This window comes from Helianthus annuus, chromosome 15 (genome assembly GCF_002127325.2).
Source record: "Helianthus annuus cultivar XRQ/B chromosome 15, HanXRQr2.0-SUNRISE, whole genome shotgun sequence".
In the NCBI taxonomy this organism is placed as follows: domain Eukaryota; kingdom Viridiplantae; phylum Streptophyta; class Magnoliopsida; order Asterales; family Asteraceae; genus Helianthus; species Helianthus annuus.
Window position 1 is genome coordinate 16,655,251 of NC_035447.2, and position 71,841 is coordinate 16,727,091.

Below are 71,841 nucleotides of genomic sequence, written 5' to 3' on the forward strand. Positions count from 1 at the left end.
ACTTTTATTATTCGCTTCTTGAACCGTTTGAATAATAAATGGCATTGCATCTATAATTCCTTGTGCCACTATGTGTTGAACGGCATTATTATCCATTTGGTTTCCATTGTTATTGTTGTCCGGATTCTCATTAACCACGTTAATGTTACTCTGGTTATCGTTATTCAGATTATCTTGATTTCCCTCGTCGGCCATCTGAATTTTAAACATTTACCAAATATTAATATCACAAATAATATTTGAATATAGCCAATCACATGTCACACACTTTTTGGTCAAAAGCGTCGAGCATTGCGACTTTTACTCTAATAGTATGCATCCGTAGTTTTTTTTTTCTAACACATACACACATATATTATTATATTATATTATATTATTACTACTACCGTTTTCACCATCACATTTACTGATATGGATTCATCCAAAAATCCATATTGCGCTCATCGTATTTCCATACGAGACGCTCTCCCACCTGTCGCATTCTCTCACTGTTTTCTAAAATTTCCTCACCGAAAGTCCTAAGTTCTTGGACATTTTCTGCACTCATTGGGGGTGCAGGTTCTAGGACTGGGTTTGGAATCTGGGGTGCGGGTTCCTGATATGGAGGCATAGGGGCCTGGTATGGGTATGGATTCTCTAAAATTTCCCTAACATATGCATCACTAATATTGTAGGGATCTTGAGGATCTAACCCTGGGTAGGCTCCTAAGTTGGGCATTGGCACATTTTCCTGTATTGGGTTTTGTTGCACATAGTCCCTAATTTCATCCCACCAGGGGTCATAATTTGGGTCTAGGGGGTTTGGTGCAGGTACCCTAGGTATCTCCTTCGGGTTGAAATCATGCATTTCTACTTGATTTCCAGGGTTTTCTACTTCCATGGGTTGGTCAGGAATTTGTGGTTGTGGTTGGGGTGCTAGCATTTGTTCCAGCTTTGGGTCAGCAGTAGTGGTTGCTAAAATATGGATATTAGCTATACCCCTATTGAGCATATCCTGATTATAGGCATCAGTCTATCTTTTTGCTGCGGCTAACACTCGCTGTTCCTGCAACTTTTTCATTCGTTTCCTACGCTCGTGTGCTCCCCTACTGAACCATCCCCTCTTTTTCTGAGGAAATGGCTCTTCAGATTTAGCCTTAAACACAAAGATTCCTTCTTCCGTATCAGCAGAGTACCCTGAGAGGGCAGGCTGAGAAGAGGAGGTGCCTTCGCTCCTAGGCGAACCAGACAATTGACGATACGTGTCAGATGGTCCTTGGTCGCTCATACTGTAAACTAACAAACAGTCAGATAACACATAGCAGGAAAATACAATTATGCACGTATTTCCGTAATTTATTTCCTAACACTTTGAATTTTGATGTCAGCAGAACACTTCTGTGGCTGAATCAGTGGCATAGCTCTGATACCACCTTCTGTCACAGCCCCCGATCCCTAGTTCCCGGGAACGGGCGGCTGTGAGCCAGTTTCGGTGGTATCACGTTTATTTATGCAATTTAGCAGCGGAAATTTTCATCAGGACCGTAGTTAGGAAATATTTAATCAGAGTAAACCACCATGTTTTATAACATTAAACACATGGGTAAAACCCAAGTTTTCAATACACACATTTCATAGGAATAAATCCTATTTATTTAATAAAAACATCTATTTTATTCTTAGGTAACTTTATTGCCACTTTTCCAAGCCTTCAGTGCTGTCCAGCTGGCTTCTATTTGGCCTTCACATTTTGTTACCTGAAACGCGTTTTAAAAACATTTTGTCAGTGGGAAATACTGGTGAGTGAATCCTAGTTTAATCAAGTTTAAATAACTCATTTCACAGTGAACAGTATTGAGGGCGATCCCGCAATTACATTTGTTTCCAAGTTATATCAATTATCACCCGTTGGTACTGTCAGAGCTGACTTGTGGAAATGTTACTCCTTAACCAGGTGGTAACAAATTTTGTATACAAAACCCCAACATACCCACGATAATTGTATTCTTACAAATACTCAATAACTGTTAGTCGCATGGAAAGGTATTTAAGGTATTGTAAAAACATTTAACAAAAAGAGGATTACTCACAAAAATGAGTATATAAAAAGCGGATTAACTCACATTGCTGTTTTAGGTTATTGATGTGCGTGAAGTGTGTTATAATTTTGATATATATTTAAGCCCCTTTTTACACTTTTAGCCAAGTTTTAAATTTATAAAACACGATATTTACTAACACTAAACACACATATGGGCAAGTGCACCCATCGTGGACGTAGTATAGTGTTGGTAAGATACCGAGGTCGTCCAAGGACACAAGAGCTTTTAATACCGGTTTATCCTCAACGTCTAACCAAATCAAAAAGTGAGAAAAATGTTTTAAACTAAGAAAAATAAAAACTAACTAAATGCTGAAAAATAAAATAAAATAAAAACAGATAGACAAGATGAATCACTTGGATCCGACACGTGTATTAGTATAACCTTTGATTATTTTCGCACTTTTACACTTGTTTAAGAGATTATCTTAGTTATTGTAGTAGGCCCCTCTTTTGAAGGCGACGTTACCCTCAACCCAGTAGTTTGAGTCAGCAAGGATACAATCCTAAAGGGTCGGATTATTGGAAGATAATGAATTAAGTTATTAATGCAAATTGTGGTAGGCCCCGCTTTCGGCGGTGACGTTACCCTCGGCTAAGTAGTCTGAGTCAGCAGGGATACAGTCCTAAATAGCCGGGTTATAGTATTAATAGTAGTTAACTTATGAGGGGGTCAAAGAGTTTGGATCCCCGCCATCCAATACCTATGGGTATTGAAGGAGATCCTACTAAATTTGACCCAGGTCCCAAGCAGGACCTCTAAACGCTGAACAAGGGCAAGACCCTTACCAAACCGTTCCCTTAACCCCCGACCAGGTAGCCAACATACCTCCATATAGACCGTGGAGATATGAATGGTGAAAATCTTTTATTTTATATAGACAGTAAAATAATGCCAAGACACCACGGACAAACGATAAGGAAAGATCACCTTCAACATAAGTAACTAGTTATTAAAGTCATTAATACAAAACCAAATAAAAAGTGCAAAAGATTAAAAATAAAAAGTATTATACTAAACACTTGTCTTCACCAAGTGATGTAAGAGACTTAGGCAAACATGGCCTTGATTGTCAAGAACTCTTACGATCAATCTTGGATCCCGAGACGACTCACACACTCTACGATGGACAATGGATGATGGTGGTGGATGATGGTGTTATGGTGGTGGTGGGTGGTGGATGAAGTGTGAGAGAGGTGGTGTGCCAAGGGATGAGTTGAAATGAAACCAAGAACTCCTATTTATAGGCTGAACAGAAGGCTGGGCACGGCCCCGTGTCCACTGGACACGGCCCCGTGCCCGTCTGACACTCTCTCTCTTCATTAATTGTAATTCGCAATTACAATAAATGCACCTGCAGCACTCTGACCACGCCCCCGTGTCCGCTGGGCACGGCCCCGTGGTGGGCAATAGAAGCTTCTATCACTTTGTCTTTTCTGCCAGGGCTGACCATCCTGGACACTGCCCCGTGTTCGCTGAGCACGGCCCCGTGTTGAGCTGGACACGCCCCGTATCTGCTGGACACAGCCCCGTGTTCAGCTGGGCACAGCCCCATGCTCAGCTAGGCACAACCCCATGCTCAGCTTTCTTCTTGTTTTTGCTTTGGGAGATGCTGTCGAGGAGTCGGGCATGCCACGTTTCTTCCTTTTCTTTGTATTTATGTTGGATTTGGCTGCATTTTTGCTTCTTTTGTTCATTTAAGCTCTTTTAACCCTGAAAATACAAAAGGAAGACAAAAGTACACTTTTTCCAACATTAGTACTTAAAAAGGGTTAGTTTTATGGCTCATTTGATGTAATTTATATGTTGCATTTTACTCACATCAAATACCCCCACACTTGAATCTTTGCTTGTCCTCAAGCAAAACTCTTTAATATGTGGCTTACACTCCCAAATGGAATGGGTAGAAGAGAAGGTTTTGGGCTTGTCTTGAGTGTCGGGAATCCAAGATCTTTATTGGGTTTTATTTTTATACTATTTACAATCCTATTCGTTGTGATTTATTTAGAACGTTTCATAAGAGAAATTACTTATTTGGGCATAACATGCCTTTTTAAAATTTCATTTATATACAAGTTCACATACCTCACAGAGGATCACTCAACACTCGGCCGAATGTGTATTTTTAGTGAATCACTCGAGAGCGGCATGGAACTTATTCCTACCATAAGCTTGCCAAGCAATCAATCCTCCTCCTTTTTAACTTTATACCTTTGTAAATATCAAGAGGACTTTTTGGTTGAAGGGTTAGGCTTGGGCTAAAGGTGGGTGGTTGGGTTAGTGGTTAGTAAAAGCGCGAAAAGCGTAAAAAGCGTCGGTTTTCGTAAAACACTTTGTTTTTTTTTTCTTCTTTTTTTTTTTCTTCACTTCTTTTTTTTTATTCTAATGAAGCATTTTTCAAACAAGGTTTCTTTTCATGAGCTTGTTTGTTTATTGCTAACTTCATCTCTTTTTTTTTCTTTTTTCTTTTTTTTTTGTGTCACAAGAAAACCGAGCTTTGTTACTAAAATAAAGGGTTTAAAATGAAAAAGGTTTTGGTGGGTAAAGGGTGTTTGTTTTGGGGAAAGAAACGAAAAGGTTTAGGCTCAAAGGGGTTAACTAGGGGGATTTTTGGGTAGGTGGTAAAAAAAAGGAAAATTAATGGTGTAGAAATAAAAAGGGGTTAGTCCTAATGCCTCCATCATTTACTTACTCGGGTTTAAGTTGGTAAGGACCGGGAATGTATCGTCGTGGCAAGTTCTAGAGTCGTAAGAACCAAGCGGCTATTCACACAAGAAACGAAAAATGAGCATTTAGTTTAAAGATGTATATTTGTATGCTCAATAAAGGCTCAAAACTCACTTTTGTGGGAATGGGTTTTTATGTGATCAAGTATATATAATCAAATTTTAACTAAGATTGTCATGCCGTTTCATAATCTTCTTATTTGGTTCTTTTTATCACGACGCTATCGGTTGTAAATTTATAAAAATATAACCTTTTTAGAACTTGTTATTCCCAAATTAAACCAAGACAAGTAAAAAAAAATGAAAAGTTTTTGAAAAAATTTGGGGTGATTAGCGGTTCCAATAGAGTTTTGTGTAAGGCTTGTTATTAGGACTTGCAAAATTCAAGGTTTTAGCATCCCCCACACTTAAATTACACATTGTCCTCAATGTGTCCCAAAAATAAGTTTTTCGGTTGATTAAAATGTGTAAAAGTGGGTTAAAAACAAGATTTTATGGTACCGGGTAGCTGAACACGGGGTGGTGTTGGCTGAACACGGCCCCATGTCCAGACTGCCAGTACTAAAAGTAAACAGAAGGCTGGGCACGGGGGCGTGTTCAGTGAGCACGGCCCCGTGTCCAGGTACCTGAACTGGGCATTTCTGCAGATTTTTGGGCACGGGGGCGTGTTGGGTGAGCACGGCCCCGTGCTGAACTTGCAGTAATGAAGAAAAATTGTCGAGAGGCTCTGTTTTTGCGCATGGGGTGTTGGTTCAAGCTTCCCTTAGTATCCTTCACCATCCCGAGTGTGTTTTATTCCTGCAAATTAAAACTAAACTAGAAAGCATAAAAGTTAAACTAATCTAAAACTAAGGATAGTTCCGCGGAATGCCTCCGTGGTGCGCCACGTTTATAAGGGTCCTTGGCTAGACCCTCCTTATCGGGTGGTTCTGGCTCATCTTCAATTAGGGGGTCATTATTGCCAAAAGGATATTTCATTGAGCGCTCAAGATCTATGCTCCTTTTAAATGCCCCTAATTGAAGAGGTAGATTATTAAACTTCCGGTTTTTCAAAGCGTCATGAGTTTTTACAAAAGGTTTTCCCAAGACTAGAGGAGCGTCATCGAGGATGACAAAGTCGGTTGGAATAACCATTTGATTTGTTTGAACCAAGAAATCCTCAACTACACCGATTGATTTTATTACTTTCCGATCGGATAGAAAAATTGGTATTTGAAGTGGAGAAAAATCACTAATACTTAATTTTTCGAAAATGTAGTTAGGCATTATGTTAACACAAAGATCTTTATCAATGGTGATATTACTAATAAAGGAATTTTGAAAGAAACATGGAACCGGTGTAATGTTAATTTCAAAAGGATCTTCTTTTATTAGCGAGGTTTGATCATTAGTTAACTTAACACTCACTATTTCTTTGATTTTAGCACTAGTGTTTAACTCTTTTAAAAACTTAGCATGAGGGGTTACTAAACAATGATTTTCGAAAGTAGGTGACAAGAAATTAATTTCTTCAAAATTAGACTCTTCTTGAATTTTAGCGTTATCGACCTCACCTCTTTCGTTGTTTAACTCATGTGTCGGTTTTTCACTTTCTTGTTCTTCCATTTTTACATTTTCAACTATCTCTACGTTATTATCATTTTTTAATTTTTCTCTTGCGCGGGATTCCTCTTCCCTTGCGCGAGATTCTTTCATGTAACGTTCGATAGTTTTAATGTGTTCTAATATCCTATTGGTCACTTCGGTGAGAGAAAAAGAATTTGGATCCTCAAAGCTTGAATCCGGTTGTTCAATCCTTGGTTCCTCATAATACTCATATGAAGTAGATGGTTCACACCATTGTTCTTCATTGTAAGTATATGATGGATAAGGGTCGAAACTTTGTTCTTCATAGTACTCATATGAGGTGGGTTGTTCACGCCATGGTTCCTCATAATAAGGATATGAAGGTGGTGGCTCATATCTTGAGTCTTCAAAGTATGAGTATGAAGGCTCATACCTTGGTTCATCAAAATATGAGTATGAGGGAGGAGGTTCATACCTTTGGTCTTCATAGGATGTGTATGAAGTTGATGGCTCGTACCTGGGCTCCTCATAGTAGTTGTATGAATTGGATGGTTGATATGAGTTATTATATTGAACCGAGCGTGCGTTACGACAATTAGTGCAATAATTACCCCTATAATCATCCTCATCATAGGTGTAGTTGTAACCTCTTGAGTATTGATCCATAAGAATCACCCAACAGACCACAACTGAGTCTCGGGACCAGAAAACAAAAATAAAACGGAAACAGAAGCTGGACACCGCCCCGTGTTCAGTGGACACGGCCCCGTGGTCAGGGTCTGTATCTGGGCGTTTTAATTAAAGTTACTAGTCACGTTGAGCACGGGGGCGTGTTCAGTGAGCACGGCCCCGTGTTCAGACTCTGTATCTGGGTATCTAACTAAAAATATGCAGCACGGGGGCGTGTTCAGCGAGCACGGCCCCGTGTTCAGGCTACTGTAAATGCAAACTAAACTAAAATGCAAAAAAATGTGCGCGCGTTTTGAAAAGGTTTTGAAAAACTGATTAGGCCGTCGATTTTAAGCTTTCTTAAAATCCTTGTGTCCCCGGCAACGGTGCCAAAAACTTGATGTGCGTGAAGTGTGTTATAATTTTGATATATATTTAAACCCCTTTTTACACTTTTAGCCAAGTTTTAAATTTATAAAACACGATATTTACTAACACTAAACACACATATGGGCAAATGCACCCATCGTGGACGTAGTATAGTGTTGGTAAGATACCGAGGTCGTCCAAGGACACAAGAGCTTTTAATACCGGTTTATCCTCAACGTCTAACCAAATCAAAAAGTGAGAAAAATGTTTTAAACTAAGAAAAATAAAAACTAACTAAATGCTGAAAAATAAAATAAAATAAAAACAGATAGACAAGATGAATCACTTGGATCCGACACGTGTATTAGTATAACCTTTGATTATTTTCGCACTTTTGCACTTGTTTAAGAGATTATCTTAGTTATTGTAGTAGGCCCCTCTTTTGAAGGCGACGTTACCCTCAACCCAGTAGTTTGAGTCAGCAAGGATACAATCCTAAAGGGTCGGATTATTGGAAGATAATGAATTAAGTTATTAATGCAAATTGTGGTAGGCCCCGCTTTCGGCGGTGACGTTACCCTCGGCTAAGTAGTCTGAGTCAGCAGGGATACAGTCCTAAATAGCCGGGTTATAGTATTAATAGTAGTTAACTTATGAGGGGGTCAAAGAGTTTGGATCCCCGCCATCCAATACCTATGGGTATTGAAGGAGATCCTACTAAATTTGACCCAGGTCCCAAGCAGGACCTCTAAACGCTGAGCAAGGGCAAGACCTTTACCAAACCGTTCCCTTAACCCCCGACCAGGTAGCCAACATACCTCCATATAGACCGTGGAGATATGAATGGTGAAAATCTTTTATTTTATATAGACAGTAAAATAATGCCAAGACACCACGGACAAACGATAAGGAAAGATCACCTTCAACATAAGTAACTAGTTATTAAAGTCATTAATACAAAACCAAATAAAAAGTGCAAAAGATTAAAAATATAAAGTATTATACTAAACACTTGTCTTCACCAAGTGATGTAAGAGACTTAGGCAAACATGGCCTTGATTGTCAAGAACTCTTACGATCAATCTTGGATCCCGAGACGACTCACACACTCTACGATGGACAATGGATGATGGTGGTGGATGATGGTGTTATGGTGGTGGTGGGTGGTGGATGAAGTGTGAGAGAGGTGGTGTGCCAAGGGATGAGTTGAAATGAAACCAAGCACTCCTATTTATAGGCTGAACAGAAGGCTGGGCACGGCCCCGTGCCCGTCTGACACTCTCTCTCTTCATTAATTGTAATTCGTAATTACAATAAATGCACCTGCAGCACTCTGACCACGCCCCCGTGTCCGCTGGGCACGGCCCCGTGGTGGGCAATAGAAGCTTCTATCACTTTGTCTTTTCTGCCAGGGCTGACCATCCTGGACACTGCCCCGTGTTCGCTGAGCACGGCCCCGTGTTGAGCTGGACACGCCCCGTATCTGCTGGACACAGCCCCGTGTTCAGCTGGGCACAGCCCCATGCTCAGCTGGGCACAACCCCATGCTCAGCTTTCTTCTTGTTTTTGCTTTGGGAGATGCTGTCGAGGAGTCGGGCATGCCACGTTTCTTCCTTTTCTTTGTATTTATGTTGGATTTGGCTGCATTTTTGCTTCTTTTGTTCATTTAAGCTCTTTTAACCCTGAAAATACAAAAGGAAGACAAAAGTACACTTTTTCCAACATTAGTACTTAAAAAGGGTTAGTTTTATGGCTCATTTGATGTAATTTATATGTTGCATTTTACTCACATCAAATACCCCCACACTTGAATCTTTGCTTGTCCTCAAGCAAAACTCTTTAATATGTGGCTTACACTCCCAAATGGAATGGGTAGAAGAGAAGGTTTTGGGCTTGTCTTGAGTGTCGGGAATCCAAGATCTTTATTGGGTTTTATTTTTATACTATTTACAATCCTATTCGTTGTGATTTATTTAGAACGTTTCATAAGAGAAATTACTTATTTGGGCATAACATGCCTTTTTAAAATTTCATTTATATACAAGTTCACATACCTCACAGAGGATCACTCAACACTTGGCCGAATGTGTATTTTTAGTGAATCACTCGAGAGCGGCATGGAACTTATTCCTACCATAAGCTTGCCAAGCAATCAATCCTCCTCCTTTTTAACTTTATACCTTTGTAAATATCAAGAGGACTTTTTGGTTGAAGGGTTAGGCTTGGGCTAAAGGTGGGTGGTTGGGTTAGTGGTTAGTAAAAGGGCGAAAAGCGTAAAAAGCGTCGGTTTTCGTAAAACACTTTGTTTTTTTTTCTTCTTTTTTTTTCTTCACTTCTTTTTTTTTATTCTAATGAAGCATTTTTCAAACAAGGTTTCTTTTCATGAGCTTGTTTGTTTATTGCTAACTTCATCTCTTTTTTTTCTTTTTTCTTTTTTTTTGTGTCACAAGAAAACCGAGCTTTGTTACTAAAATAAAGGGTTTAAAATGAAAAAGGTTTTGGTGGGTAAAGGGTGTTTGTTTTGGGGAAAGAAACGAAAAGGTTTAGGCTCAAAGGGGTTAACTAGGGGGATTTTTGGGTAGGTGGTAAAAAAAAGGAAAATTAATGGTGTAGAAATAAAAAGGGGTTAGTCCTAATGCCTCCATCATTTACTTACTCGGGTTTAAGTTGGTAAGGACCGGGAATGTATCGTCGTGGCAAGTTCTAGAGTCGTAAGAACCAAGCGGCTATTCACACAAGAAACGAAAAATGAGCATTTAGTTTAAAGATGTATATTTGTATGCTCAATAAAGGCTCAAAACTCACTTTTGTGGGAATGGGTTTTTATGTGATCAAGTATATATAATCAAATTTTAACTAAGATTGTCATGCCGTTTCATAATCTTCTTATTTGGTTCTTTTTATCACGACGCTATCGGTTGTAAATTTATAAAAATATAACCTTTTTAGAACTTGTTATTCCCAAATTAAACCAAGACAAGTAAAAAAAAATGAAAAGTTTTTGAAAAAATTTGGGGTGATTAGCGGTTCCAATAGAGTTTTGTGTAAGGCTTGTTATTAGGACTTGCAAAATTCAAGGTTTTAGCATCCCCCACACTTAAATTACACATTGTCCTCAATGTGTCCCAAAAATAAGTTTTTCGGTTGATTAAAATGTGTAAAAGTGGGTTAAAAACAAGATTTTATGGTACCGGGTAGCTGAACACGGGGTGGTGTTGGCTGAACACGGCCCCATGTCCAGACTGCCAGTACTAAAAGTAAACAGAAGGCTGGGCACGGGGGCGTGTTCAGTGAGCACGGCCCCGTGTCCAGGTACCTGAACTGGGCATTTCTGCAGATTTTTGGGCACGGGGGCGTGTTGGGTGAGCACGGCCCCGTGCTGAACTTGCAGTAATGAAGAAAAATTGTCGAGAGGCTCTGTTTTTGCGCATGGGGTGTTGGTTCAAGCTTCCCTTAGTATCCTTCACCATCCCGAGTGTGTTTTATTCCTGCAAATTAAAACTAAACTAGAAAGCATAAAAGTTAAACTAATCTAAAACTAAGGATAGTTCCGCGGAATGCCTCCGTGGTGCGCCACGTTTATAAGGGTCCTTGGCTAGACCCTCCTTATTGGGTGGTTCTGGCTCATCTTCAATTAGGGGGTCATTATTGCCAAAAGGATATTTCATTGAGCGCTCAAGATCTATGCTCCTTTTAAATGCCCCTAATTGAAGAGGTAGATTATTAAACTTCCGGTTTTTCAAAGCGTCATGAGTTTTTACAAAAGGTTTTCCCAAGACTAGAGGAGCGTCATCGAGGATGACAAAGTCGGTTGGAATAACCATTTGATTTGTTTGAACCAAGAAATCCTCAACTACACCGATTGATTTTATTACTTTCCGATCGGATAGAAAAATTGGTATTTGAAGTGGAGAAAAATCACTAATACTTAATTTTTCGAAAATGTAGTTAGGCATTATGTTAACACAAAGATCTTTATCAATGGTGATATTACTAATAAAGGAATTTTGAAAGAAACATGGAACCGGTGTAATGTTAATTTCAAAAGGATCTTCTTTTATTAGCGAGGTTTGATCATTAGTTAACTTAACACTCACTATTTCTTTGATTTTAGCACTAGTGTTTAACTCTTTTAAAAACTTAGCATGAGGGGTTACTAAACAATGATTTTCGAAAGTAGGTGACAAGAAATTAATTTCTTCAAAATTAGACTCTTCTTGAATTTTAGCGTTATCGACCTCACCTCTTTCGTTGTTTAACTCATGTGTCGGTTTTTCACTTTCTTGTTCTTCCATTTTTACATTTTCAACTATCTCTACGTTATTATCATTTTTTAATTTTTCTCTTGCGCGGGATTCCTCTTCCCTTGCGCGAGATTCTTTCATGTAACGTTCGATAGTTTTAATGTGTTCTAATATCCTATTGGTCACTTCGGTGAGAGAAAAAGAATTTGGATCCTCAAAGCTTGAATCCGGTTGTTCAATCCTTGGTTCCTCATAATACTCATATGAAGTAGATGGTTCACACCATTGTTCTTCATTGTAAGTATATGATGGATAAGGGTCGAAACTTTGTTCTTCATAGTACTCATATGAGGTGGGTTGTTCACGCCATGGTTCCTCATAATAAGGATATGAAGGTGGTGGCTCATATCTTGAGTCTTCAAAGTATGAGTATGAAGGCTCATACCTTGGTTCATCAAAATATGAGTATGAGGGAGGAGGTTCATACCTTTGGTCTTCATAGGATGTGTATGAAGTTGATGGCTCGTACCTGGGCTCCTCATAGTAGTTGTATGAATTGGATGGTTGATATGAGTTATTATATTGAACCGAGCGTGCGTTACGACAATTAGTGCAATAATTACCCCTATAATCATCCTCATCATAGGTGTAGTTGTAACCTCTTGAGTATTGATCCATAAGAATCACCCAACAGACCACAACTGAGTCTCGGGACCAGAAAACAAAAATAAAACGGAAACAGAAGCTGGACACCGCCCCGTGTTCAGTGGACACGGCCCCGTGGTCAGGGTCTGTATCTGGGCGTTTTAATTAAAGTTACTAGTCACGTTGAGCACGGGGGCGTGTTCAGTGAGCACGGCCCCGTGTTCAGACTCTGTATCTGGGTATCTAACTAAAAATATGCAGCACGGGGGCGTGTTCAGCGAGCACGGCCCCGTGTTCAGGCTACTGTAAATGCAAACTAAACTAAAATGCAAAAAAATGTGCGCGCGTTTTGAAAAGGTTTTGAAAAACTGATTAGGCCGTCGATTTTAAGCTTTCTTAAAATCCTTGTGTCCCCGGCAACGGTGCCAAAAACTTGATGTGCGTGAAGTGTGTTATAATTTTGATATATATTTAAACCCCTTTTTACACTTTTAGCCAAGTTTTAAATTTATAAAACACGATATTTACTAACACTAAACACACATATGGGCAAGTGCACCCATCGTGGACGTAGTATAGTGTTGGTAAGATACCGAGGTCGTCCAAGGACACAAGAGCTTTTAATACCGGTTTATCCTCAACGTCTAACCAAATCAAAAAGTGAGAAAAATGTTTTAAACTAAGAAAAATAAAAACTAACTAAATGCTGAAAAATAAAATAAAATAAAAACAGATAGACAAGATGAATCACTTGGATCCGACACGTGTATTAGTATAACCTTTGATTATTTTCGCACTTTTGCACTTGTTTAAGAGATTATCTTAGTTATTGTAGTAGGCCCCTCTTTTGAAGGCGACGTTACCCTCAACCCAGTAGTTTGAGTCAGCAAGGATACAATCCTAAAGGGTCGGATTATTGGAAGATAATGAATTAAGTTATTAATGCAAATTGTGGTAGGCCCCGCTTTCGGCGGTGACGTTACCCTCGGCTAAGTAGTCTGAGTCAGCAGGGATACAGTCCTAAATAGCCGGGTTATAGTATTAATAGTAGTTAACTTATGAGGGGGTCAAAGAGTTTGGATCCCCGCCATCCAATACCTATGGGTATTGAAGGAGATCCTACTAAATTTGACCCAGGTCCCAAGCAGGACCTCTAAACGCTGAACAAGGGCAAGACCCTTACCAAACCGTTCCCTTAACCCCCGACCAGGTAGCCAACATACCTCCATATAGACCGTGGAGATATGAATGGTGAAAATCTTTTATTTTATATAGACAGTAAAATAATGCCAAGACACCACGGACAAACGATAAGGAAAGACCACCTTCAACATAAGTAACTAGTTATTAAAGTCATTAATACAAAACCAAATAAAAAGTGCAAAAGATTAAAAATAAAAAGTATTATACTAAACACTTGTCTTCACCAAGTGATGTAAGAGACTTAGGCAAACATGGCCTTGATTGTCAAGAACTCTTACGATCAATCTTGGATCCCGAGACGACTCACACACTCTACGATGGACAATGGATGATGGTGGTGGATGATGGTGTTATGGTGGTGGTGGGTGGTGGATGAAGTGTGAGAGAGGTGGTGTGCCAAGGGATGAGTTGAAATGAAACCAAGCACTCCTATTTATAGGCTGAACAGAAGGCTGGGCACGGCCCCGTGCCCGTCTGACACTCTCTCTCTTCATTAATTGTAATTCGCAATTACAATAAATGCACCTGCAGCACTCTGACCACGCCCCCGTGTCCGCTGGGCACGGCCCCGTGGTGGGCAATAGAAGCTTCTATCACTTTGTCTTTTCTGCCAGGGCTGACCATCCTGGACACTGCCCCGTGCTCGCTGAGCACGGCCCCGTGTTGAGCTGGACACGCCCCGTATCTGCTGGACACAGCCCCGTGTTCAGCTGGGCACAGCCCCATGCTCAGCTGGGCACAACCCCATGCTCAGCTTTCTTCTTGTTTTTGCTTTGGGAGATGCTGTCGAGGAGTCGGGCATGCCACGTTTCTTCCTTTTCTTTGTATTTATGTTGGATTTGGCTGCATTTTTGCTTCTTTTGTTCATTTAAGCTCTTTTAACCCTGAAAATACAAAAGGAAGACAAAAGTACACTTTTTCCAACATTAGTACTTAAAAAGGGTTAGTTTTATGGCTCATTTGATGTAATTTATATGTTGCATTTTACTCAGATCAGTTATCCTTTAGGGTTTCCTGGTGAATATCTATAATTTACACAAATGCACGTGTGTTAGTATAATAACCCATTTTAACATTAGTAATACCCTCCCCGAGACGGCATTCCAACGACTACGTCGGGCGGAACCACGACAGCCGTTACGGAACCCTAGATCAATCGGGCAGCGTATCTAATACGTCTCCAGGGGTTATAATACTTACATCGTAGCAGAACCTCGCTAATTAGGGGGTATAATGCCCGTATATTATGCCTACTATCAGAAATTTGAGATTTTAGAATGAAAATGAACGAGCAGACTGAAGATCCGATGCGTTCTATTTATAGTTGCTGATTCTGGGTTTGTCGCGGCCCGCGTAACATATGGGCAGGGCTTACACGGCCCGCGTTGACTCCGGTCAACTGCGTAGCTTAGCTGGGTCATCAACTAGCTTGTCCGGGTGTTGGGCCACGTGGCCGCACCGGGCTTTGCCACATTCTAGGTCTCTCGCGGCCCGCATAAACTTAAACGAAATCGTACGCGGCCCGCCTGAACTTAAGTTTCACCGAAACCAACTATGAGCTTTAATACGGCCCACGTAAAGTTGAGGTGAGGTCCTACGCGGCCCGCCTCAGCTTAATTTTTAGTGTTTTTAATTTATTTTATATGTTATATTACATTTTGGGCTCGGTTCTCACATATGGGGTGCATATAAAGACATGTTGAGACATTTTAAGATATATTCGGGTGTCTAAATTATTATGAGGGTGTCGGTTTTACCGAGGGTTATTACAGATGGTGGTGTGAGCTTGTGGGGAAGATGGAATGATGATATAAACTCTAGCCCACTCTATAAGTAATGATGGTGATTTCTTGGCAAGAGCAACAAATAAAGAGGTCCAATCACATTAAAAAGGAATATTTAATTGGGATTTAGTGATGATTATGGTGGGGCCCCTATATGAGCCGAAAATAGTGAGGGGGGGGGTTAATTGTAAGTTTTTATTATAAGTAGGTGATTACTTAGAAGGTTTAGTGAATTATCTAGGGTAGTAAGTGTATGACATATTTTTATAGTGTGTTGGGATATTTGGGACCATAATTAGTTAAGAATAATAAAATAATGTTTCTGACAAAATTTTGGTGTCCCGGGTAATGTCCGGTTGTTCGGTTAAATACCGGTTCGTTAAAGTGCTAATTTGCACCGTTTAGTGTCCTTTATGTACCCTTTTGTAACCCTTTTAATTCCCAACACTTAGGAGGGTATTCTGGATAATAAAACATGAATTCTGCATAATATTTATATGTTAAAAAGCTGATTATAGCTGAATTATGCAGATTTCTGCATTTAAAGTGCGTTTCGGGTGCTTTTTAGTGCCTATTCTAGCTTCCGGAAAGTCTATATGTTAACCCTTGTATATACTTTTGGGTTTTAATGTATTCTTGACGTTGGACCTACACCTAGGCTCCAATTTTATTGTCTGACTGCTTTCTGCAGAATTATTGACTCAATGCGTCTTACCGGTGAGTTTACTAGTGTTTCTGACGCAACGCTGTTCATTAATGCATAAAGTAATTCTTATAGTATAACACGCGCATGAATTCACAAGTATATCATGTAATCAGATAATGTTGACATTTAAGCACATAATTGCAGTCATTAAGTATTAATTAAATTGTACGGAAATTACCGGTTTTGTGCCAGTTGTCACAGTCTTCACCCCAGCATCAACCACGGGTGCACATACTATACGTCATAGCACCACGCCGGTTATTACATCTGCAAGCCCAAGCACTGTCATACCACAGGCGAGCATGCCTCAATACTATCAGCCATCAGTAACATACGCCATGCCACCTCTATACTCGGCAGCACTAACGGCAGCGTTGTCCACTCCACCACATCAACCAGTAGTCATGCCTGCAGGAATCATGAATGCCCCGGTTACGCCAGGGAATCAAGCTTACTTCCCAGGATACTATTACGCACCCCCATACGGGTATTTACCCCCATACAACACTCCAACATACATTCCCAAGGGGCGGCGCAAGGCTATGCTTAGCAGTCGCCATACGCGGCTTATATGCCACCTTGGTGGACTTTTCCAACATCCCAGCCGGTTTGCAGTCAGACCCCGCCAACGGTGGAACCCGCGTATAACAGAGGAAACACATCTAGGCCTCGTTTCTCCCCAGGCGGAGGCCGTAGCCCTGCATTGAACATCACCCCGGCTCAACCCCCTGTTACCCAGGGCACCAGCCAGGGCGGGGCAACTCCTCCAATACAACCCATCAACGTAGAAGAAGATGACCTTACCAGACCTTACAAACCAGTGGACGCTACTTTCAAGTCCAAGTTCACTAGAAGAATAGTGGAAGCTCCTATTAAGGAAAAGCCCAAGATGCCTCAAACTGTGGGCAAATACGATGGTCTAGGCGGCCCTGATGGCCATCTCAACCTATTAAAAAGCGCTGGGGAAGTAGCCTGTTGGCCCATGCCCCTCTGGTGTAAGATGTTTGTCCAAAAACTGGTAGGTGCAGCCCGGGTCTGGTGGGATAGTTTACCCATCGAGGAAATTGATAGCTTTAAGGATCTAGAGGCCAAGTTCATATTGCAGTTCAGCCAACAGAGAAGGCACATAAAGGACCGAAACGAACTCCTCCACATTCGTCGGCGAGACAATGAAACAGTGGAAAGTTTCATCGTTAGATTCAAATAAGAATGCCTGGTAATCCTAGGTGTCACGAATGATCTAGCGTGTGGTGCCTTCCTACAAGGGGTAAATGATGATGAGCTTTTAAGAACACTCCACGGGAGGGATGGTGTACCTCCCACCATAGACGAAATCTTGAGGATAGCCAAGGTATACGTCACACAAGAGAAAGCTGTTGCCACCAGTCATGCGGCCAACAAAAAGAAAGAGGCTCAGAAAAACCAGGATGACAGAGAACAGCGGAACTCTAAAGGTAAAGGCAGAGGAGACCGATACCAGAAAAGTGAAAGAATGGACTCGCGATATGATAGGTCTAGAAGCACCTACTCAAGGAATGAATCCTCCTCTAAACCGCGGTCCGATTACCCTAACTTGAGCAAGACGCCAGCGGAAATCCTAGCCTCTGAAAACCTCAAGTTTAATCCTCCGAAGCCGCTGAAGGACAACCCCAACAAGGACACCAACAAGTACTGTGAGTACCACAAAGGGAGCGGCCATGATACCAATGACTGTTTTCAATTAAAGAAGCAGATCGAGTATTTTGTAAAGGCGGGTAAATTGGCTCATCTGGTACGAGACATCAAACATGGCCGCCCCCCATCAAAGAAGAAAACGATAACGGGGCGGGTAAAAGGCCACGAGAGTTAAACATGGTGTACGCTGATAAGGGAAAGGGGGCTAAACAGAGTTTCTCCACGCTCGAACCCTGGATGTTAGCAACCATGACAATCGAGCCACGCGTGGAAGATTTGCACCTAACCACCGACGCCCTAATCATATCCGATGCGGTAGGAGATTATAACATGAGGAGGATCCTGGTAGGTACCGAGAGTTCCGAGGATATCATCTATGAGCATTGCTTCAAAAAAATGCAACCAGAAGATAGAAGACTGCTCGAGTCAGTACACGCCCCTATCAAAGGTTTCACTTGAGAGAAGGTTGATCCAATTGGCCAAATTACTTTCCCAGTTACATTCAGACAAGAACCCCGAGAAAGAACCATACTCCGTACATTCCTTGTGGTACGCACTGGGTCTTACCACAATGTAATCATTGGAAGGTACACCCTAGGAAAATTGGACGCTATAGTCTCCATGGCGCTGGGGTTTATGAAGTTTCCCACCCCGCGGGGTATCGCAACAATATTTCAAGACAAGCTGGGAGAAGTATTAAATACCAAAAGATGCCGTCAAGGGCCTAACGGCGCCATCGGCCCGAAAAGGTGGGTATTAAGCACACGCCATCTAGATCAGCCAGTAACAATAGGTGACAACCTCTCCCCTGAGGTCAAAAACAACCTGAAATAGCTGCTGAGAAGGAACGCCGACATTTTTGCTTTTGAGCACTCTGACATGACTGGGATACCCCGAGATAAGGCAGAGCATAAGCTAGCAACACTCCCGGGCATTAAACCCGTCGCAAAGGGCAAACGCAGCATGGCTCCGGATCGAAAAGCAGCGGTAGTCAAAGAAGTACGAAAGTTGGTTGAAGCTGGAATTATCAGAGAAACAAAGTATCACACATGGGTATCAAACCCTGTGATGGTCAAAAAACCGAACGGCACATGGCGGATGTGCATCGACTTTAAGGATTTGAATAAAGCGTGGCCCAAAGATGCCTACCCGCTGCCTGAGATGGACTTCAAGGTTGATTCTCTGCTCACTTATAGGTACAAGTGTTTCTTAGACGCCTATAAGGGTTATCACCAGATCAAAATGTCCAGAGAAGACGAAGAAAAAACGGTGTTTCATGCCGATGTGGGCATTTTTTTGTTATACCAAAATGCCTTTTGGCATGTGAAACGCTGGAGCCACTTATCAGCGGCTCATGGACAAGGCTTTCAAAAAACAAATCAGCAAAAACCTAGAAGTATACGTTGACGATTTGGTAATCAAGAGCAGGGAAGAAAAACAAATGCTTGAAGACATTGAGGAAACCTTCCAAAAGCTCAGAGAATACAATATTAAGCTCAACCCCAAGAAATGTTCATTTGGGGTAGAGGAGGGCAAGTTCTTGGGGGTAGTGGTCACCCGGGACGGTTTAAAGCTAACCCGGAAAAGGTCGTCGCCATAACGCGGATGCCCTCTCCCAGGACTTTGAAAGAGGCACAAGCGTCAAATGGGCGTCTAGTGGCTATAAACAGATTCCTGGCAATACACGCCGAGAGGTCTTTGCCATTCATAAAGACGTTGAAAGATTGCCTTAACAAGAAAAACTTCAAGTGGACCAGCGAAGCGGAAGAAGCCCTGCAAGACATGAAATGTTTTATCGAGAAACTACCCATGCTGACAGCGCCATACCCAGAAGAATTACTCAAAATGTATCTGGCAGCAGCTCATAACGCGGTGAGCGCGGTACTAATGGTAGAAAGAGATGGGAAGCAAACACCTATATATTACATCAGCCGAGTTCTGGCGGGACCCGAAACACGGGATCCAACACTCGAAAAGTTGGTCCTAGCACTAGTTCACGCCACTCGACGACTCAAAAGATATTTTCAAGGGCATCGCGTGCAGGTCTTAACAAATTACCCGCTATGGCAAATTTTGCATAAGCAAGAGATCTCTGGAAGATTGGCTAAATGGGCGATCGAGTTGGGAGCCCTGGATATCGAATATCGAAAGCGAACAGCAATCAAGGGACAGGTGATCGCCGATTTCTTGGCTGAAATTCCTGAGGGTGAAACAATACTGGATCCCGCCATCCAGGATATCCCGGAATCCAGCACAGCCAGACAAACCTGGAAACTTTACACCGACGGATCATCCAGCGGGAAAGGTTCCGGGGCAGGTCTAATGCTGATAAGCCCAGATGAGGTAAGGCTGATGTATGCCTTACGTTTTGATTCCGAATGCTCCAATAATGAAGCAGAATATGAGGCGCTACTCGTGGGCTTGAGGATGGCCCAATCTATGGGAACAACAAGAGTTGACGCGTATGTTAATTCTCTACTGGTCAACAACCAAGTAAACGAAACTTACAAGGCAAAGGACGAATCAATGGCGAAATATTTGTCTAAAACTAAGGAGCTCATAGCTTCCTTCGACAATGTAACGCTTAATCACGTCCACAGAGGAAAAAACCAAATAGCAGACGCCTTGAGCAAACTTGCTACTTCAGGTATGGAAAGAGAAGTAAAGGTAGAAACATTGCAAATACCTTCTATTGAACCCCGGGAGGTTTCCGCCATTGCGGCAGGAGAACCCTGTTGGTACACCCCAATACTAAAGTTCCTCACAAAGGGTGAATTACCTCCCGTCAGGGGCGAAGCCCAAAATATCCAAACTAAGGCATTGCAATATGAAGTCAACAATGGCGTCCTGTACAGGAAGTCATACTTGGGGACCGCTACTACGGTGTGTATCCCCAGCAAAGGCAAAATATCTAATCCAAGAAATACACTCTGGCATATATGGCATTCACGCTGGACCCCGGGCAGTTGTTGCCAAAATCCACAGCGTCGGGTACTATTGGCCCGGGATGCATGAAGACGCAGTAGAGGAACTTAGAAGGTGCCGTAGTTGCCAAAAATTTGCTCCCCAAACACTCTGTCCCAAGAACAATCTAATCCCAGTCACAGCGGCCTAGCCTTTCCAGAAATGGGTGGTTGACATCGTGGGACCATTCCCGCTGGCCCCCGGGAAGCTAAAGTACCTTATTGTGGCAATCGACTATTTACCAAGTGGGTTGAAGCCAAACCTCTGGCTAAAATAACTGCTGAAAACGCCAAAAAGTTCCTTTGGGAGCACATAGTATGTCGATTTGGGTTGCCTCTATACTTGGTAAGTGATAATGGAACGCAATTCACCGATAGGGTCTTGCAAGATTGGTGTGCAGAACTTCAGATTCAACAAATCTTCACATCGGTAGCACATCCCCAAGGAAACGGCCAGGTGGAGCGGGCAAACAGGAGTTTGCTGGATGGCATAAAAAGAAGGCTAGGTTATGAAGGAAGCTCCTGGGTGGAAGAACTACCGAATGTCCTCTGGGCACACCGAACAATGCCTAAGACAAGTAACAATGAAACCCCCTTCAGCCTAACCTATGGCGCGGAAGCAATGATACCCGCGGAAGTTGGATTGCCCTCGCTACGGCATCTCACTACTAATGATGACAATGACAGGCTCCTAAGGGAAGGCCTAGATCTGCTAGAAGAAAGGCGTGAGGCAGCCGCCATCAGCGAGGCAAAGTACAAGAAAACTCTGGAAAAATACTATAACCAGCGCGTGGCTCAACATACTTTCAATGAAGGCGAGTACGTCATGCGTGATAACGAAGCCAGCAGAGCGGAACCCTCGGGCAAATTAGGACCCAATTGGGAAGGCCCTTACGTTATCCAAGAAGACCTAGGCAAAAGGGCCTACCGCCTATCTAAACTAGATGGTACCGCGGTCCCTCGTAGTTGGAACGCGACCCAATTGAGAAAATGTTATATGTAGGGCCTTGCCCCTAACGGCGGGTTTGATTGTTTTTCTTTTTACAAACAAGTGTAATTCATCTCTAACGATGTCTCTTTCTCTTTAAGTTTTGAGTTAATAAAAGTACTTCTTATTATGTTTCCTCATTACTTGCATATAAAATAAAAATTACCATTGCATTTACACTGCACTTTACGGTACAAACAATTACCATCGCATCTAAACTGCACATAACGGTAAAAAAGTATCCTTGACACGAAATATTTTTCATATATAAGTCAAAGGGTCAAAAATATACAGCGCTAAGAGTGGGTATCTTGGTAATAGATACATTAACCACTACAAAAGATAGGTATTTTGGTCATAAATACATACAACTATCTTACAAAAACCAAGTACTTGTCCCTGTTGCTAAATACCAACATACGGGAACCAAAAAACGAACATGTTCTAAAACAACTACTTCTTGGAAAGCATTGCTCTCACCTCTGCAGGGGTGTACAATGCCACACCATAATATTCCAAGGGATGAGGATCAACTATCAAGTCACTGAAATCCTCCTCAACCACCGGAGGAGCCACCACCTCCTGATCGTCAACTAGGTCCTTACCGGAACGGCCACCGCGACGCCGTTCATACACCAGTTCACAACGTTGAACATGATCAGGTGGAAACGCTCCCATCAGAATATCAACTGTTAGTGAGGCCACACCTACATCAGCTTTTGCAGGTTCCTCATATACGACGCTCTTACAAGACCGGCTAACCCAGGGTAAAGCATCATCGTAGAGCACCTCCCTCCCTTGGATCATTTCTTCCGTCTACGGAATTTGGATATGAACCAAGCCATCTGCGGCATCCAGTCGTCGGAAGATGTCGGAAAATCTCTGTTTATAGCACTTCCGGCTCATCTATTCGAATTACCAAATTTGGAAAAAGTAACTTAATTTATAGAAGTTTAAATGGTGTGACAGTGATGACGACAACACCATTAATAAAAAGCCATCATTACATGTCAAATAGCCATATTTCAGATGAACGGCGGCGTCGTCAATCATGACATTAGCATTAGATGTCTGACAAATAAATCAAGTATTTGCGCAAAAACCAAGTAAAACAGTGTTCATACAAAATATCTGAGGAATAGTGTACATAACAAACAAAACGAAAACACTCATTCCTCCTTCGACTGCTCCATTGGTTCCAGCATTAGGCGTAGGGCATCCACGCCGTCTTCAGCAACGTTCTTCGTTAAATCCTCATACGCGAGTAGCGGATCGTTGCACACCGCCTCAAGGGCATCCGCCATATCTCCCTGAAGTTTGCCCCGCATTGTGTGGAACTCGGGCGTAATCTCCTCTGATTGTTGGCACTCAAAGTAGCCCTTGTAAACACCATCATGATGACCGGATTGATAAGCCGTGGCAGAGAGGCGGTCCAACAACGACGTTAAAGACCCCGACTGACGAAGATACTCAAACGCCCCAACCAGGACATTGGTTATTAGCCAATTCCTGTCACCCCGCAATGCAGCCAGTTGGCTAGTCAGATTGTCCACCTCAGCATTTGACTGCTCTAAGGCACTTTCTGCCTCCTTAAGGCGTGCGTGATGGGTGACGGAAGACTGAGCAAGCTTATTCCTTTCAGAGACAAGGGAATCACATTGTTGCTGAAGTTTTCTAAGTTGATCTTCTCGCTCCTCCAACTCAGCTTGTTTGGCTCGGGCCTTGGCGTTAGATGTTTCTACCTCAACAGTCAAAGCTTGGTACCGCTCCTGCACCTCAGACACAAAGTCAGTGTCAATTCGGAATTTTTCCACCTGAGCAGACATTTCAGATCTCACCTTTTGGGCTTCAGTAATAACTTTACGCTCCAGCTCCTCCTGCACACTCTTGGCATGAGCAAGGACCCAGTCCTTCTCCGCTATATCACGAGCCCATATTATCCGCTTCTCAGCAAGGTTGGCAGTCACCCATTTCAAGTCATCTTCTGCCTTGTTTTTCTCCGATAAAACCGGCTCTCCCTCAACCCAGCAGCTTGGAGTTGACTCTCCAAGCGATACTTCTCATCTTTCAATTCCTGAATAGCAGCCCGCGCTTGATGGAACTCGTTGTTATCATGCATCCATCTACGCCGGATCTCGGCAAGCCTCCGTGGCTGACTAACGGAATCCCCCATGGTGGCATTCATCAGGTTTTCATTGTTTAACCCCTACGCTGACTCGGCTGGGGGGTAGGCCCGCTTAACCCAGTGTTGAATCACTGGAGGGAAGATCAACCTTGTGGACTCAGCTATTTTCCATCAGGGCTGGTAGCTTATCCTGCGCATTCGGATCCCAATTGATGGTGGGCAGATACAGATCATCGCCCAAACGGGTCCCGTCATCAGCAATCCCGCTACTGGACCCTCCAGCATCACTCACGGCAGTATCTCCAGCACTAGTTGCCTCGTGAGCAGCAAACACTGTAGGTGTCTCCTTTCCAGTTGCAAAGAAAACGCTGAAAGGAGAGTCAAAAAAAGGAGGAAGGGGTGATACTGGGAGGCAGCGATGTAGACACCGGACTAGTAGTCATCGCCACAGCAGCAGTGGGCATCGGAGGCGGAAGGGTACAACTGACATTAGCAGTAACACTCGCCTGAAATATAAGCTCTGAAAGGCTTGGCCCGCTAGTGGCGGAAGGCATGGTATCCACAAACGTCATGAGGGAAGTAGACACACCCTCAACTTGAACCCCAGCTGTAGAACCTGTATTAAATCAAAAGTTCAGCAACATGAAACACAAAGTTCACAATCACATCCACAGGCAAAATTATTTACCAAGGGGCAAGGCATAAGCAGTTTGCATAGCCTCGAAAGCAGTAAGGGCAGGTACAGTAATAGGCTTGCATTTTTTCAACACGTGGGTCGGACTCGTCAACTCAGCAACACTCCCAGCGGGTGCAGTCAGGCTAACCGAGGAAGCACCTGCCCCCGCGGCCATATACTTCCTCCTGGTGATTCTTACCCTGACCGGTTTCTTCTCTGTGGCAACAACATTACCTCCTCCGCTGGGGGGGGGGAGGTACTGTAATATAAGCAGCTGGGTCCGCCGGCACAGTTGGCAGCAAAAACTGCTCCAAGTGAATCTTCAGGACATCTGGCTCAGTTCACCAAGCACGTGGTCCGCGACCCTTAAAGCAGCGTTCCGTGGAGGATCCACAAAATCAAACAATCTCCATTTACCTGTGATGTGTACACATGTCAGTTTATATAGTTGGCAAAACATATGCAAAGCCAAAAGCTACATACCTTCATCATCCCTCCGGAAAAAAGAATACAGCTTTATATCACGCCATGACAGGCTCATTCCCGCCATTACTAACGCCCCCTCTGGGATTACCGTGCACTCGGAAGGGTGCCCACATAGCTTCGTATACAGAGTGTTGGCCACGTAGGCATCTTTCGGAGGAGCTTCATCTTTAACTTTGTCTTTTGGTCCCATCTCCCTCCACTGCATCTCTCCGGGAATGACAGCGGCATCAATATAGAAGAACTTTTTCTTCCAGTCCTTATCCTTGGAACTGGTAGGAATGTCTCTCAAACAAGATACATCGGTATCCCTTCTGTCAAAAGTAAAAAAAGGGATTTCCATACAAGGACGAAAAAGCCCTAAAAACGAGGAGTTCAGGGATATGCCCTAAGGCGATACAGGCAAACTCAAATTGTCGGAGTTTCACCAACCCTAACGGATGCAGTTGGGAAATATGGATGGGATAATGGTCAAGGACCAACTTGCAGAACTTAGTGATCGGCAAACGGAAGTTGCAAAACTTGAAAAAATCACTAAACATGGTGATTTTACCTTGCTTCAACGGAAATGACGTGTCTGTCTTCAACGGCAACGCCGGATTCCACTCCACCCTAATATTGTAATCTTGCAGAAGATTATTGAACGAAGCCTGCCCCCATTTGACATACAGAGCATCAGAGCTTGCTGGGGCAGATGAAGAGGATTCGTCGGCCTTGGATGCCATTTTTCGGTTCAAGAAATTGAAGGAAGTGGTTGTGCACAAGGAAGGAAATGAAACTTAAAACCCTAAATAGGAACTCTATTTATACGGAATGGCAACTTTTCGAATTCGAAAAGACAAACGGACGGGAACACGCGTCAGAGCAAGGTGGAGACAGTTGTCATCTTAATGATGTTTAAACTGTTACATCCTTTCCAATCGACGCCATTTTTTCAAAAAAACACAATGGTACCCCACTCGAGAAACTTACACTCAAAGGGGGAAATTTTGACTTTTCCTTTTTTAGTCTGATTTCATGAATTTCATTTCATAACTTCGGACTGGGGGGACATGACGAGGTATGACCCGGATCGGCTAACCCGACCCGATATTTACCTATTATTTTATTATAAATAATTAATTATAAACATTTATTCTAGAATGTTCTATTCTGCATGGATAAATCACGTAACCAAATCCCCACCCTTTTGGGAAGATCATGCAAATCCCTAACTTATCGGGGTCCATCATAAGTTAAGGGAAACCCTAATGGTAAACTATAAATAGAGGTAAACATCTAAGGTATGATTCATCTTGCTCTCGTTTACTCTCTCTCTCTCTCTATACACTTATGCTTTCTCCCAAACCGAGACTTATTCTCACGCCGGAGGGTGGTTACAGGAATAACCCCATTCCTGTAACGAGTCCTAACGGTGTTCTGTTTTGCAGCTAGCAGTTCGGATCGCCAAGAGTTGAAGTCCTAGTTGGATACTACCGTAAAGATCAGTGTTTCTTCATATACAAACATAAAGAACGAAAAGTATAATTTACCCTAAAATTTATATCAAAAGGTAGATAAAAATAAGCACATCACAAAACCATATTCGTTTTTTAGTAAAAATTATATATCGAAAGTTATAGAAAAATAACAAAAATTTTAATTTATTAATGTCATATCAGTTGATGTAAATAACAACGCGTAAATAAAATTACCCCGACTTTAAAGAGCAAATTAAACATAGTAGAAGGTCTTACGACTTCACTTGTATAAGATCATGGGGTGTGGGGGTCGCCCCTCCTCGGCGCCGTTCGTCTCGGTCGTCCCACACCGCCCCTCCCCGGCTCGTCGCGGCTAAATTTGGACGTTGGTGACGAGGTGTATTATTGGCGATGGTGGGCCCCTCAAGTTGTTCTCTCCCTCCTTTATTATATATTACTCCCTCCGTCCCATTAAATGTGTCTTATTTTGAATTTCAAAGTCTTTATTTATAAACTTTGACTTTAATTATATATTTTTTGTGTTATATAAAACTTGATGAAAATTAACCCGATAAAAACACTTGTAAAACACACTCAAATCATATAACTTTCATCAACTATTATCTAACACAAACAAAATTATTTAAGGTCAAAGTTTATAAATAAAGACTTTGAAAATTCAAAATATGACACTTTTAGTGAGACAGGGGAGTAGTTTTTTTTATTAAATTTGGGTAGTCCCCAAACCGGATAGTCCTGTTTGAATGGCGCTTACGTGGCGAACATTGATCTAAGGGTGGGCGGGGTACCCACCGAAACCCACGCGGGGACCCCTTTTGCCGAGCGGGACAAGCACCGCCAACATAGCGGTGAGGTAGAGAGAGGGAGTGAAACCGGTGAGGCTTCACCGAAGAGAGGGGGAGGAGAGAGGATGAGTGGACCAGTCAAAACTTTTTTTTTTTAATAAAAACCAAGTCACCTAAGAGGGGAGTGCCGCCATCAATTTAAGGTGTTAGGGGAGTTTAAGAGGGGAGTTGACGTGGCACACGAGGATTGGTTGGGCGTAATAGAGGGGACTCACCTCTTAGGTGAGCACCCCTTACACCCTAAGGTAGTGTTTGGTATGCAAGAATGAGTGGTGGAATGGAATGGATGATTACGAGGGAATGAAGAAAAGGGTGTTTGGTTGGTCAATGGAATGGAATCACCCATTCCAAAATGCATTCCATTCCCTCAAAATCACTCCTTCCGCCCCCCATGTTTTTTTTTCCATTCCATCCCCTCTTGCACCATTCATCAACAACACCACAACCCACCACCTTTGCCACAACCCACCACCTTTGCCACAACCCACCACCACCACCACCCACCACCGACGCCATCCCCGCCACCCGCCACCACCTCACCCCGACAGCCACCGCCGTCGCCGCCACCCACTCGCCACCGTTATCACCCACAGCTGCGACCAACCGCTAACGACACACGCCGCCGCCCACCACCATCGTCAACGCCACCACCACCGCCACTACCAACCGCCGCCGCCACCACTAACCACCACCTCTGCTGCCACCCACCACCAACCACCAACCACCACCTTGCCACCACCACCACTCGTCGTCGCCGCCGCACCGCCACTCGCCGCCACCACCACCACCACCACCACCCATCGCCGCAGCCGACACCCACCACCGCCACCTATAACCACCCACAATCATTACCACCGACCACCACCACCACCACCACTCACCGCTGATTTGATTACTTCGTTTTTCTTGCCTACCGAACAATACACAATAATAACTCGTTTCATTCACACATGGTAACCAAACAAGACATGGAATAGTAATGATCCATTGCATTCCCTCGTCCATTCCATTACCTCGTCCATTCCATTCTTTCGTCCATTCCATTACCCCATACCAAACAGACCCTAAGATTCTCTCCGTGTTACTTACACACCACTTTTGACATTTTCAGACAGTACGCAACACTCATGGTCATGGCGACTTTGAACAATTCAAACCCTAATTAACAACCAACAATAAATCAACATTCAACACCTCTTCAATTCTTCGATTCCAGTTGACTTCTTCATCTCAATCATCAACTCTCCACAGGTAACCTTTCAATTTCATCTTCAATATGTTAAAAGATATCGAAAATTACTCAACCGATTGTGGTCAAAACTCTGAATCCAAGCTCACACAGCTCACATCTGACCAAAATCAATGGAATCAGGATCATAAATTAGGGTCTTCTGATAATTATGATGGTGTTGGTAGAAATTTGGAGTCAAAATCCTCGAAATTAGGGCTTTCTCAGGAGTTGACTTTGAGCTATCTGTGTGATAATTCGAAATTAGGTCAGAATCAATCTGATTTTGATAAATTTAAAGGAAAATTGGTTGTTTCTGAGGATAATAATAATAATAATATTAATAGTGATAATGATAATAAGCATGATCAGGATGAGAATCGGTTTGTGGAGAGGGATTTTTTACAGTTGTCCGAGAATTCGAATAAACGAGAGGTGGAAGAGGATGAGAGTTATGGGATGGTTAGTGAAAAGAAGCCGAAATTGGAAACCCTAGATCTGTCTTTAGCTCTGCCAGATACTTCAATGTCGTTGGCTGCGTCGAATAGGGTTCAGGATGGGGATCCGTCGGTGAGTTTGAGGCCGACGAGGAGTTTACAGTCGTTGGGGAGGTCAAACAGTAATAATACTCAAACGACGTTTTCTAATGATTTTACGACTGGTTCTATGTCGTATTCGTATTCGCATCAGTTTTCGCATAACCCTAGTTGTTCGATGACTCGAAATTCAACTGAGAATTATGAGTATTCGATGGGGAGTCATAGGAGAGATTGTGACCAGATTTGGAATGGTGGGGAGGGGACTAATGGGTCGGTTCATAGTCGGTTTAGGCCGGTTGGTGATGGAGGTGTTGCGTTGGTGCAAGGGAATCGGACTAGTTCTGATAATAATATGTCGTTTTTTCCATCGGAACTGCCAGCAAGGATGAAAATGGATACTCAATCTGGTGATTCGAGGGGGAAAGGTTCTGAGAATACAAAAGGGGTCGAAAGTTTGGATTTCGTGAGGTCGCGTAAGCTTTCTAGACCCGAGAGAATTCTTAGAGAAATTGTATCGGAGTCTGTTCAGACAATGGCTCAGATAACTCAAGAGCTTCCTGATGAAACGTTTGAATCAACAAAGGAGTATTTGAAGAAACTGATTACGGTCCCTGAAAAGAGAGACGAATTGGTTGGATTACAGCTTCGGCTTTTGAGAAGATCTGATCTTACTAGTGAAACGCTTTTAAAAGCAAATAGAAACCAACTTGTACTCTTGGTTTCTATAAGAATGGGTCTCGACAGCTTCTTGTCGGTCCAAAATCGTATTCCGACAAATGAACTAATCGAGATTTTTTTACTGGAAAGGTGTAAGAATGTAAATTGCAAAAGATTATTACCTGTTGAAGACTGTGACTGCAAGATTTGCTCAACAAAGAAAGGCTTTTGTAGCGAGTGTATGTGTCCCGTTTGTCTGAACTTCGACTGTGCCAACAACACCTGCAGTTGGGTCGGGTGTGACGTATGCTCTCATTGGTGTCACGCGGCCTGTAGCATTCAAAAGAATCTAATAAAGCCCGGTCCAAGCTTGAAAGGGCCCACGGGCACAACAGAGATGCAGTTTAATTGTCCGTGTTGTGATCATGCTTCTGAAATGTTTGGGTTCATTAAGGATGTTTTCAGGTCGTGTGCAGAACAATGGGGTTTGGAAACATTAATCAAAGAGCTTAATTGTGTTAGGAAAATCTTTAGGGGGAGTGAAGATTTTAAGGGGCAAAAGCTTCATTTGATGGCTGGCGAGTTGATATCGAAACTTGAGAACAAAGTAATGTCGACTTCTGACGTATGCATCACCATCCTACAGTTCTTCAATTGTAAGTTTCAAAATGCACTCTCCTTATTGATTTTAGCTCATATATCATCCCGTATTTTCTGTAAAAGTTGCAGTCGTTTTGTTTATGAATGTTTTCATATAAAATGTACCCGCTTGCCCATTATAAACATTACCAGTAAATTGTTCATTTTGAGTTGGGTCTATAAGGTTCTCGTATTTGGTGTTGCTTAAACAGTAATTTAGATGCGTACAAATAGTCAAAGATGTTTTTTATTAAATGCATTGTTTCTTTCCTGGTTAACATTTTTTGTTGAAAATAATTACTTATTTATGTTATCGATTTGGTATCAATATATTTATCATTGTTTTTTTTTTAATTATTTGAGTGTATGTTATAGGGGTGTGCATGGTTCGGTTCGGTTTCAGTTTTAGCAATGGTTCGGTTCGGTTTTTGGAACAAAATTACGTAAGATTCAAAAAAAAGTATAATCCAAGATTTTATAATATTTCTTAGATGTTTACATTTAAGTTATTATGTTTAACCTTTTTAATTAACATCGTTCACATAAACCCTATGCAGTCAATAGCGTGCTATAGCACTTCTATAGCGCTTAGCGGACATACGAACCCATAGCGGTCCAAATAGCGGTCCCTTATAGAGGTCCCGCTATTAGCGGTGCTAAATCCCGCTATTGGACCGCTATTTTGAAACCCGTATAGCGGTCGTAGCACTGCTTTTAGCGGTTTTTCTTATATCAGCCCAAAAGCAAGGTCAAGCCCATATCAATTAACTTTTTGTTTATAAATAAACCCAAAAGTAAAGGCCCAAACCCAGAATTAAACCTAAATCGAGACCAAAAGTCTTCATTCACTGGTTCTTCATCAGTTCATCATTCAACAAAATTAAACCTAAATCTCTAAATCGCTGGACTTCCTCAGTTCATGTTTTGGATTTTGATATTACTACTAATATTTTGCATGATAATATGATATTACTATAAATTTTGATATTATAATTAATATTTTTCAATATATATATTTATATATATAGAAAAAGTATATCGTACATCACGGCTTAACGTACTTCACGTAGGACAACGTGCGTGACTAATGTTTTCAATATGCGTGATTATTGTGTTTCAACATGCGTGATTTTGGATTTTTGAGTTATAACGTGCGTGATTTTAAAATGAACATGCGAAATTACCTGTCGTACGTGATGTACGTTAAGCCGTAATGTACGTTAACCTTCCTCTATAAATATATATATATATATAGGACAAAGATCCGTTAGGAACCACCCTTTATTGCGAGAACCGCGAGAACCCTTGTGAACACAAACAGTAATACCTAAAAAAATCTAAAAAACACCCAAAAAATTTTTTTTTATTTTTTTACTATTTTTTATATAAAAATCGCTACTTTTAGTATCAAAAAAAAAAAAAAAAATTTTAATTTTTTTTTGGCTACTAAAAGTAGCGATTTGAACATAAAAAATAGTAAAAAAATTAAAAAAAAATTTAGATTTTTTTTTTTAAATTTTTTTAGATTTTTTAGGTTTTTTGGGGGTTTAGTTTTTAGCATTTTAGCTTGGGAGGGAGGGGGGGGGGGTTAGGTTTTTTTTAGGGTTTTTTTAGCTATTTTAGGTTGTGTTCACATTGGTTCTCGCGGTTCTCGCAATAAGGTGGTTCTCGCATGAACCTTACCCTATATATATATATAAAGGGGAAGGTTCAAATGAAAACCACTAGTTATCGCGAAAACTCGAAAACTAACTAAAAAAGCCTAAAAAACATACCAAATTTTTTTTTTTTGCATACCAATTTTCGCTATTTAAATTATATAAAAAAAAACTTTTATTCAAAAACTTTTTTTTTTGTAGTGTATGAATTATTACACATGTGCACTACAAAATTTTTTTTTTTTTTTCGAAAAAAAGTTTTTTTTTTATATATAAAAACTAGCGATTTTTAATAAAAAAATTGTAAAAAAAAAATTGGTGTGTTTTTTAGGCTTTTTTTAGTTAGTTTTCGAGTTTTCGCAATAAAAGTGGTTTTCATTTGAACCATCCCCTATATATAAATACATTAAATATGCATGATATAAAAATTACCGCTATACCACAGCTATAACCAATATATCATATAGCAGACCTTGACCGCTATTTGATTTTGGACCGCTATAACTGCATAGCATAAACCTAACTTCTAATCTATTTTTATGTTTCTCCAAAGTTTTTTATTAAGATGTTTTCTTTTATATTACTTTGAAAATCATTTAATTTTTATATTAAGTTTTGTTATTTCTTGTAGGCAATGGATAAATCATTTCAAAGATATATAAACATGCTAATGTTTTTGTTATAACTACTTAACATTCAAGAGTAAAACTAATAATTACTAAATCAATATATAACAAACGTTAAAAAATGATTTTTTCGGGTTATCGGGTTCGGGTTTTTTGGGTTTTCGTGAAAATTTAAAACCGTAACTGAACCGTAAATTTCAGTTCGGTTTTTTTGGTTCATTTTTTTATGGTTTAGTTTTTTCGGTTTTCTGCTCACCCCTAGTTGTTTAGTTGATAATTCAACAGTTTTGTCCAACCATGTTCGTAGTCAAACATTGTCACTCGTCAGTTTTTACATGAAAGAAAAGGTATGATTTTTTTTTATCTCATTGTTATTAATGAATCCTTTTTACAGCCGTAGATGCAGGTTTGATACCCGACGTTCCCATTTTAAACCCGTCATTAAAAGATCCAATTCCACCATCAAAACCCCATCAAACCTCGTTATACAACACTGGTTCATCAAGTGGCAGAGCAGACGACAACAGTCTCAAAGCTCTAAACACCAATAAGATGGTAATCGAGGACGAATGGTCCGTAAAACCATCCAAAAAAGACGCATTCGACAGTGTGGAGAACCTCGTGAGAATCAAAGAAGCGGAGGCTAGAATGTTCCAGAACAAAGCTGACGAAGCAAGAAGAGAAGCAGAGGGGTATACGAGGATGATTAGAACGAAGATTGAGAAACTGGATGAAGAGTATACGGTTAAGATAGCGAAAGTGAATCTGCATGAAAGTGAAGAAGAGAGAAAGAAGAAGGCGGAAGAGGTTAAGGTCTCGGAAAATGATCATTGCGAGTACTACAAGATGAAGATGAGAATGCAAGCTGAGATTGCTGGGTTGTTGGAGAGAATGGAGAAAACTAAACGGCAATGGGTGGTGTGATTTAACCTTAAAATATGGGTCTTGTCAGACTCTTTGTTGTTGCAGGTTTGAGTAGTGATAATTGTAATCTTGCAGGATTTGATGTATTTTTTTAATCTTTTTTTTTTTTTTTTTTTTTTTTGGATTTTTGGGGTTTATTTTTTTGAGGGTTTTAACTTGTGATTCATCTTTTGTTTGATTGATAAAAGGATTGTTGACATGTTTTGATACCTTTGAATCTGAAGTTGTGTATTTTGATGCCTTGATGGTTACTACTGCTTGTATTTGGCCTTTTCGATGATATTTCTAATCGTTTCTCATTAGTTATTTAGACTATCTTGCGTCGAGGTCAAACAGGTAGCTTACTATTACTTCACACTGACCCAGTTTTATGGATTGAACGAGTTATCGGCTTCAAACTCTTCAATGAAATTTAGCTTACAGCACTGGGCACACATCAAATTTGTTTGGCTATTGGGAAATAAAGTTATGGCTTCTGTTTGATGTCAATAATATTCTTTTCCTTTATTAAGTGAAAATATGTTATTTGCATTTTGTGGTTATGATGCCTATTGTCGTCTCATCAACTAACATGATATTTCTTATACTTTTTATAACAACCATTCAGAACCTTTCTTAAATCAACCCTGTTTTGGCTTTGACCCAAACCTATTTGACCAAATGCCATATTGACCTGAACCTATTTTGTTTAAACGTATAGCACTAACTGCAGCAAAGGTGACTGGCTTACTTTAGTTTTCACATTTCGGTTTATCTTGAAGGCCTTCTTTCAGGTTTGTATTCTTTTAGTAGTTATTTGTATTAGTAATACCATATACATGGAAATATAGGTGTCTAGAATAGGGTTGCTATCTACTGTTCAATGTGGCTTGTATTAGCTAATAGTTTTAGGATCCTGTAAAAAAAATAACACTTTTCGTGAGAAGTGTGAGAAGACATAAGAACTGACATGTAGGCATTATGTTTTGGACTTGGGCATAATGTTTTGGATTGTTTTAGCAAGAAAAACACCAAACATAACAATTTAAGACATAATGCGATGAATTCTAGGCTTAAAAAATAAAACAGTATGCCAAGAACACGTTAAGTAGTGTGTTTTAAGTGTTAAGCAGTGTGTTTTTGTTGTTTTTTAAATTTCATGCCCATAATACATTGCATTGTGTTTTAAATTGTTATGTTTGGTGTTTTTCTTGCCAAAACAACCCAAAACATCATGGCTAAGTCCAAAACATGATATCTATATGTCAATTTCTATGCTTTTTCACACTTCTCACGAATAAAAGGTCTTTTTTACAAAACCTCATTGATGTTTTTGTTTACATCATATTACATACCACTTCTTTCATCGTGTTTGCACATTATAAATCGTGTAGAATTAGGGGAGACTGTTGAGAGAGAGTGGAAGTCACTAAAGAAAAACAACCAGGTAAACTTATATCAATAGATTATTTTTTGGGTCAGTTTTTCTAAATAACCCAAATAAGAAATAAATAATCTTTAATAGAGTGAGGATTTGGTTTAATCTCTTATAAAGTGCTATATTTTGGTTAAATCTGAGTAAAAAAAATACATGACGAATGTGTTATTCACTTCAAGTTAACTTCACGGCTTGATATAAAAGTAGACGAATAAATAAAGAGAAAACCATGTCACCTCAAAGGCTCAAAGCAACTATTCACGTATGAAACATACTTTGCAAATTGATATAAAACCTGGTGATGCGATAACATGGAGTTTTATGTAGTGGAGATCTAGGAATTTTTTATGGGGGTGCGAAAATTTTTTAAAGATTTTAGGCCCTTAGGTATATAAAAAAAATTCGGTTCATATCGGATCAGATCCGGTCAGTTCAAAATTTTCACAATCAAAAGTTAAAATTATCTGGTCAGTCGTCGTGCAGGTCGGTTCGGGTCGGAGCGACTGAGCGAGGAACACATGATAAAAAAAAATATATAATCATTACTCATTAGAAAACACAAAATAAAAATACGTTGTCATTCTAATTTCAAAATTTTTATAGTTCAAATCATAACATACTGTAGTGTGTGCAAATTTAACAAAAGGAGATCTCAGCAAAAGGGATTAAACTTTATTGAAAAAAAATACTCTCTGGACAAGAAGGAGATGGGAATAAGAAAGAATTACAGATGGGGATGAGAAAAAGACATTCATAACAAATTCATTCTACCCTATCACACTCTTCCTGTGCACTTATATAGATCTTCTACTAAGTTAGTTATTCCCTTATGCTGATGTGTCATGATCTAGTCCCTTAATTTTTCAGGCACTTTTCTCACTCTTGTGCTCTTCCTTGGCTCAGATGGTCCCACCAAAACAGAATTCTCCTCATGCAATCTTGGGCCCATTTCATTCATAACAATTCCCTCCCCTTTAAGAGTCACCTTGTCCTCAAGGTGGAAGGCAGGGAAGTGCTTCAACAAAAGGCGTTTATCTTCTCACGTGGCCTCGGAAGAAGGCAGTCCTTGCCAAGTAACGAGGTATTGCTCAATGGCGTTTGCTCCCCGAGTAACCGTGCGACTGTCTAGAACAGCCGAAGGATGTAATGCCAGAGTGGCGTCAGAGTCCACCAGGTCAATGGGAGTGATTTGCTGCTCAGGTTTTCCGAGGCATTTCCGCAAAAGAGAAACATGGAACACATTGTGAATCTTGGCGGTATCAGGAAGGGAAAGTTTATAAGCCACGGCGCCAATTTTAGATAGAACCTGGTAGCAGTGGCGGAACCAGAACTTTTTGGTTGGGGGGTCAAAATTAAACTATTTTACAAACTTTTGTCATGTTTATAAAATTTTTGCTGCTAAAAAAGAACGGTTTTACATTTGTTAAATTACATCAATCCCTTTTTCTCTTAATTGACGTATCAGTTACTAGCTTGAACCGTTGTAAAATGATATTTTGGTTGGGGGAACTATCTTATGTACCATCTTCTTAATCCTTCTTCTATATTAATTAAATAATCATTAACTGTGGTTTCGTAATGCCGAATCTCTGACAATTTCATCTACAAATAATTCAAATTCCACTCAACTTGTTTTATTGTTATTTTCACTAAAGTTATATATGGATTGAGTTTTGTTTACCGAAATATCTTTATATATTCGCATTTCTACACCCAAAAATAGTAGAAAATTATGAGAAGTTTATATAAAATAAAATTAAAAATTGACAACTCAATCCACAGTGAAAATATAAAATGCTACTGTAGTCAATTCATGACTATTAATAATAATAATAATAATAATAATAATAATAATAATAATAATAAAGAAAAAACCTAAAAAACAAAAACAAAACTTACTTCATGATGGTGGCAGAAGGATGGATGTGACTTTTCTAGTCTTCAACTCTACAAAACTTCATATTTCAAAGTTTCGAAGAAGAGATCAGAGAATACGGCAGAAGAGACAAAATACTCTCATGAGAAATAAAATACACCAATAAAATATTCAGCAAAAAGATATTAGGTTTTATTTTTGGGCCGACCTTATTTTTCTAAAAAGGCCGTGATTCCTTCAACCCCATAATAAAGCATTTAACTATTTAATATTAAATTAAATAATATCATATCACTCACGTGTTTCTTCTTTCTCTTTCTTCTACCCTTTCTTCTTCTCTCTTCACAAACAATAACAGACCACCGGACTGCCACTCGCCGGACCACCGCATCAGGACTTAAAATCTTCAAGTATCTCTATATTTTCTTCTATTTTAATGCTTTACGCAAGAGAATCAAGAGGGTCAGCTATTAAAACAAAAAAATCGTTTGCTGCTCAGTAAACTGAAAATTTTGCCGGCCGGAGGGTCAACTGACCCCCCTGACCCTCCTGTAGTTCCGCCACTGCCTGGTAGGGGCCAAAGTATCGACGTCCCAGTTTATAGTGGCGTTGTAGACGGACTGAATTCTGACGAAAAGGTTGAAGCTTGACGTATACCCAATCCCCGACTTGAAACTGAACATCGCGACGGTGCTTGTTGGCAGCAAGAGTCCTACGGTCTTGAGCTTTGAGTAGATTCGTTTTGAGTAACTGAAGAATAGCATCCCGTTCAATCAGTTGAGCAGCAATAATGGAATTACCTGTGGAGTCTTTAACAAAACGGCTGACTGATGGTGGCTTTCGACCATAAAGAATTTCGAATGGGGTCATTTTAGCAGCTGTTTGGAAGGATGTGTTGTACCAAAATTCTGCCCAAGGCAGAAAACGAACCCATTCTTTGGGTTGATCGGTAACAAAGCAACGTAGATACATCTCAAGACATTTGTTCAAAGCCTCGGTTTGGCCATCCGTTTGGGGATGGTAGGCTGTGCTAAAGGAGAGTGTTGTGCCTTGCAAACGATGGAGTTCTTTCCAAAGATCAGACATGAAACGAGGGTCGCGGTCAGAAACAATATTAAGTGGAACCCCATGTAAACGAATTATTTCCGAAACAAAAATAGAGGCTACCGTGGAACTAGTAAAAGAAGACGGTAGAGCGATGAAGTGCCCATACTTTGAAAGACGATCCACGACCACCATTATCACCGTTTTGCCATGAGAGGGTGGAAGGGCGGTGATGAAATCCATTGCTAAACTTTCAAATACTAAGTCAGGAATCGGTAAGGGTTGCAACAGCCCTCCGGGGGATACACACGAACTCTTCATTTGTTGACAAACTTGGCACTGTGTGACAAAGGTATGAACATCAGCACGCATACATTTCCAGTAAAAATTAGTAGCAAGGCGGTGAAAAGTACGATTGACACCGGAATGACCACCAATCGGTGTTGCGTGGAACTCATGAAGTAATTGATGGCGGATTGACTGAACCTCCGGAATAACGAGGCGATGATGACAAAAGAGAAGACCATCACGGAAGGTGTAGTGGGGAAAGTCAGCCGGGGCAAGATGCAGCTGTTGAATGAGAGGTGCTAAGGCCGAATCAGTGGAGATAGCTGACTTTAATTCAGATAAGAAGGACAGTTCTTGGCTATACAAAGCCAAGAAAGCCGGAGAATGCACACGAGAGATGGCATCAGCAGCCCCATTATGTTTACCCGGACGATAAATCACATCAAAGTCATAACCAAGAAGTTTTTCGAGCCACTTATGCTGGTCCGGTGTCTGAATAACCTGATCTTTCAAATTCCGTAGCGATTGTTGATCCGTGATGACCTGAAACTTACACCCCAATAAATACTGACGCCATTTAGCTACGGCCTGAGTGATAGCGTACATCTCACGTTGATACGCAGAAGCCTGTTGCATTCTGGGGCTCAGCTTTTGATTGAAAAACGCGATAGGCTGATTGTCCTGAGATAAAATAGCACCAATTCCGGACCCAGAAGCATCAGTTTCGAGGAGAAATGGTTTTTCAAAATCTGGCAGCTTTAAAATAGGAGTAGAACTGAGTAGCTGTTTAAGTTTAATAAAAGCAGCCTCTGCGGAGGGGGTCCACAAAAAAGCTTCCTTCTTTAGTAAGTCGGTCAAAGGACCCGCGATGGCAGCATAATTGCGTATAAAGCGTCTGTAATAACCAGTGAGCCCGAGAAAACCACGAACCTGTTTCACAGAAGTAGGGCGCGGCCAAAGTTGGATGGTATCAATTTTGGATGGGTCCACTTCGATGCCTTTGTTGGAGATGAAATGGCCCAAATAAGAAATTTTAGTTAACCCAAAAGAGCACTTAGACTGTTTAGCCACCAGGGAATTGATTTGCAGAGTATGGAAAACCACTCGAAGATGATCCAAATGGGTTGCCCAAGAAGCACTATAAATCAAGATATCATCGAAAAATACTAAGACGAACTTACGTAGGAATGGACGAAAGACATCATTCATAAGCCTTTGAAATGTAGAAGGGGCGTTTGTTAGTCCAAACGGCATGACCAAGAATTCGTAATGCCCAGCGTGCGTACGAAAGGCTGTTTTAGCGATAGCATCCGGTTGAAGCCGGATCTGATGATATCCGGATAGAAGATCCAATTTAAAAAAATACACAGCCCTGTGAAGTTCGTCAAAAAGTTCATCAATAGACGGAATGGGGAACCGATCCCGAATTGTAATAGCATTAAGTGCTCGGTAATCCACACAAAAACGCCACGTGCCGTCCTTTTTGCGAACTAATAAAACCGGAGAAGAGAAAGGACTAGTACTGGGTTGAATTATGCCCTGCTATAACATCTCAGCTACCAACCGTTCAATTTCATTTTTTTGAAAATGGGGATAACGGTATGGCCTAACCGAAACCGGAGAACTGTTCAGGATAAGGGAAATAGCATGATCCTGGGAACGAGCAGGAGGTAATTTGGAAGGTGGCTGAAAGACAGAAGCGAATTCTGAAATAATCTGAACGATGTCCGGTGGGTAATCTGGTGTAAAGGAGACTGGTGGGACAGCTAATGATACATGAAAGAACGAGTCAATACTATCAGTGTGGGCTAAGCGTCGGAGCCCATTAAACTGAATGGGTTGGGCTTGTAATGGAGAATCACCTTTCCATACAACCTGTTTACCATTGTACTGAAATTCAAAAGAAGCGGAAGCATAATCCGTGATTATCGGGCCCAAGGTGGATAACCAAGAGACACCCAACACCATATCCCAGCCTTGTAATGGCAACACATAAAAATCAATTAAGATCGAGTGATCCTGGATGGTTAATTTCACCTGTCGAGCAATGCCGGAACACGGTAATTTTTCTCCACTGCCGACTAAAACAGAGAAAGGGGTTATCTGTTCAATGGTGAGATTGAGGAAATTGGCCATACGAGTTTGAACGAAACAGTGGGTACTTCCGCCGTCTAATAAAACTTGCACTGGTTTTCCCTTGACCGTGCCAGTAAAACGGAGAGTGGATGCGGAGCAACCACCGGCCAAGGCGTTGTAAGAAATAGTAGAATGAGTTTTCACTTCGTCGACTTGAATCTGATCAGCAATTTCTGCATCAGACACGGTATGAGAGGGACTATCATGGGGTCGGGAATCAGGAGGGTCATCATCAAAGAACAAAAGTTGAGGAGGGGATTTGCATTTATGATCCCAGGTGTATTTTTCATCACAGCGAAAACAGAGCCCTTGAGATCGTTTAAGGGCTAATTCAGTGGGGGTGAGACGGCGAAAACCAACGGAAGGTGGGGTGGATTTAGGGTTTGGTGTGAGGGAAACAGAGGAGGATGAAGGCGGAATGGAATTTAGGGGTTTAGGAGCGTTTAAAATGGGCTTAGAAGAGCCCAGAGTCACCCGGCCCAGTCCACGTTCCAATTGGATCCGATTCTCATGGGCTTGGGCCAAGGTCATGGCATCCTCCAGAGTAGTCGGCCGGTGAATCAAAACTGACTGTTTAATGTCACCAAGAAGACCCGAGATAAAACACTGAATCAAAAAAGGAGGAGGTAATACCATTTCTCGATTAGAAATTTCTTCAAATTGGTGACGATAATCAGCAACAGTAGAAGATTGAGTCAATTTAGCCAATAAACCTTCAGGTGATTCCAGATTCTTCGTCTTAAATCGCTGAATCAACCCATCGGAAAATTCCGTCCAGCCACGAAACGGTGATATACGATATTTCCAGTCATACCAGTCGGCCGCGGCGTCGTCTAAGTGGAAGGAGGCAATCGTAAGACGATCCGCAACCGGAATCGCGTAGAAATCGAAATAACGGGTTGCCTGCGAGACCCATCGTTCCGGATTGGAACCCGAGAAACTTGGAAGAGTGATATGAGCCGGTTTGTGTCTCCCGAGGACCGACGGTCCATCACCAAACATAGAAGTGGGGGAACCTGAATCAGGAGGCTTGGTGAAGGAAGGACCAGAGGAAAATTGGGCTAAGACCTTGTGAAGCAACTTCTTCGTATCCTCTAATGAAGAGGCAATTGCATCCACCTCAGATTGCATTTGAGATTGCGATGTATTCAATTGTTTCTGCAATTGGATCTGAGATTCCTGGACCGATTTCAAACTCTCATCTAGGTTTTTCAAACGAGTGCCCTCAGCCATCTTTGCTGAGAAGAATGAAAGCACCAATGTAGTGTGTGCAAATTTAACAAAAGGAAATCTCAGCAAAAGGGATTAAACTTTATTGAAAAGAAATACTCTCTGGACAAGAAGGAGATGGGAATAAGGAAGAATTACAGATGGGATGAGAAAGAGACATTCATAACAAATTCATTCTACCCTATCACACTCTTCCTGTGCACTTATATAGATCTTCTACTAAGTTAGTTATTCCCTTATGCTGATGTGTCATGATCTAGTCCCTTAATTTTTCAGGCACTTTTCTCGCTCTTGTGCTCTTCCTTGGCTCAGGTGGTCCCACCAAAACAGAATTCTCCTCATGCAATCTTGGACCCATTTCATTCATAACACATACAAGTTCTCGATCCTTGCATCATTATTCCTAGAACATACATGCTATTCTAATTTCAAAACTTTATATTCATAATAATAAATCCTTGAACAACTAGACAACTAACAAAATTCAAGCTATAAAACTAAAAAATAAAAATTAGGTTTACGTGTGTTGTTAAGTTTGTTTAGGCAACAAGGAAACCAAAGTTTTAAATTCGCTTAGAAGGAAAAGGCACAAAAAAAAGTAATACAAGGTTCATGTTATAGTGTTTACCTAATTAATTTTATGAGGTCATTCGAAAATTTAATACCGGATCTATTAATTAAAAAAAAAAAAACATTGAGGTCTGGGGACCCGACTCAGTCAGTATGAGTCCGCCCCTGGCCCCAATTGCAAATAATATAAGATTTTAAAGGCTTTAAAATGCAAATTAAACATAGTAGAAAGTCATACGACTTCACTTGTATAAGATTCTCTCCGTGTTACTTACACACCACTTTTGACATTTTCAGACAGTACGCAACACTCATGGTCATGGCGACTTTGAACAATTCAAACCCTAATTAACACCCAACAAGAAATCAACATTCATTACCTCTTCAATTCTTCGATTCCAGTTGACTTCTTCATCTCAATCCTCAATTCTCCACAGGTAACCTTTCAATTTCATCATTCAATTCGATCTTAACACTTCACTATGTTAAAAGATATCGAAAATTACTCTGCCGATTGTGGTCAAAACTCTGAATCCAAGCTCACGCAGCTCACATCTGACCAAAATCAATGGAATTCAGATCATAAATTAGGGTTTTCTGATAAGAATGATGGTGTTTGTAGAAATTTGGAGTCAAAGCCCTCGAAATTAGGGCTTTCTCAGGAGTTGACTTTGAGTTATCTGTGTGATAATTCGAAATTAGGTCAGAATCAATCTGATTTTGATAAGTCGAAAGGAAAATTAGTTGTTTCTGAGGATAATACTAATAATAATAATAATAACGATCAGGATGAGAATAGGTTCGTGGAGAGGGATTTTTTGCAGTTGTCGGAGAATTCGAATAAACGAGAGGTGGAAGATGATGATAGTTATGGGATGGTTAGAGAAAAGAAGCCGAAATTGGAAACCCTAGATTTGTCTTTAGCTTTGCCTGATACTTCGATGTCGTTGGCTGCGTCGAATAGGGTTCAGGATGGGGATCCGTCAGTGAGTTTGAGGCCGACGAGGAGTTTACAGTCGTTGGGGAGGTCGAATAGTAATAATACGCAAACTACGTTCTCTAATGATTTTACGACGGGGTCTATGTCGTATTCGTATTCGCATCAGTTTTCGCATAACCCTAGTTGTTCGATGACTCGAAACTCGACTGAGAATTATGAGTACTCGATGGGGAGTCATAGGAGAGATTGTGACCAGATTTGGAATGGTGGGGAGGGGACTAATGGGTCGGTTCATAGTCGGTTTAGGCCGGTTGGTGATGGAGGTGTTGCGTTGGTGCAAGCGAATCGTACTAGTTCTGATAATAATATGTCGTGTTTTCCATCGGAACTGCCAGCAAGGATGAAAATGGATATGCAATCTGGTGATTCAAGGGGGAAAGGTTCTGAGAATACAAAAGGGGTAGAAAGTTTGGATTTCGGGAGGTCTCGTAAGCTTTCTAGACCCGAGAGAATTCTTAGAGAAATTGTATCGGAGTCTGTTCAAACAATGGCTCAGATAACTCAAGAGCTTCCCGATGAAACATTTGAATCCACAAAGGAGTATTTGAAGAAACTGATCACGCTTCCTGAAAAGAGAGACGAGTTGGTTGGATTACAGCTTCGGCTTTTGAGAAGATCCGATCTTACTAGTGAAACGCTTTCAAAAGCAAATAGAAACCAACTTGTACTCTTGGTTTCCATTAGAATGGGTCTCGACAGCTTCTTGTCGGTCCGAAATCCCATTCCAACAAATGAACTAATCGAGATTTTTTTACTGGAAAGGTGTAAGAACGTGAATTGCAAAAGATTATTACCTGTTGAAGACTGTGACTGCAAGATTTGCTCTACAAAGAAAGGCTTTTGTAGTGAATGTATGTGTCCCGTTTGTCTAAACTTTGACTGTGCGAGCAACACCTGCAGTTGGGTCGGGTGTGATGTATGCTCTCATTGGTGTCACGCAGCCTGTGGCATTCAGAAGAATCTAATAAAGCCCGGTCCAAGCTTGAAGGGGCCTACGGGCACGACGGAGATGCAGTTTAATTGTCCTTGTTGTGATCATGCTTCTGAAATGTTTGGGTTCATTAAGGATGTTTTCAGGTCGTGTGCAGAACAATGGGGTTTGGAAACATTAATCAAAGAGCTTAATTGTGTTAGGAAAATCTTTAGGGGGAGTGGAGACTTTAAGGGGCAAAAGCTTCATTTGATGGCTGGCGAGTTGATATCGAAACTTGAGAACAAAGTAATGTCGCCTTCTGACGTATGTGTCACCATCCTACAGTTCTTCAATTGTAAGTTTCAAAATGCACTCTTCTTATTGATTTTAGCTCATATATCATGATCCCATATTTTCTGTAAAAGTTGCAGTCATTTTGTTTTTGAATGTTTTCATATAAAACGTACCCGCTTGCCCATTATAAACATTACTAGTAAATTGTTCATTTTGAGTTGGGTCTATAAGGTTCTGGTATTTGGTGTTGCTTAAACAGTAATTTAGATGCGTACAAATACTCAAAGACGTTTTTTTAATAAATGCATTGTTTCTTTCCTGGTTAACATTTTTTGTTGAAAATAATTACTTATTTAATGTTATCGATTTGGTATCAATATATTTATCATTGTGTTTTTAATTATTTGAGTGTATGTTTATAGGGGTGTGCATGGTTCGGTTCGGTTCGGTTTTTGGAACAAAATTACTTAAGATTCAAAAAAATGTATAATCCGAGATTTAATAATAATTCTTAGATGTTTACATCTAAGTTATTATGTTTAACCTTTTCAATTAATATCGTTCACATAAACCTAACTTCTAATCTATTTTTATGTTTCTCCAAAGGTTTTATTAAAATGTTTTCTTTCATAATATTTTGAAAATCATTTAATTTTTATGTTAAGTTTTGTTATTTCTTGTAGGCAATGGATAAATCATTTCAAAGATATATAAACATGCTAATGTTTTTGTTATACATACTTAACATTCAAGGGTAAAACTAATAATTACTAAATCAATATATAACAAACATTAAAAAATGATTTTTTAGTTTATTCGGTTCGGTTCGGGTTTTTTGGGTTTTCGTAAAAATGCAAAACCGTAACTGAACTGTAAATTTCACTTCGGTTTTTCTTGGTCCGTTTGTTTTTTTGTATTTTTTTGTGCGGTTTGATTTTTTTGGTTTGCTGAAATTAGTTTTTTCGATTTCGGTTCGGTTTTTTCGGTTTTCTGCTCACCCCTAGTTTTGTTGATAATTCAACAGCTTTGTCCTACCATGTTCATAGTCAAACATTGTCACTGGTCAGTTTTTACATGAAAGAAAAGGTATGATTTTTTTTTATCTCATTGTTATTAATGAATCCTTTCTACAGCCATAGATGCAGGTTTGATACCCGACTTTCCCATTTCAAACCCGTCATTAAAAGATCCAATTCCACCATCAAAACCCCATCAAACCTCGTTATACAACACGGGTTCATCAAGTGGCAGAGCAGACGACAACAGTCTCAAAGCTCTAAACACCAATAAGATGGTAATCGAGGACGAATGGTCCGTAAAACCATCCAAAAAAGACGCATTCGACAGTGTGGAGAGCCTCGTGAGAATCAAAGAAGCGGAGGCTAGAATGTTCCAGAACAAAGCTGACGAAGCAAGAAGAGAAGCAGAGGGGTATACGAGGATGATTAGAACGAAGATCGAGAAACTGGATGAAGAGTATACAGTAAAGATAGCGAAAGTGAATCTGCATGAAAGTGAAGAAGAGAGAAAGAAGAAGGCGGAAGAGGTTAAGGTTTCGGAAAATGATCATTGCGAGTACTACAAGATGAAGATGAGAATGCAAGCTGAGATTGCTGGATTGTTGGAGAGGATGGAGAAAACTAAACAGCAATGGGTGGTGTGATTTAGACCTTAATTTTGGGGTCTTTTTTTTTTTGTCTTTTCAGACTCTTTGTTGTTGTTGCAGGCTTGAACAGTGATGATTGTAATCTTGCAGGATTTGAGGTATTTTTAATCTTACTTTCTTCTGTCTTTTTGGGTTTTAACTTGTGATTCATTTTTTGTTTGATTGATAAAAGGATTGTTGACATGTTTGGATACTTTTGAATCTGAAATTATGTATTTTGATGGTTACTTCTGGCATGTTTTTGTCCTTCAATATTTCTAATCATTTTCCCATGAGTTAGTTACACTATTTTGCATGGAGGTCAAACAGGTAGTCCTAAGGCCATGTGTAGTAGTCATAAGGCCTCTTTGGGGGCGTTATGAGACACGTGGCACGCCATGTCACTCAGGGGCTTTATGGGGCGTTATATCACTAGAGCGCGTAGTCATAATTCATAAAGCCCCTACCCATCATTACCTTTTCTATTAATTATTTTCATTTTTATTGATTGAAAATAAAAATGGCAGCAACATCTCCTCCACGCCGCTATGAAGATCATGCCGGCCTCAAAAAACAACCCCATAGCGCCGCCTGTTATGGTGTGGCGGGCGCTATAGGGCGCCATCCACTACAAAAAATCCTCCATCACGCCCCACTACGGATACTCTAACAAACGAGTGGGATTTTTTTTTTTTTTTGAACTGTTTGATTGCAGTTTTTGGATTTTCATATAACAATTAAAAATATATATGAAAACTGTGTGATCTCTAAAAATCAATGTTTTATAACAAAACTGTATGGTTTGTAACGTTGGTTAAATATAAAGTATAACTTTTTTAATGGCAAATGTTACTCATCACATCAATAATCCTTAAATACTTACGTTGCTTAGGTTTGAACCTACGACCTCCTCTTAAGAGACAAGTGAACTACCCCATGTTGACAAATATAAAGTATAAAATAAATAATATAAGCAGTGGAGAATTTGTGGATAAGTAGTGGAGAATTTGGGTTTGATCAGCCAATTGACATGAAGAAAAATATCCAGGGTGGGTTTGAAGTTTGAGTCAAACATGTTTTATCGCTAATTTCATCGTCGTGTCTACGGGCGGGTGGGTTATCAGGTTTTTTCCGGAATTGGTGGTGGACTCGGGTTACTCTCGGAGTACTCCGTTTGGTCCAGTGAGTGCCTTGAAATTGCTCAGTATTGATTCTGTTGGCCGTTAAAAAAAAAGATAAGATTAAGTTAAATCCTTGGTCATCAGCCAATTGACATGAAGACATTGAAATTTTAAATGGACTTAACCGTTATGTAACCAGTTTCTATATACCATAAAAATCATTCTAACAATTTTTTTTACTTACAAACTTATAAATTTAATAAGAGTTAAATGTCATTCTAGTCCCTGTAATTTTGGTCATTTTGGCAGTTTAGTTCCAAGGTTTGAAACGTTGTCATTTTAGTCCAAATAGTTTCAAACGTTGCCATTTTAGTGCACTGGGTTAACTTCATCCATTTTTTATGTTAACGAGAAGGGCAATTTGGTCATTTTATATGGCCGAATTGCCCTTCTAATTAATAGAATTACATAAAAATTACCGAATTGCTTTTCTAGTTAACAGAAAAAAATGGATGAACTTAACTCAGTGGACTAAAATGGCAACATTTCAAACCTTTGAACTAAACTAGCAAATGGCCCAAACCAAAGGGACTAAATGACATTTAACTCATTTAATAATGTTCTTTAAGATAAAAAAAAATTTCTTGATGTATATCGAGACCACCACCGTTGCCTCGAACAACTGACTGCCACCTGCAACCTGACCACTCGGCCCAAACCATTGATTGCCACCTCCAACCTGACCACTCGCCCTGTCTGGTGTCACACCCCAACCGATTGCGGAAATATCGAGGCTGGATGAAAGAGATTGCTCAAAGACAACATAACGCTAAAATTGTGACAATATACTAAAGTTCAAATTTATTTGACTCATCGAATAACACGTTACATTGTTCAAGAAAAAGAAGTACAACAAGTGCGAATTTCATACTAAGAAACAAAATACGTTAGGGGTGTTCAGGATTCGTTTCGAATTCGAAAAATTCGAAATTCGTTTAAATTCAATTCGATTATCAAGAATTCGTTTCGATTATAAGAATTCGAATTCGAATTCGATTCAATTCGAGTCAAGTAAATCGAATACGAATCGAATACGAATTTATAACTTCAAATTCGATTCGATTCGAAATTCGAATAAAAATTATACATTTTTATTTATTATTTTTATGTATAATAAATATATAACTTTTATTAAGCTATACTATAAATTCTTTTCTAAATTTTTTCCAAGTATTAAAATTATCCATTACCAAACCCATTACATGATCCATAAGTAAAACCTAATTAACAAATCTATCAATAGATTTTTAAACATAAACATATTAACTTATAATGTGGAGTGATTATTCCCGGCTTCTCGTTTTGAATTTTAGACTTGTGGTACTTTATTTGAAACTTTTTAATGTAATATCGTGTTTTATGGCTGCTTTAAAATTTATGTTTCATTTTTATAGTTTTTTTACATGTTTTAAAGAATCTGAATTAAATCGAATTTATTCGAATTCGATTCGAATTTGAAATTTTAATCGAATACGAATCGAATACAAATTGGGTTTTTTTATTCGAATACGAATTCGATTCGAATTCGGTTTTAATCGAATTCGAATCGAATACGAATTCAAGGAAAAATAAAAATTATTCGAACAATTCGATTCGAATAATTCGAAAATTCGATATTCGATTCGATGAACACCCTTAAAATACGTAAATAAAGTATTGGTGAGTTTCTAATCCGCCATAAGTAGTTTCTCGTAGAATCATCATCAATTTCGTGCAACATGTAATAAGTATCTGTCAACACTAATAAGGTCGGTGAGCATACTAATTTTGTCTATATAGCATATAAAAGATTGATTCTCAAATCCATATGTTAAAGTATACTAATCATGTTACATATTAGCATGCACAATTAAACATCAATTCAAAGTTCCACTAGTGTAATCTTATCACCGAAGTGAATAATCTTTGGTTTGACTTGTTTGTTCACATGCTAGTTTATACGTTAATCTTGATAACTAGGTTTGCCATGTGGATTGTTCATTATTATTTTATACTATTATGCTAGTACACCAGACTTGTATAATCGCCAATACTTTTATATTAAACTACGCTTTTAAAACGTGTTGCAGGTTTAATGATGATGTTGATGATGCATGGAACATAGTAGGATGCCTAGATATTCATTTTAAATTTTGTATACTTATTGTAATGTAATTCTTTTATTTCAAGTTGTTGTAATTATATTTTCCTTTCCATGTTGTAATCGATTTCTTATAGTAATAAAATAAAATTCATCATTTAAATACTCATCGCAACTTTAGTGTTATGTGAAATGAACAATCTATTTCGTCTCACTCTGATTTTTCCGTCATCGGTTGGGGTGTGACAGAACACCACTATGTAAAAAAATAAATAAAAAATGTTTTGACAACTTGCATAAAAAATTTTTTTTACGCCCCTAATCGCCGATCCGAGCTTTTCTAAACGTCACGCGCAAATTTAATTTTCAAACGTATGCAAAAACAGAAGGCGTACAATACTTTTTACGTACGTTTGAAAAATGTTTTTACGTAAGTTGTCGAATATAAAATATTTTTTTTTGCGCACGGTGTCGAATGAAAAAAAATGTTTTTTTACGTCCCTTATCGTTGGTCCGAGCTCCTCTAAACGTCACGCGTAAATCTATTTTTCAAACGTATGTAAAAACGGCACGCGTAAATGTTTAGTTTTTACATACTTTTGAAAATTTGTTTCTCGTACGTTGTCGAATGCAGAAAAAATTTCGCGCACGATGTCGAATGTAGAAAAAATTCGCGCACGAAGTCGAATGTTAAAAAAATGTTTTTTATTACACATGATAAAAAAATGGTTTCTTACACCCCTGATCGCCGGCCCGAGCTATTCTAAACGTTTGTGGAATGTAAACGCTCTGTTTTTTTTCTTTGATTTTCGTAGGTGTTGGGGCTTTTACGTTCAAATGACGATGATAACGAACAAAAAAATGAAGATAAAAAACGCTCTGTTTTTTTTCTTTGATTTTCATAGTGTTTTTTTTTTTTTTTTTTTTTTTTTTGTATTTGTAATAAAAAACATGTGTTATAATTAATTCTTTTTTTTTTAAAATAGATAAACGTAATTAATGTTGACATGAAGAGTGATGTAGTCTATGATGTTTGATTGTTAGTTTGACAAGTTGATATGACTAGTATACAAGTAAAATTTTCCAAAATACCCTTCTTGTACTATGTATTCTTTTTTAATCAATAAAATCACTACAAGACAAATCAAATGCAAATCAAATTTTCCAAAATATTCTTCATGTACTATGTATTCTTTTTTAATCAATAAAATACTACAAGACAAATCAAACTTAAACACTTCAATCTCAACTACTACTCATACATAGTGGTGCACAAAAAACCCGAACCCGGAAAAAAAACCTAGAACCGGGTATTATAAAACCCGGGTTTTTTATACCCGAACCCGACCCTACCCATATGGTAGGGACCGGGTTTTCATATCTGATCTAAAACCCGAACCCGGAACCGGGTTTTTTTATACCTGGTTTATACCCGGTTTTTCGTAGTACCCGGTTTTATAAATACCCGGAACCGTTTTTTATAAATACCCGAAACCGGGTTTTATAAATACCAGGTTATGGGTTTTATAAGACTTCTAGTTCTTATGATTTAACAAAATTATGTATGCAACTTAATGTAATCTTGTTTAATTATTGGGTTTCTAAGAATTATGTATGCACTTTGATGTAATCTTGTTTAAAAATGTCACTAAAGTTGAATAAGCTAAACCATCCACTAAAACAATAAAGAAGCATTTAATACCCAGTCGGGTTTTTTTAATACCCGGTGTGGGTTTTTTGCCAACCCGATGCATACCCGAACCCTACCCGATGCATAGCCGAACCCTACCCGAACCCGGAAATAGGGTATTATAATACCCGGGTTTTATAAAACCCGACCTGGACCCTACCCGAACTCGGGTATATAGGGTATACTGTTTTTGTAGAAAAACCGGACCCGGGCCCAACCCAGTTTTAAAAAGACCGATTTTATAAAACCCGATCCTATCTGAACCCAGTTCCATACCCAAAACTAATTTTTTAAAAAACCCGATTTGTGCACCACTACTCATACATGAGAGAGATCTAGACTGGATAATGGTTTTTACCATTCTCAAAAGATGGTTTCTATTTTAACCCATCCCTACCGCCCACTGTCGTTATATAATATTTCATTGTTTGTTTGGAGTTGGTAATTCTTCCACTAGTTTTGGGCATTCATGTTAAGAAAAGGTACCTCTCTCTCTCTCTCTCTTACACACATACACTTAATTTGAGTTTGTTTATTGTTGCATTGAAATCACGAGTATGATTCGGAGGTGAAAATTTCCCATAGGTTGCTAATTGTATGAATTTTGAAATCATGAGTAGAAATTTTGATGATTAATTGAAACCCCTTTTCCTGAAATTAGGTCTAGGGTTCATATCTCCATTTTGGTATCGTTGTTGTTTATAGGTCCTTGAATAATTGTAACATTTGCATAAACTAAAATTGAGTAGATGTTTATGGTTTTTCACCTGAACAAGTATCTTTATAGTGTTGTAAAAATCGTTAGGCGGGTACCTGCTAACAATTAATCGGATTAGAATTTTCATACGTAATTTTTCAAACTTATATATAATCAGATCGATATGTATATAATACTTCAAAGCTTAAACATAACAAATCAACCACTTAAAAATACAAACATTAACATATTAGTTCAAATACTTCAAAATAAAACATGGACCGATTTGGTCCGCCTTTGACTGACTGCCGATTATTGGGTCTGACTAGGGGTGCTAAACGGGTCGTGTTCGCGGGTTGGCAGGTTCAACCCGACCCGAACCCAAAAATTTTAGACGAACCCGAACCCGAAAATTGTGTCTTACATATGAACCCGCACACGGCCCGAATATTCGTGGGTTGACCCAAACACGACCTATTCAACCTGAACTTTTTTGTTTTTCAATTTTTTTATCGGAAGTTAATAACTTAATATATTAAATTTACTACAATAAACACAAATGTATATAATACAATTACATTTCTTTTTTTGAGGTTATAGTTATGACATAAAATACACATTCAATTTAATTTATGACATAAAACATATTGTAAAAAACAAAATATAATATAAATGGGTTAAACGGGTCAACCCATCAACCCGACCAGGTTGACCCAAACCTGACCCGTTTAGCTAAACGGGTCCGTGGGTTCAACCTGAAACTGACCCGGACCTGTTTAGACTAAACTCATACCTGCGAATTTCGTGTTAGGTTCGTGTCGGGTCAAAAATTCACACCCCTACTGACTAGGTGAAATTTAATTGCTTGTTAATGTTGTGAAAGACATGATATCCCCCTTAGTTGTTTGCTGACAAATATACTTTTGTTTTCTCAACTATGTAGGTGCTTTCTTTCTAGTTGAGTTGTTCTTCCAGTTGTATTGAATCATCTATGTTTGGAACATGTAACGTTGTATGACAGGATTGCTTGTACATATAAACAAACAATGGCAGCTTCTATTATACTTCCATCTTTCATTTGACTTTGTTTGACTCTTTTTTCGTTTTCGGGTTTGCACCTCAAGATAAAGGAATTTCAGTACAAACTATACTGGAACTCGGACCGACTCTACCTTTATTTGGGTTCTAAGTTGAGTTGTTTCTGTTTTTTTTTTTAATTTAAATTTCGGATTTTAATTATGTTTGTTTATTGTGTTGATCCCTAGCCCATTTGCTGCTGCTAGATACCATAGATTTGTGATAGACAAAAACAACTTTCCTAGTGATGCAAGTGCAACACGATATATATAATATACGATATGGTTCATTTTAGCCGATAACATAAACCTTGATCATGGACATGGTTTAAATGATTGTTTCACATGTTTTATAATGTACTATATATATGTCATGTCTCCAGAGCCACTCCGCCACTTGTGTAGTATGTTGCCAAAAATATCATAAAAGGACACATAGATATCATTTTCAGTTATTTCCGCCGCTATAAAACCCTGTCCGTCGTAATAGAACTTCATTTCGTCAAGGTTCCATGGATTGATATCTCCCTTCCATGCCTTTGATCCGCCTCCGCTTGTTAGAAACTGAAGCTGACTGCACGCGTGCAAATAACTAACGTATCTACATTTTTAACTCGAATTATATTGTAGTCCAAAAAATGTAAATGAGTTTACCTGTTTGAATGACTAATATGCTGCAAGCAATGGTCATGCCCATTTATGTATAGATTCACCTCATTTTCCTAAAAAATATATATATATATATATATATGGTTATTTTATATGGGGTAAGTAATGTACAAAGTCGAATTAATATGCAAATGTAAAAAGGGTAATTTGGCGGAGATGGTACAAAACTACAAATAAAATTAACGTTCTAAATGTACAAATTAACGCTATAAAAATGAAGACTCTAGTTTTTATACGTTTAACATGTTAAATCAATTTGTATTTAATCCTAACACTATATATATAGGGTTAGGGTAAAATGAATACTTATGAGTTGTGAGAACTTAGAAAACTCGGCCTTACGAAAGTTTTTTTTAATTTTTTTAACCAAAAATCCTAAAAACATCATCTCTTCAATTTTTTTTTTTCATTTACGGCAGCCGTAAATGCTGTAAAAAATGATGTCATGCTTATGTTATCAGTTTTTTACAGCTGCTGTAAGGGGTCGAAAAACACCATTTCGAATTTTTTTTAGTTTTTTTTTTACGGCAGTCTTTCTAAATATTTTAATCTAGGGGTGTGAAAAATATGGGGGCAAAACTCGCACGAGAAGGTCGAATTCTCTATGTTCTTATAACTCGGAGTGGTTTTCCCTAATTGATCTTGATCCTATATATATATATATAGAGTAAGGTTAACATACGAAAAGCCTTATCATACATCACGTAGGAGACAATGGTAACCGTTGGATCAGGGGTATAATCACGCATGGGACCACATAATCACGCATGGGACCACATAATCACGCATGGGACTATAATCACGCACGTTCTATGATAATAACGCACGTTATATTTTTTGTCATGTATGTTAATGTAGGTTAAGCCCTGAAGTACATTATACTTTCTATATATATATATATATGAATATTCATGATATATACTATACATACATACCAGAAGAATGGGCAAAAGTTTGTCCACAAGCTCTTGAGTATTGCCATGGTGACCAGCACTGAATATTGTATGATGTCCAACCACTATTTTCCATTTCGAGCTTGATTCTTTTAACGCTAAATCCACATCCTGCATATATATAAACCGTCCTCATTACCGATTTTCTGAACAAAATGTAACAAGTTATTTTCACAAAATAAGTCATTACTAAATACACTAAAAAGCTTATTATGTAGAAGAGTGAAGCTAATGAAACTTTTTCTTTGTTTATCATAACATTATACTTTTTGAAATAAATTGTTTATTAACTTGATAGCATGAACCCATCCTAAAGAATCCACCACTGCCATCCTTCACACCTTTTTATATGTTCTTTGACCTGGAAGTTTGTAAACTTGTATACAAATCATAATATGGAAGAAGTACGTCTCTCTAGAGATATGGTGTGGTGGTAATGTGTCTCACCTCTATCTAAGAGGTGAAGGGCTTAAATTCTACAAGGTGGGAATTTTTTTCATCTATTGTTATTTCTAGTCTAGACTTGTAGTCAAACTTTTTTTTTTAATGAGAAAGGTTACATTACTCTTACTTCTGTATTACAACAATAAATACTAATTTACATCTCATGTAAGGATTTAAACCCTGATTTTTTTATCTAAGAGGCAAGAGCTTCTACCACACAACTATAGCTGGAATGGTGTAGTTGTAGTCAAACTTCTCACCTTTAAAAGACGAGACATATATTCTTCTCGAGGAAGCACACCTCTCCAGTCGTATTGATGGTCTGTCTCTGTAAAATATTTGTCTTGGAAAGGTGTTGTATCCACAAAGAATAATTCAACATTTCCTGTGTGATTAACCCCATAATTAATACATACATACATACATACATACACATAGAGGAATGATTTTTTTTCATAAACCGTATAATATGTTAAAACTACGAGAACCACATAATCCTTTTTGTACATTATGCATAAAATATAACTAGAGATAGTGGGAGAGGAAATATGACAGTTACATGAGTGTTAGGTGTATCACATTTAAAACAATTGGTACACGCATACACTATATAGATCGTGTAATTTTCACAAATGTTTTTTTTGAAGGCATAGATTCTATGATTATAGATTATAACAGTTCCTTCCATATCACACACATATATATATGTATGTGTGTGTATATATAACATCTTATTTAATACTACAATGGGGATGGTTCAAATGAAAACCACTTTTATTGTGAAAACTCGAAAACTAACTAAAAAAAGCCTAAAAAACACACCAATTTTTTTTTTCAATTTTTTTATAAAAATCGCAGGTTTTTTTATATAATTTTTTTTTCAATAATTTTTTTTTTGTAGTACACATGTGTAATAATACACATGTGCAGTACACTTTATTTTTGAAATTTTTTTATATATATAAAAAAATAGCGAAAATTGTTATGCAAAAAAAAAATGGTATGTTTTTTTGGCTTTTTTAATTAGTTTTCGAGTTTTCACAATAACTAGTGGTTTTCATTTGAACATTCCCCTATAATAATATTTGTGAAATATAAATTATATAAAATGAATTACGTACCAGCATGCAGAATAAAAGATCTCATGCAAAACCATTTATCATCTCTTTGTCTGAGGGTTGGACTCAACTGTGCCAAGGCATTACCCCTATAGTCATGGTTCCCCAACACTGAAAAATCAAATCAAATCCAACTGGATTAGTTATTTTTTTTTATGTAAAATAATAATTGTATTTAAAATGTAATTAAATTGTTTCGGTTTACACTAATTACCTGAGTACCATTGTTTCTGTAAGCTTGGGGCAGTATAGACATTTGTAAACGAGTCGTAAAATGTGGGATCGTGTTCGTCAACTAAACCACTGTCGTAGAAGTTGTCACCGGTGGAAACAATGAAGTCGACATCCATTTTGTTCCCTACGTTACCCATCTGACAATGAATTTTAGATTGTTAATTATATAAAATGATTAATAAATAGACACATAATATACAAGTCCGACAAAAGCAATACCAATAATGTTATCAGTTCAATATTATTTTTTTTCACTTTCAATTATAAAATAGTTTAATCTGAATGAGATGCGTTCTATCCTTGATGAATCATGGTAGGACCTAATTAATAAAAGGTCCATATACTATAGCTTCATACAAAAATGGATTAATTAAAAACAATTTTGTAACATTCAATTCTATCCTTTGTAAAAACTAATGTTATATTTTATTCATCAAGAGTAGTTTTGGTTTTGTCTTTAGTTACTTCAATGAATTTTCCAAGAAGTGTATCAGTCCAAAAATATTTACTACTTAAACACATTTATCTCAATCCTAAAATATTTACTACCTACTTAAACACGTTTAAGGCGGCATGTCTGACAACTTTTGAATGTTTAAATGTTGAATAAGTAAGAGGTTCGAACCATTAAGCGCTGAACCAGTAAGAGGTTCGAACCATTAAGAGGGAGTATAACGCTTAACCGTTCCGAGTAGGGCTGTAAACGAACCGAACGTTCAGCGAACAGTTCGTGAACCGTTCGGCGGGAAGTTCGTTTATGTTCGTTCGTTTAATAAATGAACGAACATGAAAAGGAAATTTCGTTCGATTAGTTAAATGAACGAACATGAACATGAACAGAGGTCTCGTTCGTTCGATTGTGTTCGTGAACGTCCGGTAAGGTGTTCGTGAACGTGTTCGTGAACATGTTTACGAACATTCGTTGATTTGCGTTCGTTTATGTTTGTATGTTTGTGTTTTAATTGAAGATCTTTGTACTTTTTTATATTTTATTTGTACTTTTTATATTATTAAACTTTTATTTATTTTATTACCCTAACAATTAAACTAGGAAACCCATTTTCATCTTGTTTATGCATCATTTCCCTTTCATTTCTCATTATTTACATCGGCGAATACGATCGACCTCCGTAACACAATAAGGGATTCAAGTTCGAGTGCTACTCTCTTGGCCATCTATCTTTATCCTTCGTCGCGTTCGCCAAATTTATTTGTGTTTGTTTGTGTTCGTGAACCGTTCGCGAACACGCTCATTTCCTTAATGAACGAACACGAACATAAAATCTGGTTCGGTAAGTGTTCATGAACCGTTCGTGAACACATTTATTTCCTTAACGAACGAACACGAACAAGGCCTTGTTCGTGTTCGTTCGGTTCGTTTACAGCCCTAGTCCCGAGACAAATGTTTGACCAATTCAGATTAGTGGTCTTAACCATTCAGAATCAGTATAATGCTTAACCATTCAGAGGCAAATGTCTGAATCATTCAGACATCTGCTTGCGAAACAAACAGTCTGAACCATTAAGTACAGAACCAATAAAAGGTCTGAACCATTAATAGCCCCATTAAAAGCTAAACAAACAACCTCTTAGCTCATTTGGCTGTAAAGATTATTCTCAACTAGAACCAACACATTTAAAAGACTAAGGTGTCATAACCATCCTCTTAGAGAATCATCGTTTTCCATTAGGTTTATCCAACTGTCTTAAAGTATGAAGGGTAAATTTGATAGCATTTGTGAGTTACGATATCAATCTCTTATACCAATCAATATCGTATGTTATGTCATGAAGTTCCAACGACCTGAGTTTCTCTAATCAAAGTCGTTTAACCATAGATGTTTTCTCTCAATCTCTCATACACAACCAAAACCGTTAAAACGCGTTGGTGATATTTAAGACAAAGAATTCCTTATACTTAAACATCTTCTTATTTTATTATATTAATTAATGTGAAATTACTTAAAGTTGTGTTACATGATGTATCATTTACATATGTATATTTTAAAAACACAATAACAATATATTATTTTAATGGAATTAATCATTGTAAAGGATGAAAACTGAAAAGGAATATGAATGCAAAATTATTTAATAAGATTGTTTAAGTTGTCTTTTTAATTAGAACGTGGTTGATTATATAAAATATATGTGAATACAAAAAAGCTTTGTTTAGCTAGCTTAAAATATTTTATACAAGGAACATGTGAATAAACTTAGCAAACATTGTTAGTATACCTTAAAATATTTTTTAATAATCAAGGAACATGTGAATATTGTGGACTTATAGTTTATCCATGCATGTGCTCGTCTCGTCTTCTTAAAACAAATATACTCAACACATTCAATACAAATGGAACATTAATTTATATGGGGTTACTAATAAAATAGAAAGTAGGGAAAATCAATTATTTCAATAATATATGCATAGCATGTCAGTAATATTGGTGCATGAATGCTATAATGGACAAAATGAGTTAGGTGAAAAATCCACGAGATGTAAAAAATACTACTAACAAATATAGGTTCAAGTCTCACAAGCAATAGTTGAATTTTAAAAATAGTTTTTAATTATTTCAATAATATATTAATAGCATGTCAGTAATATTGGTGTATGATGTATGAATACTATAATGGACAAAATGAGTCTGGTGAAAATCTACGAGATGTCGAGATGTAAACAATACTAATAACCATGGCTGCCCTGACAGTGGGCGGGGAGGACCCGGTCAGGACACGTGCTTTTTCGGGGCACATTTAAAAAAATCCGATATATACATATATATGTGTTTTGAGCATTGAAAGAGTTTAACTAAACATAGAAGAGTTAGACCAAGTGTTCTTAAGAAAAACATTATGACCAAAGTAGGGAATTCTTTTATCAACGACTGAATAACTATCTTCTGTCTAAATTTCCTATTCCTAACATCACAAAGTACTGATAAAAAAATAAATAAAGCTAGTAGTGTTCCATAAGGTAATCAAAGTAACCTGATAAGCGACATTGGACTGGTTGTAGAGTCCTCTCCTACCCCAATCACCGATGGCCAAAAACCTTAGAGATCCGTCGGCTTTCACCGGATGTTGAAAGCGTTGAAGCTCTGCCGCCACCATAACCACCACTGTCATAACATATACTAGCAGATGAATGACGATGTGAAACTTTGTTGCCATGGATGGCTAGGAAGAGGACTAGAAGAGAGATGTGGAGGTTCATCAATGCATGAAACCATGAGGTGATTTATATAATGTTATCCACAATAAATAAAACTAGTTATTCTATCAAATTTAATAATAATAGTTTTGAGTATCGCAACTTGATAGTGTAGTGATTAATAAGAAACAACTCAAATCATTTATTCAATATTTTAGGGGAAAAACAATTTTCATTTGTTAAAATAACTATAAAAATATGAATTATCACTATAGCATACCAATGCCATTGGCCAACGGAAGTTAGTTGTTGCTACAACTAAAATACTTGCAGGTATTTTATAATTTTAACTAGTTTTAAGCCCCATGCGTTGCGAGGCGGGAGCGTAAAACCGTGCTATCAGCGTTACTTTGTGAGAGCAACCGAACGACGATCAAAATCACCAACCGTAGTATGGTTTTGTTATTAGTAAAAATACAAACACATATTTATTTATAACTTCTATTTATTTATACCTACTTAGTAAATAGATATTAATTTTATATTTGCATACAACGTACTTATCTTATATCAATACCAATCACTTTATACTTGTAAAATTAACAAAAAATGTCTCTTGAATTTGAAACATGTAATTAATGATTTATAAATGTGTGGTTCAAAAACAGTCGATTCCTACATCAATAATGTAAATATTTTAGTATATCATGTAATACGTACAAATACAATTCATTGCCAATATGGCAATGCGCCAAGCTTGTGAGAAATTTCTAGGAAGCTTCGTCCAAATATATAAATAATCAAAGTTACTTGAATTGGAATTGGACAATTTATTGTTAAGTTCAACAATATAAGGTGTGTTAATCGTACTAGAGAAACTTAAAATTGGAAACGGCGAAAATTTAAATTCAGTTTTTGGTTTATTTAAGTGGTTTCTAGACCGAATCAAATTATAGTTAGGTTTTATGATAGAATTAGTGAGACTTGTTTGCGTGAAGTGACTCTGAAGGAGTATGGCCTCAAATCCTGCGTAAGGCATTAAAAGACATGTGTGCAAAGGATTATACCCAGACTTAACAAAACTATACATAGCTATAACTAGAGCATGCGCCTAGGCCAGTCCGGCGCATGCAGCGCAGTGACATCTAAGACGAGTACAATAGTACAGACGGCAGGTGCTGCAACCAATCAACATGCGGCAAGCTTAGCCCAGACAACTCCCACAATGGCCAATCGCGTAGGAGACAAGAAGTACTGATGGACAATGATGTGGAACCAATCAAGTTGCGTCGTTCACTGTTCCATGATCTCCACTCACAACTGGTAACAGACTTGACAATAAGGACAATCGTCAGGCCACCTGGCTCCAATTGGTTTGTGGTAGATGGTAGTGATAATGAAGCTGCTATTCATATATCTTAAAATCCAGTACAACTCGACCGAACAAAACAATTCGAGGTGGATAGAAACTTCATTAAAGAAAAATTAGAAGCATGGATCTTTGAAATAGTGTCCATTCCTTCTAAAGACTAGTTAGTTGATATCTTAACAAAAACCGTCACTCGAAGAATCTTCATTAATTGTTTGGACAAGTTGAATTTTAGAGATCCCACCATTCAACTTGGGAGAGAATATGGAAAATAAAGAGAAGATTCTTAGAGGAAATTATGGGATCACTAAAAAGGAAAACATCATCTCCCATTTGGCAAGGATCAACTCACGATATTTGTTTTTTTATCTTTTAACCAAAATTAGTAAAGGTTCATCAAGTAAATATCAATTACAATTCTCTGCAATTCTTGCCTTAACAACATAGTCTAGTCGAGCTTGGGCTCGGCTCAGCTCAGCTCAGCTTGTTTCTAGCCCTAGTTATTCTCATAAAGCTTTTGCAAGGAAATCCATTGACCACTAAAATCTCTGACGTGAAAGAAAGTTGTGAACGTTGAAGAGATCGAGGATGATAAGTGAGGGTGATTATGGTCCATGATCAAGTACCGTCCATGCCCAACATTGCAAGTTTTGCGGGATAGAAAGGAGGTGGTCCATGACCCCTTGTATCACGGAAGCCGATTTTTAAGAGGTTTTTTTCCAAACAAATAACTGGCATGGATGCATGACCCCTTAGAGATGCAAATTTTCCCTTCTCTCGAAATGGTAGTGGCGCTATAAAACTGAGTCAACGACGTTCTAGTGAAAAATAGTTAAAGCGATACACTTTTCTAAAACATCTTGTACTTGTCTTCCAGTAGCTTCAAGCATAGTAGCTTCAAGCATAGCTGGAACCTGGAAGGCTATTGCTAACATCCAAAAACACTTTGAAAGGCTGAATATTAATGTTGGGAGCTTAATCACTGGTAAAGTGGGCAAGGATGTTTCCTAATCAAATTTTGTTAGAAAGAGACAAGTTACGCTCTGTTAGAGATTGCGGGTCACTCAAAAATGGTTGGAGGTGGAAACGGTTGACTTGGTTAAACACTTTGAAAGGCTGAATAAAAGGAGAAGCAGAGGGGTATACGAGGATGATTAGAACGAATCCATTCTAAACCAATTAAATTGAATCCTTGGGCAGCAATCTGAATTGTAACAGCTGTTAGGACACTTGGGATCATCTTATGAACTCTCTAACACATGGCAATAATCCAAACAAATCCCAAAAACTATAAATAGGTGAAGGTCTCATTCATTCAATCTTGCACCTTCCTTTCCTTTCTCTCTAACTCTCAATTTTGGAAGTTCCTAAGCAATTGGGAGCATCCTCTGAGTTTTCCTCAGTCCCTAGGACCACTTGTGAGTGTTCCTTTTGTGACTAGTTCATTTTATAGGCCTTTAAAGCCGAAAAGTCAAGCGTTTATGATAAACGCTTTGACTTTTAGTTAGACCTTAAACGGTCAAGCCATTGTTCGCAAAGAACATGGCTACATGATCGTAATTAGGTAACTGTTAATCCCTTAAAAAGGCACCTCCTAAGAATCATGTTTGCTTGGTCAATTGACGAGTCAACATAATATTATCTTAAAAAGTCAACGGGTCAGTTTTTGAAATAATTGCAATATGAGTTTAGAAGTGTTCTAAAATATGTTTTATCACTTAAACAACTTAGTAATAATTATTAGAACATGTGTAAACATGTTCGACTCGTCAATTCCAGTTTTAGGGTCGGTTCGCAACCGAAAGTCGCGATGTTTGACTTCTGCGTTGACTTTTGATTATGAACCGAACTAGATTAGTTTACTACTGATTTTATGTAGCATAACCCTATAAGGTTATATTATACGATCATACTAGAAATCTTAGTTTTTGCACATGTTCCGTTAATATGCCGTACTTTGACTATTACGCCCTTTTTAGCAAAAATAATGTTTTAGACACCAATAAGCTTCCAAACAACTTAGGTACTGATATGTTAACATGTTTAACATATTTCGATGTTACAAACCTGATCATAAACTGAGTTTGCGCGTAATGTCGTAATTTATGCTTTAAATTGACTAAAATGCCCTTTAGGCGCATAGATCGGTTTTAAGCATAATTTTTCATACCAAACTCATTGCCTACTGATGTAATATCATAATTAGGATAATTTGGGATGTCCATTCAGTTTACAAACTGAGTTTACGCATACGTTCTTAAATTATGTCCTTAAATGACGATAATGCCCTTTTTGCACCTAAAATAGTTTTAAAGCATAATTTTTATACAAAACCTTTTGACCACTGATATGTTATATTAATTAACATATTTTAGTCATATAAACCTAGACATAACATCAGTTTTCCTTAAACATCGCACATATCGTCATTTAACGGTTTTTAACGCCGTTTCGGCGCGTAGTATGGTTTTAAACCATAACTACCAACCAAGACTTGTTACCTGCTGATTTTATAAATCATTTTAAATATTTTTACAGTAGGTATATGGTATAAACTCAGATTCCCAAATTAGCCTTCAAAACTATGTGTGAAATTACCAAAATGCCCCTACGGAGCATAGTTTGGTTTTAAACTATAAAATACACATATGTTTGATAACCTACTGATATTATATCATAAATAAAGTATTTTCACATAATGTTTATGGTCGTAACATCAGATAGTACACAAGTTCCTTTTATACGTCGTAAAATGACTAAAACGCACTTATGAGGCATAGTTTGATTTTAAAACCTTAACGGGCATACAAGTTGATATCCTACTGATATTATAAGTTGTTTAAAGTATATTATCATATGGAACTTGTTCATGACTTATCCGGTTACTCGTTATCGCTTATACGCGTACGGTTAGACTTACGTAACTAGTTTACGTAAGTTTACTGAAACTAGTTAAACCTTATCATTTTTACTTCAAAATCCAGAATGTATTTAGTTTACCAATATTATACAAGTCTTCACACTTATTGGGTCTAAATTACATTCTATTCCGGTCATCGCTTAATCTAACATATCGTACCGTTTCTAATACTTTAAGTTAGCCGGTCTAGGTCTATGACCTAAATAAGACCCGTTAGCATTCTAAAATTGGTTATATATTACCATCATTCCAGACTAGAGCCTCCCAGTAAAAGCTATCTGCATTTAGTTAGATTGGATACAACTGAGTTATATGAATCTTGCTGTGAATCGAGTAGTAGCCCAGGTAAATACTTTTAACCTATTTTCCCTTATACGGGCTTGGGATACGGTAAATTATTTTCGCTTGGTCGGGTGTGGGATCAATCGAATGCCGGATTGTGGCTAGTAAATCCGCATAACCCGTTTTGATATTGTTTTGTTGATAACTTAAACATTAGGGGTTAACGACCGTGTCCTAGATATCCTCGGCTCATTTAAGTTACTAATGGCCATTTAGGGGTTAACGACCTGACAGATGCTAATGCAAATTACCCACAAGGTGGGGATAACTCCATCGTGGGTTCATAAGTGGTGAGTCAGTTAATAACGTCTCGGTCTCTGTACTGGGCCCCATATGTACTGACAACATGTAAACCTGCATACAAGGTTATAAACATAGCTTTCCCAAGTTATAAAAGATTTTCGTGCCTCGTGTACCTAAACCAATTTTTGAAACATTTTCAAATGAGTCAGTTAATTGTATTTACCAGTGTAAACTGACGTATTTTCAAAAGACTAAGTAACAGGTACTATACGCAAATAGGCTGAGAGCTGCTTAGTGTCAATAAAGGATCGTGCAAATCCTTAGGATGCCCTAAAGTCTGCTAAACTTCATTTTATACATTCTGTAATGATCCGCCTGTGGATTTGATATTACAAGCTCGTCTGTAATTAATACTTTGGTATATTCAGACATTTGGGTTTGTAATAATATTTTATATTCCAAGACTTCCGCTGTGCTATTCTGTGTATGTTTGACCATGACGATACCAATTTTACGTCACGATACTCCCCACCGATCCCACCGGGCTGGGCTGTAAAAATCGGGGTGTGACATGGTGGTGGTCTCGTCTGTTTATAATGATCTCGATAGTAATGGTTGACGGTGGGGAAGGCAGTGAAAATGATAGAGGTGCGGTTTGCAGGCGGTGACAGTGGTAGTTGACGGTCAACGGAAGGTGGTGATAATGGTGGAGGTGCGGTGGGGATGGTGGTGGTGCAGTGGTGATACGGTGGTGTTAATGGTGGTGGTAGGGGTCTAGATGAGAGAGAGAGAGGGGAGGGATGGACAGGTGTGTGAAATCTTTGTGTGTGCAGGTGTGTATAATCGCTTAGGAAAGCTGCCTGCTTTTTCTTTATGGCTTGAGACCGATGCCTTCATTGAAGTACTTCCTTAGCTTAGGAGAGGATGTCCTATTGCCAATTGGAGGAAGCAAGAAAAAGGTATTCAGCAAGAAGTGTACTACGAAAGAGGAGTTCTTTGACAGTATGTATAATTTATTATAATATTAAAATGTTTATGCATTAGACACTTGTTCCTTATACTCTTGGGTATATAAAAGTTGTTCTTTTTGTGTAAATGACTAAATTGCCCTTGTAGTTAACAAAATTGGTGGAGGATGATAGAAACTTGGACTCAAATTGTTAAGAAAAGTGGCTATAGGGACTTAGGGCGTTAACCATTTTGATTTTGGACTCAAGTGGTTATAACGCCTAAAACACAGGAACTCAAAAAGTAATTTACCCTTTATTTTATAAAAATTTTGATTTTAATGTTTTTATAAAGTAAATAATAATGACAAGATAAATTACTTTTTATATAAAGTATAAATAAAATACAAATTCTTTAAAATAAAGTTATTGTAATATCCGGAATATTTTTATAATTATAACGGATGTTTTAAAACTACTCAAACTAAAACATATTTTTTTATGTATATGTAAGTATGCGTTTATAAAAACAAAATATTAGACAAATTTATATCGATAATAGAAACTACTAAATTAATTTGACGTTTAAAAAATCGTTAATAAACTCCAGTAAACAAATTCTAAATATATAATATGTAAATAATATAAATGCAATGTTAAAAATATATATGCAGTTTAAGACATTCTATTATTTCCTATTGCATATGTATTAGTATTATTTACATATTATATATTTAGAATTTATTTACCAAAGTTTATTAAAGATTTTTTTAAACGTCAAATTAATTTATTAGTTTCTTTTATCGATATAAATTTGTCTAATATTATCATTTTTTAAACACATACTTACATATACATAAAAAATACCTTTTAGTTTGAGTTGTTTTAACACGTCTGTATAATATATATATATGGGAAATAGCCAAAATAGCCAAGACTTTTCCCAAGTTTCAAGAATAGCCAATTCAAACGGCTCCATAAGACTTTTCCTCAAACCTGAAACGTCTCAAAGAATAGCCACCCACTGAAAGCCACGTGTCCACAAGTGATGCTGAGACGTTTCAGAACTTTGGAAACAACAGACATATTTCAGAACTCTGCAAAAACCCCTGCTGAGACGTTTCCCAAATATTTTTAATGTCAACATCCATCACCACCCCACCTGCCAAAGTTCAGTAATAATGTCAACATCCTTTTCATGCCACCGATTAAATTCACATACACCCTATCACCACCCCACCTTATTACCCTTCCTTTCATTCCCCTTCAAACCCTCCACAGATCTGTTTCATCTCTCTCTTCCACTACCACCACCATCTACATCCATCACCACCCCACCTGCCATAATAAGGAACTTTGTCTCAGCAGGGGAAACCCTAAAAAGCACAAAGTTCTGACCTAAAAGATAACAACTCGCATAAAAACGTTAAAAGCACAACTGCAATTAGCCACCACCATTGTCGTTTGCATCAGCTGAAACCCTAAGACCAGTCACCACCATCGTAGCTCAGGTCTTGAAACAGAGGGTGGTTGTTCTCCGCCAATGCTCGTCGGAAAGGCGGCGCCGCCGTGGGAGGCGACGACGGTGAGCCCCGGCGGTGAACGAACGAGAAAGGGAGAGAGAGGCAAGAGAGATAGAACGACGAGGGAGAGAAGGAGGGCCGACGCCCCTCGTCGGCGACGACTCCGGCAGCTACGGCTCATCTCTATTTCAGATCGAAGATGTTACGTTGAGAATAAGAGTGATGAAGATGTTATGTTGAGAATAAGAGTGATGAATAGAGTAGTATCAGATCGAAGATGTTATCAAAATGTCACATTTTCTTTTGTTTTCCGGTGATAATCGATGATGATGATGAATCGACGTGATGAAGATGATGAATCGGTGATGATGATGTTGAAGGTGTTAGACGGCAAAAAAACTGGGTTGTAGAGAGAGAAAGAGAGTGGGGTTGGGGTTGTAGAGAGAGAAAGGGGAGGGTGGGTGGAAACGTACTGACAAGAGAGAGAGAGGTAAAAGTTAAATGGCTCTTCTTGGGAAACGTCTCAGCAGGGGAAAAGTCTTAAAGAGCCAAGACTGTCATCATCATGTGCAAGTTTCTTTTGTGTGGACACGTGGCTTTCATGGATTGGTTGCTAGTTGAGACGTTTCAGGTTTGAGGAAAAGTCTTAAAGAGCCGTTTGAATTGGCTATTTTTTAAACTTTGACCAAGTCTTGGCTATTTTGGCTATTTCCCCATATATATAACTATAAAAATATTCCGGGTATTACAATAACTTTATTTTAAAAGAATTTGTGTTTTAGTTATACTTTATATAAAAAGTAATTTATGTTGACATTATTATTTACTTTATAAAAATATTAAAATCAGAATTTTTATATAAAAAATTTAAAACTATTTTTTATATATGTTTATATATATAAATATATAATTATCAACAAATAATAATGTTTTTTTTAAATATTTTACTATGTATATAATAACATTTTGCACAAATCAACCTTTATGTTATAAATAATCTTTTTGCACAAATCAATCTTTATGTTATAAAAGACCATAGTACCCTCACATGTAAAGCATGTGAGGTAACTTAACTGAGTTTTTAGACGACGTTAATTGTAAAGGTTATGGAATGTTACAAAACATGAACATAATGGTTGGGTTTTACCAATTTCATAGTTATATATATAAAGTGCAGTTTAGGTATAACATAAAGATTAATTTATGCAATTTTGTCTAATTTTAATTTGTAATGATCGTGTGTTGGTGGCCTTACCAATTTGCTTAGGCTATGGGGTGTGGGGGTCATGGATTGAAACATTATTTCCACATAGGACCATGGATTAAACTACGATTGCCACGACCCTCCCATTTGAAAATTTTAAGACAAAAATAAATGAAAAAAATAAAGGGGTTAGTGGTTTGGGTCATGACCACACCCTTAGGGTAGTGGTTTTAAATGATGAATTAAAGATGGATGACATGATGCCTATGTGGAGGATCATGGTGGTCATGAGGGTCATGACCACACCCTAGTGTCTCAAATTCTAACAACTATAGTTGTAATAATTTAATAGCATTTAATTTATTTAAAGCCAAATTTGGAATATAAATGTGTGTGCATATATAGGCCGGTTATTGTACAAATTGCCTTAACGTACGCTACATACGAGATGCAGTATCAATATGCGATTTTTTTTTAACATACGATTTTGGTTTTTTCAGCAACATACGATTTTTTTAACATGCTATCTTTGGATTTTTCAACATGCGATCTTTGATTTTTTCAACATGCGAGATTTCCTTTCTGGGGTTATAACATGCGAACTTGCCATAGCGTACGCTTCGTACGTTAAGGTATTTTGTACGATACACTTTTCTCTCTCTCTCTCTCTCTCTATATATATATATATATATATATATTGATATTGAATGGTTAATTTCTTTTAATCTCTGTTGTCTGTGAGACTTGAACCCAAGAGCTCCCCTTTCTAACCCAGGTGTTTAAAGGATTTGTCTTTGCTAATGAACCACCACCCCATTGATGACTAAAAATATATTTGACATGTTGGTCTATTTTTTGTCTTTGCTCTAAATATATGTTTAAAAGAATATGATAAGCTATGGGATATGAAAACGTCCTCGACATGTATAGGGTTCGATTTTATAAAAATTAACAAAACATCAAATATTATATACATTGTTATCTAAATCATTGTAGTTTGCTGATGATGTAACTTAAATCGATGTATGAAGCTTCTTTAACGACGTCTTCCATCGATGCAAAGGCTTACCAAAAACATCATAAAACACGAATCGAGCTGTATTTTTAGTTAGTTTCATCGACATGAATCCTTGTCCGTGATGGAAGAACTTGACACCACAACTTTCATGCGGCTTATTCTCCTCTAGCCATGCCTTTGATCCAGCCCCACTTGTTAAGAAACGTATTTTACTGCAAATTTGTAGTTTCTTATAAACATATATCTTGTGTTAATTTACAAAAAAAAAAAAAAAAAGATTTACAAATGCAACAACTTTTATTTTCTATTGTCACACCTATAAGGTATTATTTTTCCCAAAAAATACCAGATTAATCGAGCTGTATAAAATAAGAAGTGTGACATAAATCTATATAACTTACCAGTTTACATTTATATATTTGTAAAATTGCATATTAAATTAACATATGTTACTAAGAAAACTTACATAGATTTTTTTTTTTATTTTGTAGGATTTTTAGCTACTTATATAAAATCCTCCGTAAAAAAACATATTCATCATTATTTTTATAAAAGCTCAGAAGTAAAAAAATTAACTTCTTTTTTTTTTTAATTCATCACTAATTGTCGGTATGTGTCGGAAATCATATTACCCACACCCGATTTCCGACGGAGTATCACCCACAAATTTCATCGGTATACATGCTTTACCGACAAATTGGGCCGTCAATGATAATCATTTGTTTGTCGCATTAGAAGATTTAAATATTTTTTCCTTATAAAACGGTAATTTAATCTACTCCTAATAATACTATACGACTGTCACTCGAACCCCCACCTGTTAGGATGGACCCAACTTGACTGTTTATCTACTGAAGTTGTTCAGAAATTCTTTTAAGAGTTACGTATTAATTAAAACAAGAGAAAGTTTGATGTTTAACAAGAAAATGAATTAAGTTATTAACAGCTTTTAGGAAATAAGTTATTTTAATATCATTTATATAAAAATGGGCTAAGGTACGTACCTATCTTGACACGAGACATGCTCTAGACAATGATCATGTCCGTTAACGTAAAAATCAACCTCGTATTCCTGCAAATGCATTTCAGAAAGTTATGTTAACTAAAAAAACCAGTGGATGCATTCATGTAACACAATTAATTAATGAGCTGCCAAAATTACTGATTATGTTGTTTGCTAGTAATCCACCAAAACTTGGTCTTGTGACTCGTCTAACACGGTCTATATGTTAGATTTCGCGTGGTCCAAGAGTTGGTGAACCCATGTTATATTCATAGTTTTGTTCTTTTATTTTGGGATTTTGTTGGCTCCGTCGCTAATATTCAGTTTTCTAGCGCATAAGATGAGTTGATGCTAGATATAAAGGAGATTGTAAATAACTAAATATACCTCTAGAAGCGGCAAAAGTTGTGTGACAAGTTCAGGGGTGTCGCAATGGTGTCCTGTGGTTCTTATACCATGATGACCAACAACAATCTTCCATTTAGCCTTTGACTCACTCAACGCTAATCTCAAATCCTTAAATTTTAATCAAACATTCTTAAGATATTAATCAAACATTCTTCTTAACCTTTCACATAGTTGATTTGATGGTCTACGAGTTACCTTTACAAGATTGGTAAGGTAAAGTTCTCGAGGTAGTATGCCTCTCCAATCGTACTTGTGATCTTTTGGGTCCTCAAAGTACATATTCACGAAGGGAGTCGTGTCCACGAAGAACAATTCGGCAACATCTATGTAACAATGTAACACGATAAAAACTTTAGGTGATCATTGGGTTATAGACTGTCAAGTAATGAGAAAATACATACACTATAAAACAAAGAAGTATCACTACCGACAGCCCGATCTGTTGGTGAAGCTAGGGTGACCAACAAATATCCGTTAGTGATTAATTGTCAGAATTATGGTCGTGTAATCTAATTTGCAACAGATTACCAACAAATATTACAAAAAAATCACCAAGGGAAATGCTAGCGACGGATTACAGACACCTTTTTTTAACACGTTCCCACAAATATAAAGAAAACCGGGCTTTCCTACCCAAGTGTCCGTCGGTAACTTTCCTACCAACCGTTTTTTGATTTACCCTTTTCAATTTTTTTTTTCGTTTCTCTAAATCCATTAGAGCTCCGAAAGTAATTAAACGATCCCATTAGTGACGGATTACCGACACCTATTGGTACTGTGCCCCACAAATAAGACAAAAACCGCACTTTCCCCCGTCATTGCACTGGTCATATTTTTTACGGTAATTTGTCAGTGTTTCCGACATATTACCAACCGTTTTAATTAATTTACCATTTTCAATTTTTATTTTGGATTTCTCTAGAATTCTGTCGGTAATTACCAACGGGAGCAGTGATACTCAGTTTTTAAATAGTGACAACGGTCTAGGTTATGGACCTGTAGTTACGATAAAAGATCTTAAACAACGCCATCTGCTATCTCTTTCTCTAAGCTTGGGGGCCAATTGTGCCTCTACATCCCCACGGTAATCATGATTCCCCAACACTGTAAAACAATCCGCAATGAGATTAGCGACGGTCCAACCCAGTCGCTAACATAATATGAAAAAAGAAGAACTAAAGTTGTGATTTATGAATATACCAACCAGTGTACCACTGTTTTTGAAGGCTACGTGCAGCGTATACATACTTAAACGACTCGTCGAATGCTGGATCATCAACACCGGTTAACCCATCATCGTAGAAATTATCACCGGTCGAAACTACAAAATCTATATCTAGTTTGTCCGCGATGATTCCCATCTGCGACGATTTTACCCAATAATTAAACCCGAAAAAGTAACAACTACACAGGGCCAAAATGTAGAAAAATCGAAACCTGAACAGCAACTTGAGATTGATTGTACCACCCTTTTCGGCCCCAATCGCCGATGACCAAAAAGCCGAGTGAGCCATTGTTGTTTAGTTGGTGGTGTAACCGTTGCAGTCTGGCGGAAACCGGGAGGGGAGCAGGAAAGAGGAAAGTGCATAAACTTAAGTTTAAAACAAGGATGAACAAAGTCTTGGTGCTTAAATGGTTGATCATGCCTGCTAATTT

The 71,841-nt window shown here is 38.4% G+C and overlaps 6 protein-coding genes and 1 long non-coding RNA gene across 9 annotated transcripts; 4 read left to right on the plus strand and 3 right to left on the minus strand.

The window, feature by feature from the left end:
• The first annotated feature begins 19,176 nt into the window (after positions 1-19,176).
• LOC110913371 lies at positions 19,177-20,682 on the plus strand. The gene has a single exon (XM_022158208.1). It carries the CDS (start codon positions 19,177-19,179, stop codon positions 20,680-20,682), a length of 1,506 nt encoding a protein of 501 aa, XP_022013900.1.
• A 7,639-nt stretch (positions 20,683-28,321) lies between these two features.
• LOC110910938 (protein OBERON 3-like) lies at positions 28,322-33,754 on the plus strand. The gene is made up of 2 exons (XM_022155512.2): positions 28,322-30,308; positions 32,970-33,754. The coding sequence occupies exons 1-2, from the start codon at positions 28,505-28,507 to the stop codon at positions 33,497-33,499; spliced, it is 2,334 nt and encodes a 777-aa protein (XP_022011204.1). The 5' UTR covers positions 28,322-28,504; the 3' UTR covers positions 33,500-33,754.
• Positions 33,755-39,666: 5,912 nt separating this feature from the next.
• Positions 39,667-41,493, minus strand: LOC110913370. Its single transcript, XM_022158207.1, has one exon. It carries the CDS (start codon positions 41,491-41,493, stop codon positions 39,667-39,669), a length of 1,827 nt encoding a protein of 608 aa, XP_022013899.1.
• Positions 41,494-42,307: 814 nt separating this feature from the next.
• Positions 42,308-46,166, plus strand: LOC110910937 (protein OBERON 3-like). 2 transcript variants are annotated; one of them, XR_004881733.1, is made up of 3 exons: positions 42,308-44,328; positions 45,401-45,993; positions 46,024-46,166. XR_004881733.1 is itself a non-coding variant. In XM_022155511.2 (2 exons), the coding sequence occupies exons 1-2, from the start codon at positions 42,543-42,545 to the stop codon at positions 45,928-45,930; spliced, it is 2,316 nt and encodes a 771-aa protein (XP_022011203.1). In that variant the 5' UTR covers positions 42,308-42,542; the 3' UTR covers positions 45,931-46,160. The 2 variants fall into 2 exon arrangements, 1 of the variants encoding a protein (XP_022011203.1); XM_022155511.2 differs by having other exon boundaries at positions 45,401-46,160.
• Positions 46,167-51,165: 4,999 nt separating this feature from the next.
• LOC110910935 lies at positions 51,166-52,735 on the plus strand. Its single transcript, XR_002576593.2, has 2 exons — positions 51,166-51,345; positions 52,504-52,735. It is a non-coding gene; the product is annotated as an uncharacterized LOC110910935 (long non-coding RNA).
• Positions 52,736-52,879: 144 nt separating this feature from the next.
• LOC110910934 (purple acid phosphatase 3) lies at positions 52,880-59,287 on the minus strand. 2 transcript variants are annotated; one of them, XM_022155509.2, is made up of 7 exons: positions 59,046-59,287; positions 56,035-56,191; positions 55,824-55,931; positions 54,963-55,087; positions 54,241-54,369; positions 53,291-53,358; positions 52,880-53,210 (listed from the first exon to the last, which is right to left on the minus strand). In XM_022155509.2, exons 1-7 carry the CDS (start codon positions 59,226-59,228, stop codon positions 52,997-52,999), a joined length of 984 nt encoding a protein of 327 aa, XP_022011201.1. In that variant the 5' UTR covers positions 59,229-59,287; the 3' UTR covers positions 52,880-52,996. The 2 variants fall into 2 exon arrangements, with proteins under 2 accessions (XP_022011201.1, XP_035840097.1); XM_035984204.1 differs by lacking the exon at positions 53,291-53,358 and having other exon boundaries at positions 53,102-53,237.
• Positions 59,288-68,769: 9,482 nt separating this feature from the next.
• LOC110910933 (purple acid phosphatase 3) lies at positions 68,770-71,546 on the minus strand. Its single transcript, XM_022155508.2, has 6 exons — positions 71,390-71,546; positions 71,182-71,289; positions 70,381-70,508; positions 70,165-70,293; positions 69,779-69,846; positions 68,770-68,986 (listed from the first exon to the last, which is right to left on the minus strand). The coding sequence occupies exons 1-6, from the start codon at positions 71,544-71,546 to the stop codon at positions 68,770-68,772; spliced, it is 807 nt and encodes a 268-aa protein (XP_022011200.2).
• Positions 71,547-71,841: the final 295 nt, after the last annotated feature.

Bases quoted from the DNA above. Each gene is read 5' to 3' on its own strand.
- LOC110913371 (XM_022158208.1), top strand. From the start codon at position 19,177: ATGTTCATTTGGGGTAGAGGAGGGCAAGTTCTTGGGGGTAGTGGTCAC.
- LOC110910937 (XM_022155511.2), top strand. From the start codon at position 42,543: ATGTTAAAAGATATCGAAAATTACTCTGCCGATTGTGGTCAAAACTCT. The intron at 44,329-45,400 runs GTAAGTTTCAAA...TCCTTTCTACAG, and splicing joins CATCCTACAGTTCTTCAATT to CCATAGATGCAGGTTTGATA.
- LOC110910938 (XM_022155512.2), top strand. From the start codon at position 28,505: ATGTTAAAAGATATCGAAAATTACTCAACCGATTGTGGTCAAAACTCT. The intron at 30,309-32,969 runs GTAAGTTTCAAA...TCCTTTTTACAG, and splicing joins CATCCTACAGTTCTTCAATT to CCGTAGATGCAGGTTTGATA.
- LOC110910934 (XM_022155509.2), bottom strand. From the start codon at position 59,228: ATGGCAACAAAGTTTCACATCGTCATTCATCTGCTAGTATATGTTATG. The intron at 56,192-59,045 runs GTTACTTTGATT...ATTCATTGTCAG, and splicing joins AGTCCAATGTCGCTTATCAG to ATGGGTAACGTAGGGAACAA. The intron at 54,370-54,962 runs GTGAGAAGTTTG...ATATATATGCAG, and splicing joins ATATGTCTCGTCTTTTAAAG to GATGTGGATTTAGCGTTAAA.
- LOC110910933 (XM_022155508.2), bottom strand. From the start codon at position 71,546: ATGGGAATCATCGCGGACAAACTAGATATAGATTTTGTAGTTTCGACC. The intron at 71,290-71,389 runs GTTGGTATATTC...ATTGTTTTACAG, and splicing joins TCAAAAACAGTGGTACACTG to TGTTGGGGAATCATGATTAC. The intron at 69,847-70,164 runs GTATATTTAGTT...ATGCATTTGCAG, and splicing joins AACTTTTGCCGCTTCTAGAG to GAATACGAGGTTGATTTTTA.
- LOC110913370 (XM_022158207.1), bottom strand. From the start codon at position 41,493: ATGGCTGAGGGCACTCGTTTGAAAAACCTAGATGAGAGTTTGAAATCG.